The sequence below is a fragment of the Rhipicephalus sanguineus genome, chromosome 2, assembly GCF_013339695.2.
Source record: "Rhipicephalus sanguineus isolate Rsan-2018 chromosome 2, BIME_Rsan_1.4, whole genome shotgun sequence".
NCBI lineage: Eukaryota > Metazoa > Arthropoda > Arachnida > Ixodida > Ixodidae > Rhipicephalus > Rhipicephalus sanguineus.
In genome coordinates, this window is record NC_051177.1 from 208143460 (window position 1) to 208215548 (window position 72089).

The window sequence follows — 72089 nt, forward strand, 5'->3', positions numbered from 1 at the left end:
AAATGGACAAACTAAAAATCGACCACGTCAAAAAAATTAGACTTTAAAGGTGGCCTACCACCTTAACAAGAGAGTAGTTTACGTTTGGAGCAACCACAGCTGTTGTGAAAAAGAAAAAAAAAAAGCTATCGGTAATATAACTGCGCGTGCTGTCATCCTGCTCTTCGTGTTATGCTCCATTCCTAGAATACCTGTGCCAAATTCTCGGTTTTGTAATGCAGTCAAAGGGATGGGCGAGAGAACAAGTAGACAAAGAAAAAGAACCACAGAAAGACAAAGAGAGATAGCAACGAAGATAAAATGAGATAGAAAGAGAAGAAAAGAAAGACAGGGGATAAAATATACATCAAAGACCAAGTTAAAAACGCAGGTAAGAAGAGGAAACCGAGAGGAAGACGGAGAGGGAGAGAAATGAGAGAATCGAAGCAACAAAGAGAAAAAGAGAGGGGGAGATAAGGGTATACAGTGAAACAGGAATAGAGAGAAATCCTACCATATCCACGTGTAGTATCGTATAGAAACTAGCCGGAAAAGGGAAGCCAGAAATAGAGACGTCGCGAAGCGCAGGAAAAACCATGTATAATGTATCAAGGGAGGGAAGACATGAGACGGTGAGGAGAATGATCTGAAGGTGAGGTTAGCGTTAGGCCTGGCATGGTCATGTATAGTATAGTGGTCAGGTCTGAAGAAAGCTAGTGAGGGTGAGCAGAATGAGAAGGACGAGAGGAACAGCACATCCTCTATTTTCTCAGTGTTGGCAGCAGAAGGGCGTAACGGTGCCAAAGTTTCGCCAGGTGCAGTGAAGTGTACAAAAGTGGGTTCTTCCTATGTTTTTGAAACCACTACCGCAAGCAAGCACTTAAAAGTTTGCGTGTTTGCCGTGTTTGCTGCTTTTCATGACTGCATTTTATTATTTGCTAGTTTCGTGTAACACAACTCCTGTGCTTTATTTTCCTCACGCTCGAGCATTTTGATTGGCAGTTCATACCACACGCGGCTGCTTAAGGTTTCACCTCTATGCAAGGAGCAGACTACGAAAGATTCTTCTGATTTGTCACGTATATGTAAAACAATTGCGGAAGAAAATAGTATTTTTTCGGATTGTAACAATCATTCAGGGCTTTTTTAACAACAGCAAATAGACACACGGGCACACGTGTAAACGAATGCATATACCAAATGACCAATCTCTCGATTCCAAAGAATAGCAACCAAGTAGTGATCGAAGCTGTTTGCCGTATATTTGGCGAAGAAAATATCAGGAGGAGAAAGCGGTAAAGCGAAAAAAAAAAACCAAAAGTGAACTGTGCACAACGCGCCCACGTTCATACCCCCTTCCACCGCAGCCGGTCAAGCTTTACACTATACAGTGAGAGCCGACAACGTAAGCGGCACCCGGCCTAGCTCCAAACCATTCCTTGTTTCATCGAGGATACATTGTTCAATTAGCCAAGCCACCACAGTCCACCCGGTAGTCAGGCCGAGGTGTATCCCATAGGAGGCACCCACAACCAATTCACCAAACGAATTCGGTATAACCACCTACCAGTCAATGTTCGTTGCTTTTACGCAGTCGATCTTTGAACTGGTGGTTACTACAGAGTTTTGGAAACCTATGTATCGGCTGTTAGCTGCCCGGAATCTTGATTACGTCACCATATGACGTCATCACGACATCACAAGACAGAAAAATATGTGACGTCATTATTATATCGTCACTCAACAAAACCTGACACGGCGCGACATCAAGAGAAGAAAATAGGGACGGTGCTTTGCAGGGGCACATTTTCCCGGCTGGCGTCGATTCCGGTTCAGTCGTCTCGTTCCTTCACTCCTGTGGCCTAAGCCTACACCGTGAGGACATGACACCGCAGGTAGGTCGAAGGTGGGCTGATACAGGAGGTAGTGTAAAAAAAACGCCAGGCTTGCGCTGAAACCGCAGCACAGTCGCAGCGAAAGCTCGAAGAGCGGCGTTTCTAGAGCCCGTTAAGCTCTCTTGGGGCTACAATACAAGTACACTAGAAAGGTACCCACTACGCCATAAATCACAATTTTTGTGAAGTTCGGAAGCACCTACTAAGCCATTATTAGTCATTCTGCGGAGAAGCGAGGCACCAGCTACACGTCTGTAAGGCATTATGTGCACTTTGTTGACGCGACGGCTGATGTCGATGAAAAATTATGGCTCAGCCCTTTGTAATGGGTTGGAATCTTTAAACGGCCCACCAGTTATGTAATTTGCGTTGGGTGACGCCCGGTTGCTATTTCCCTATCCCGTCATGCTGTAAACATACGTTGACGTGGGAGCGAGAAGGGGGGGGGGGCGAAGAACTTTACTGAGACCCCGAGGAAATTTATCATGCGCTTATGGGCTTCCTTGGCAACCAATACAAGTGCACTTGCGAGGAACCCACTACGCTATAAATCACTGTAATTTTTGAGAAGTAGGGCAGCAGGCACTGTGCCATTTTTCGTCATTCTACGGAGAGCGTTGGTACCTGCTCAAGCCCTGTAAGGCATTATGCGCACTTTGTTGATGCTGTGCCTGATGACGAGGAAGAATTATGGCAGAGTCCTTTGTAATGGGTTGGAAGCATTCAACAACCTACTCGTTGCGCAATTCGTATTGTGTGACGCCTGGTTACAGAATTCGCGTTGTGCGACGCTTGGTGCTTATTTTACTCTTCTACCACGCTATATTGCATATGCTAATGTGGTTCCTTCCCGAAATGAAGCCTGTATAGTGTGACGTGGTTTATTGACGCGTCTTCAGGGAATGTCAACAAGCGTCTAGAGTAGGGCGTCGGAGAGCGGCGGGCGTCAAGCAGCCAAAATCCGGGCAAGCGCGAGCTGGTGTCCCCTGCTACTCTTGACACTGCGGCTTGCTTGCTTGCTAGCTTGCTCGTGTGTTTCTTCGTCGTCCTCTCTTCACTACACTGGCCCCCGGGGAATAGCGGAGCCATCCTGGCGACTTAAGGCGTTGACAAGATAGCGGGGTCATAATATGGCTTGATCCGAGACACGTGGACGATTTCTCGGCCGCGACGGCGCAAGTCGTCAGATGGTGTCAAGGGCTCGACCTCGTAATTGACGGGAGAAGTCTGAGCAAGAATGCGGTAGGGGCCGTGGTATCGGGCTAGTAACTTGGAGGAAAGTCCAGTAGTGTTCGGCGGTACCCAAAGCCAGACGAGAGCACCTGTCTTGAAAGCAGCAAGAAGTCCGTCGTCGTCGCGACTAAGCTTCGTGCGACCTTGGTCTTCTGTCGTAAATGAACGGGCCAACTGTCGGCAATCTTCTGCGTACCTGGCAAACTCGGAAATTGGGCTGTACTCACATGCGTCCGGTGTGTAAGGAAGCATGGTGTCCAGCATGCATGATGGCTCTCGTCCGTATAAAAGAAAGAACGGTGAGAATCCTGTGGTGGCTTGCGTAGCAGTGTTGTACGCGTATGTCACGAAAGGAAGAACGGTGTCCCAGTTGGTCTGGTCGGATGCGGTGTACATCGTCAGCATATCCCCGAGAGTGCGATTAAATCTTTTGGTTAGGCCATTGGTTTGTGGATGATATGCGGTCGTCATGCGGTGAACGATATTGCACTGAACGAGCAATGCTTCAATAGCTTCGGACAGGAAAACACGTCCTCTGTCGCTCAAAAGTTCGGGCGGGGCGCCGTGGCGCAGGACGAAGTTGCGTAGAATGAAAAACGCAACTTCTCTGGCTGTTGCTGTGGCCAAAGCTGCAGTCTCTGCGTAACGCGTGAGGTGGTCTACGCCGACAATAATCCATCTGTTCCCAGAAGTGGTCGAGGGAAGCGGGCCGTATAAATCAATACCGACGCGGTCAAACGGACGCGCCGGGCACAGGAGAGGCTGAAGTGCACCGGCTGGTCGTTGGGGCGGAGCCTTTCGTCGCTGACAGGCGGTACAAGTGCGGACATACTTGCACACAAATGAGTACAGTCCGCGCCAATAATATCGCTGACGCAGGCGGTTGTAGGTCTTGAGAACGCCAGCGTGAGCGCTTTGCGGGTCGGTGTGAAAAGCAGCGCACATTTCCATGCGCATGTGGCGAGGTATCACAAGGAGCCACCTCCGACCATCAGACGCGTAATTCCGCCGATAGAGGAGACCATCTCGAATAGCGAAATGGTGCGCTTGGCGACGAAGAGTTCTTGAAGCGGGGTAAGCTGATGGATCAGCCAGAAAGTCGAGCATGTGGCAAACCCACGCATCCTTGCGTTGCTCCAACGACATGTCTGCGACGTCGATTGGCGACAAGGAAGCTGATGGGGAAGCTGTGTCGGACGCTAGCGGTGAGCGGGAGAGCGCATCAGCATCAGAGTGCTTGCGGCCCGATCGGTACACAACACGAATGTCGTACTCTTGCAGCCGAAGCGCCCAACGACCGAGGCGTCCCGACGGATCTTTCAGCGATGAGAGCCAACATAGAGCATGGTGGTCCGTGACGACGTCGAAAGGGCGGCCATAGAGGTACGGGCGAAACTTAGCCAAAGCCCAAATTATGGCAAGGCATTCCTTCTCAGTAACCGAATAATTGCACTCAGCTTTCTTGAGAGTTCGGCTCGCGTAAGCGACGACGTATTCTTCGTATCCCGGTTTCTTTTGAGCCAATACTGCACCAAGGCCGACGCCGCTGGCGTCAGTATGGATTTCCGTTGGCGCATCAGGGTCAAAGTGCCGAAGTATTGGAGGCGATGTCAGTAAGCGCCGTAGCGTTTCGAAAGATGTGTCGCACTCTCTTGACCAAGCAGACAGGCCATTAGAAGTTGTCAAAAGATTGGTAAGAGGGGCGATGATGGAAGCAAAGTCGCGGACAAATCGGCGAAAATAGGAACACAGCCCAATGAAACTTCGAGGCGTCTTCATGCAAGTGGGCTTGGGGTATTCGGCAACGGCCCGGAGTTTCGCTGGGTCCGGAAGAACGCCTTCCTTGCAGACGACGTGACCCAGTATCGTCAACTGGCGCGCCGCAAAATGACACTTTTTGATGTTGAGTTGAAGACCAGCTGAGGTGAGGCACGTCAAAATCTCACGCAGGCGGACAAGGCGAGTAGGGAAATCCCTAGAAAAGACTACGATGTCGTCGAGGTAGCAAAGGCAGGTGTTCCACTTGTAGCCGCGAAGGATGTTGTCCATCATTCGTTCGAAGGTAGGGGGCGTTGCACAATCCCAACGGCATGACGTTAAACTCGTAGAGTCCATCAGGAGTGACGAAAGCAGTCTTCGCACGATCGGTGACATCCATCGGTACTTGCCAATAACCCGAGCGTAGATCTAAAGACGAGAAATATTCTGCCCCTTGTAAGCAATCGAGAGCGTCATCGATGCGTGGCAACGGGTACACATCCTTTCGAGTAATCTTATTGAGGCGGCGATAGTCAACGCAGAACCTTATTGATCCATCCTTCTTGCGCACAAGTACGACAGGAGAGGACCAGGGGCTCTCGGACGGCTGTATCACTGCGCGTTTAAGCATGTCGTCGACTTGTTCATTGATAATTTGCCGTTCTGCCGCGGAAACTCGATAGGGTCGTTGGCGTAAGGGAGCATGTGAACCGGTGTCGATGTGGTGTGTGACGCTCGTCGTGCGGCCCAAGGTTGGCTGGGCACAATCGAAGGACGAGCGGAAGTCTTGCAGAAGGGCGAGGAGTTGGCTGCGATGCGATGGCGGTAGATCGTCGGCGATTGAAGGGCGGAAATTATCTGGGGCTGAAGAGTTGGGAACAGGTGACGTCATGGCGTTCAGCTGAAGGTGGTGTTGGTCCTCAGAGAAGTCCAGGGAACGCAAGAGGTCGACGTCTTGTACGTGCCCCAAAGATTCCCCGCGAAGCAAGGTAACGGCGGACGTCAGCGAGTTGGCAACGAGCATTATCGTAGCACCAGAATTAATCGATAGTACTGCAAAGGGCAGTCGTAAGCCGCGACGACGTAGAAATACGTCCGACGGGGCAAAGAGTGCTGTTCCGTCTGGTGCGGTCGTACAGGTCAGTGCTACAAGGGTCCACGTGTTTGGGGGTATATCTGTGTCCTCAGCGACGACTAGTTTGTGGGGAGGGTCCGACGAAAGAGAGGTCTGCAACGGCATAAGAGCTACTTCTGCACGAGAACAGTCTATGATGGCGCTATGACTCGATAGGAAGTCCCAACCGAGAATAATGTCGTGGGAGCAGGACGGTAGCACAAAGAACTCGATCACGTAAAGTGCACCTTGTATGGTGACTCGCACAGTGCAGACAGCTGACGGCGCAATGCACTGTGAGCTGGCAGTACGGAGCATTAGTCCTGATAGCGACGTCGTCAACTTCTTTATCTTGCGGCACAGTGTCTCAGAGATGACGGAAACGGCGGCCCCTGTGTCAATAAGCGCAACGGCGGCGGTTCCTTCGACATCGACGTCTATAACATTTGGCGGCGAAACACATGGAGGCCTTGGGCAGTTCGACTTGCATGCAGCTCTTGCCTCCGGAACTGCAGCAATCAGTTTCCCTCCTCTGTAGCTGAGCGACGACGCATGGGTGACAGAGAGCGTCGTCGAGGAGATGGTGATCGACGATTGGAGAAGGATGGTCGATTATCAGCGGCGTACCTAGGTGGTGTGCGTGACGACGAAGGATCAGGTGTGGCCACAGTGTCGAAGAAAGAAGGTGGGCAACGGCGGCAGTGGCGAGCGACGTGTCCAGCGACACCGCAGGCGAAGCAGATGGGCCTGTTGTCCGGCGTTCGCCACACGTCTTGACGGCGGAAAAACGAAGGCGAGGGCCCCGCGTAGTGAAGCGGCGGCGAAGTCGTGGTCAGCGGCGAGGCAGGGGTCGGCATCGCAGGGGTTGGCATCGCAGGTCGGGTATACGGCATAGGCTGCTGAGGGGGCCGAGCAGCGACAGCTGCGTAAGTGAGCGGCGCAGTGACGAGTGGTTGTTGGGGTATAGATGGTGGTAGGTGCTCAGCAATTTGAGTCCGAATGACGTGTTGAAGGTCAGGGGCCAAAGTCTGCACTGGCTCGTTCGTGAGAGGTAGCAGTAAAAGCTGACGCGCTACCTCTTCGCGGATAAACTCCTTGATGGTGGATAGCAGCGGCTGCTGATCGGCAGGGCGAGCAGTAACGTGCAAGCTCGATAGCGTGTCGGTCGTCGTGAGGGCTTGGCGCGCGATCAAGCGCTGCCGACGCAACTCGTCAAAGCTCTGACACAAGGAGACGAGTGCAGCGACTGTGGTGGGATTCCTTGCGAGGAGCATCTGAAAAGCATCGTCCTCGATGCCCTTCAGGATGTGCTTGATCTTATCCTCTTCGGTCATGGTAGAGTTCACGCGGTTGCAGAGGTTCAGCACAACCTCAATGTAGCCCGTGAAGTTCTCGCCGGGTTGCTGCGCGCGTTGATGCAAGCGCTGCTCTGCCCGAAGCTTGCGAGCCGATGGCCGACCGAAAACGTCCGTAATGGAAGTCTTAAAGACGGACCAAGTGGGAATGTCGCTCTCGTGGTTGTTATACCACAGCTGGGCGATGTCCGCAAGGTAGAACTGGACGTAACCAAGCTTCATTTGGTCGTCCCATTTGTTGCTGGCACTCACACGTTCGTATTTCGAGAGCCATTCTTCCACGTCCGAGTCACCTGAGCCGGTAAAGATGGGTGGATCTCGCTGGCGGAACACGGCGCCGCAGGTGACGTGGACTGCCGAAGGTCCCGACTGTAGAGGGGTCTCCTCGGCCATGGTGGCGATGTGGTCACGAACCGGGGGGAGTTTCCGGGAGCGAAGGTCTAGGTTGGTACTGGGAATCCACGTACCTCCACCAAATGTGACGTGGTTTATTGACGCGTCTTCAGGAAAATGTCAACAAGCGTCTAGAGTAGGGCGTCGGAGAGCGGCGGGCGTCAAGCAGCCAAAATCCGGGCAAGCGCGAGCTGGAGTCCCCTGCTACTCTTGACACTGCGGCTTGCTTGCTTGCTAGCTTGCTCGTGTGTTTCTTCGTCGTCCTCTCTTCACTACAATAGGACCTTTTTGCAAAGCAGTTTCAAGCACCGGCATGGCTCAAAGGTTGAATACTGGGCTCCCACGCAGAGGGCCCAGGTTCGAACCTCGTTCCATCCTGGATTTTTTTTCTTATTTCGTTTTTTTCTTATTTCGAGCGATACTGGTTACGGACACCGGCGGCGGCGGCGGCGGCGGACAACTACGGCGCCAAAAACGGCCGGTGAAATGATCTCATAGCAGCTTTCGCTGTAAAAACGCTAGTTTCACAAAGCGTTCGGGGGATGGCGGGTCAGAATATGTACCTCGAGGGAGCCTACATGATCGGCCCCTCATGTATACGGTCATAATACATTGACTGATAAGAAAAGGAAGGTGCCTTTCGCCTTCGAGTCGTCTTAGGTGAACGCAGAAGGGACCCTGTGATTTTCATGTTACATTCTCTATTGCGCCGAATATATTAGGATATAAAAGAAATAACACAGGCGTTCTGCGAGACGAAGACTTCCCGAAATATTTATGGCCATTAGTAACTTTAACAGAAAATCATCATCTGAATTTACGTGCGGTAATTCGGTAGGGATGTCTATTTAGGGCAAGATTGTCATATTATTTTTGTAGTTGCTTTTTGCTGGCCATTGGCTCTGAATCTACCCCTGTCGATTGATTATATTTCATGAATGCAGTTTTTCCTTTATCGTTGCATCAGGACAGGAAACATACGGCATACGAGATTAGGGCCGCTTTTGCAATTCAGCAATCATGTCCCTTTTGTGCGGTACCGACCCATTGATCCGACTGACGAAACAGATTATAGGTAATAGACCACTAAAAAGTGTAACATTTTTGGAAAAAGCAGCGTGCTCCGGAAAAATGTGTGACGGCCAATCTATCTATCTATCTATCTATCTATCTATCTATCTATCTATCTATCTATCTATCTATCTATCTATCTATCTATCTATCTATCTATCTATCTATCTATCTATCTATATATCTATATATCTATCTATCTATCTATCTATCTATCTATCTATCTATCTATCTAGCCACGTACGACTTTGTGCTGTCCTGGCCGTTTCCCTAAACAGTTTTTTTTTTGAAAATCAGCTTTTTTAAGGAGCTCGCTTCTTGAACTACTTTTTCTTCTTTTGCGCTGCCTGTAGGAAAAGCACCTTGTGCAAAAATGTTGCATAGGCTTTCTTCTATATTTCACCCTGTTTTGAAGTTTCCGTGTGAAATAGAAAGCGCGCCAAGGCACATCAAACTTACATTTTTTAAAATTCCTGTTGTGTTTGCTATTTTATCACATTTCTGTTTCCTTTTGAGGACAGCATAGAGAAACAATGAAGGTAATTCACCGTAATGTGTATTAAATCCAGCACAAAGAAATTCTGACACAACCTATATAGTTTGCGTTAAATTGGCCCATAAAATTTGAAAATATTGCGGTGAGCAAAAACCAGAGGCCTGCGCCGCACAGCTCAGCTTCAAATATTATTTTGGAGCACTGGAAGCGTTTATTGGAAATAAAATTTTCGGTTCCACGCATTTTGAATGTGCCCGCATAGCATATATAAAACCCAGGCAAAACAAGATTATCGACCACGCATGCATGATTGATCTCTCGTGGAATCACCATTCATGAGATCAGCTTAAGTGTCAGTCACACAGGCATTGACAATGATGCGGTGACCATGTTTTCTAACAATGTTCTGCGAGAGCATTGCTCCCTGCATTGATACTCCTTTCTTTGCTTCCATTGTTCGAGTGTAGAGTTCATGATTCTTACAACATTCCAGTGTGCATCGAGAGGTATGTTGGGGTAAGCTCAGTGAGGAGGCAGCAGAGCAGTGCTTGTTGAGAAATATGGTAGCTTATTCTAATGGACATGATGGCTCACTGAACCGTCAGCATATTTTGGACTATGTAAGCCGACATCAGTTTCTTGGCAGATACTAGCCAAAGAAAATACAAAAAATAACATCTCCCAGCAACAACTTCAATGTCTCTTCTTGTGCCATACGCAGTGCTCACTGCATTGTGTAGTCGTAGATAACGCGCCCCAATATAGCACTGTCATAACTTTTCTTTCTAGGTTGCTTAGTGTTACCACGTTTTGCACATGTTGTGCTTACTTGCATAACGACCGCAATAATGAATTCTTTCTCTAAAATTTTTTTTTCAATGCGAAGTACTTCTTAGCGAAACTTTGCCACTTTGAGCGTTCCTATCTATCTATCTATCTATCTATCTATCTATCTATCTATCTATCTATCTATCTATCTATCTATCTATCTATCTAGCCGCCTACATCTGGGTGCTCTCGTGATCGCCTCTTTAACTTGGCGAAGACAGAAATTGGCATGGGAGGGTGAGATGATTTGACGAATATGATTGTCGGGTCATGACATGAATAACATGAAAAGGTTGCCGTGTAGGTAGTCCAAACCTTTCCTCCAGACACGTGTGGCACATACCCGTTTACTACGGACCGCGGTGTACGGGTATCCGCCACAGGTGTTTGACAGTATATATCTACATGCGAACGATCAGAACAGAGATTGGCAATTTAAATACGAGGGCGTTGACAAAAACCAATAACGGTTGCGTTGAACCGATGAATGCAAAGAATTAGGATCCCAGCAGGAATCGAACCCAAGCATTCTGCGTGGCAGTCACCTATGCTACCACAGAGCCACGCCAGGTGCAGAAACATCATTGGAAAAACGCCTTATGCCGGCCTAATGTCGGGCCAACTTCGTCCCGCCACGGTAGTCCAGTGGTTATGGCGCTCGACTGCTGATCCGAAGGTCGCGGCATCAAATCCCGGCCGCGGAGTGTGCATTTTCGATGGAGGCGAAAATGTTTGAGGGCCATGTACATATATTTAGGTGCACTAAAGAACCCCAGGTGGTCGAAATTTCCTGAGACATCCACTACGGCGTCCCTCATAACCATATCGTTGTTTTGGGACGTCATACCCCAGATATTATTATCGGTGCAACGTCAATTGTGGTTGTGGTGCTGGCTATCTAATAACACTACATATGTACTCCTACGATACAGTAGTCACGGCAGATTAAGTTCTTTGGTTCCAGTGTCGGCTCCGCTTTTAGAACTGTCTAATAAAATTTCCATATCTATGCCGCAAGCCATATTCCGCAAGCTATATTCAAGCGTTGCCCGACCACGGAGGAATGCATTAACGAATGTCACGTATGACATTCACATCTTGCACCGTAAGTAACGTTGAAAAACCAAAACGACGTGCAAAAAGAACGAATTTCGACTGAACCTGTTTGCAAAATTAGCTGTGAATTTAAAAATATTTCATCAATTTTCTTATTCTAGTTCACTGCACAGATATATACGTTGTAAACTAGGAAACAAGTTTCCGTTCGTAGTACACACTGAGAAAAAAGTTATGAATGTTGGCGTCGCATGACATGGAGAAAATTCTTATTTTCCGAAAAACACAAAGATTTGAGAGCTTGCAAGAGGTGTGCGTCGACCCTGTGGCCGTTTTTACAGATTTAAAAACAAATAAAAACGCAAACTTTCATTTAGTGACATCCTCTGATGTACCAGTCCCAACGAAATTTATAAAGTATTTTGAATATCAATAATATAGACGAAAGAACACTTACTTTCGCAAAAACACAAAGTGGTTTCTCTTACACTATACGAGCATGGGTTATGGAAAACTTGCCGTAACTTCCAAACTAATAATGATAGTGTGAAGAGGTTTATTGGTCGTTGAAAGACGTAATGGTCGTCAGCGGCAAGCAAGCGAGAAGAAGCGTCCAGAGGCACAGCGGCGATCCGAAACACGAGCCGAGCGAGCCGAGCGTTGGCGATGCTGCTGGATGGAGGCGCATCTTCTTCTTCACAATCGCCCCCGCTGAAAAAGGAGCCATCCTGGCGACCTAAAAAGTTTCAGGTAGAGGCTCATGGTACGACTTGAGGCGGGAAACATGGACGATGTCACGTCCACGCCGGCGCATGTCATCCGATCGAGAAACTGGCTCGATAAGAAAATTAACTGGAGAGGTTTTCTTCAAGATGGTGTAAGGGCCCTCGTACCTTGGAACGAGCTTCGAGGAGAGTCCCGGAGCCTGGTATGGGACAGAGAGCCATACGAGAGACCCTGGGGCATAGCTAGGGTCTGGAAATGAAGTGCTGCGGTTTTCTTTCTGTCGCTGCTGCTCTTGCGAGGTAAACGTGCGGGCGAGCTGGCGGCACTCTTCGGCTTGTCGAGCAGCTTCGAAGACAGGTGGACACTCGGAAGCATCAGGACGGTAGGGAAGTAGGGTGTCAATAGTATGTGAAGGCTCGCGTCCGTAAAGGAGAAAGAAAGGCGAAAATCCGGTAGTTGTTTGTATCGCGGTGTTGTATGCGAATGTTACATAAGGGAGAACACGGTCCCAGTTGGTATGGTCAGATGCGACGTACATCGAGAGCATATCACCCAGGGTGCGGTTAAACCGTTCCGTGAGCCCGTTAGTCTGCGGGTGGTATGCTGTGGTTGTCCGATGAATGACGTGGCATTCCGAGAGCAGAGCTTCGACGACCTCGGAGAGAAAAGCGCGGCCTCTGTCACTAAGGAGCTCTCGAGGGGCGCCATGTCGAAGGATAAAGTGACGTAAAATGAAAGAGGCGACATCCCGAGCGGTAGCGCTAGGCAAAGCGGCAGTTTCGGCGTAGCGTGTCAGGTGGTCGACAGCCACGATAATCCACCGGTTGCCATCTGCGGTCATTGGAAGGGGACCGTAGAGGTCAACGCCGACGCGATCAAATGGCTTGGCAGGGCATGGAAGCGGCTGCAATGCGCCGGTCGCACGTAAAGGTGTCGATTTGCGTCGTTGGCAGTCAGGACAGCACTGCACGAATTTCCGCACAAAATTATACATGCCGCGCCAGTAATAGAGATGGCGAAGGCGCTCGTATGTCTTGAACACCCCGGCATGGCCACATTGCGGATCGTCGTGAAGAGAGGCGCATACTTGTGATCGCAAGCTGCGTGGAATGACCAGTAGCCATCGGCGGCCATCGGCAGCGTAGTTGCGGCGATGAAGCAGTTGATCGCGGATGGTGAAATGGGAAGCTTGACGACGGAGGGATCGAGATACAGGAATGGTGGATGTTCCACATAGATAATCAAGAAGAGAAGCGATCCACGGGTCACGACGTTGTTCGGTGGCAATGGAGTCGAGATCGAGAGATGACAAGGGGTGGACGCATGTGGTTGCGCACGCTGGATCTGGCGGTAAAGGTGAGCGGGAGAGGGCGTCAGCGTCAGAGTGTTTGCGTCCGCAGCGGTATACGACGCGAATGTCGTACTCCTGGATGCGAAGTGCCCATCGCGCTAGGCGGCCAGAAGGGTCCTTCAACGTGGCGAGCCAGCAAAGCGCGTGGTGATCGGTTACTAGATCGAACGGGCGGCCGTATAAGTACGGCCGGAACTTTCCAAGCGCCCACACCAGAGCCAAACACTCTTTTTCAGTCACGCTGTAATTCGTTTCGGCTTTCGTCAGCGTGCGACTAGCGTAGGCGACGACGTATTCGGAATAGCCGGGCTTTCGTTGAGCGAGGACAGCGCCAAGCCCGACCCCGCTGGCGTCTCTGTGTACTTCGGTAGGAGCCGTCGGATCGAAGTGACGAAGAATAGGTGGGGAAGTGAGCAGGCGGCGCAGTGTAGCGAAGGCTACGTCACATGCAGAGGACCAGGAGGAGAGGTTCACGTCGCCGCGAAGAAGCTGGGTTAACGGTGACATGATGGATGCAAAATTGCGAACAAAGCGCCGGAAATAGGAGCATAGACCTACAAAACTTCGAAGTTCCTTCATGGTCGTGGGCTTAGGGAATTCCGCGACTGCACGAAGTTTTGCAGGGTCAGGTAATACGCCCTGTTTGGACACGATGTGGCCTAAGATGACGAGCTCCCGGGCAGCGAAGCGGCATTTCTTGAGGTTAAGCTGAAGGCCAGCGTTGGTCAGACAAGTCAAAACTTGCCTGAGGCGACGGAGGTGTGTAGGGAAATCATGGGAGAAAACCACGACATCGTCGAGGTAACACAGGCACATAGACCACTTTAGACCACGTAGTGTATTATCCATAAGTCGTTCAAACGTAGCAGGCGCGTTACAAAGTCCAAAGGGCATGACGTTAAACTCGTATAGGCCATCAGGTGTAATAAACGCAGTCTTCTGGCGATCGGCTTCAGCCATAGGAACTTGCCAATAGCCAGACCGCAAGTCCAGTGACGAGAAGAATTCTGCTCCGTGAAGGGTGTCAATGGCGTCGTCAATGCGCGGCAAAGGATAGACGTCCTTGCGGGTTATCTTATTCAAACGACGGTAGTCCACGCAAAACCGGATAGATCCATCTTTCTTACGCACCAGTACGACAGGAGACGCCCAGGGACTGTGCGATGGTCGAATAACGTCTCTACGAAGCATGTCTTCGACTTGGTTGTTAATGACGCGGCGCTCTTCAGCGGAGACGCGGTATGGTCTTTGACGCAGCGGCTGGTGTAAACCGGTGTCGACGTAATGTTGTACTTGCGACGTGCGGCCCAGTTGAGGTTGCGACACATCGAAAGAATTCCGGAACTCGTGCAGAAGAGCAAGTAGGTCAGCGTGTTCGGCAGGGGTGAGGGTATCGGCGATGGCACTGGAAAATATATCACTGGATGACTCCCCGAGTGCCGACAGGGCATTTGGTGGGTCGCAGCAGTCATCCGGGACGTCAACCAAAGACGAAGAGTCGAGATCTTCCACGCGGCCGAGACATTCGCCTGCAAGCAGCGTGACAGGTGCAGAGAGCGGATTCAAGACGAATATATTGCTGCTGCCGGCGGCGATGTCAATCGTTGCGAAAGGTAGCGGCAGAGCTCTACGACTCGTGAAGACATCGGACGGCGTGAAAAAGACTGTAGCGTCGGTGTGGGCGTTGCAGGAAACAGGGACCAGTGCGAAAGTGCCAGGCGGAATGTCGGTATCCTGACGAACGAGCAGCTTGGGCGGCTGATGAAGAGCGTCAAGTAATGGGGCGTCACACAATGGGGAAAACTCAACTTCGGCGCGTGCGCAGTCGATGACGGCATTATGGCGGGATAGGAAGTCCCACCCGAGGATGACGTCATGCGAACAGGCAGAAAGGACAATGAACTCAACGATGTACAGATTGCCTTCAATGACCAGTCTTGCAGTGCAGGCTGCGAGAGGCGTCACTTGCTGCGCGCTTGCGGTGTGGAGCGACAGTCCCGAAAGCGGCGTCGTTACCTTTCGTAATACACGGCAGAGATTAGCGGCTATGACAGAAACGGCGGCGCCGGTGTCCACAAGGGCAAAAGTACGAACACCTTCAACAGTTATGGCGACCACGTTATTTGGGGAGGAGTGAGGGCTTGGACAGTTCGGAGATGGCGCAGTTCTTGCCTCTTGAACTGCGGCGTTTAGTTTTCCTGGTCGGAGGGTCCGGGCCGGCGACGCATGGGGGACGGCGATCGCCGCCGAGGAGATGGTGAGCGCTGCGGCTGGAAGTCAGGGCGGTGAGTAGGGGCATCGCGCGGTGATGGGCCAGGAACGTATTGGAGGAAGGGCTGGCTTCCGGCTTGCGACGAGCGGGCACGGTCGCCGAAAGTTTGGGGGCGACGGCGGCAATAGCGGGCGACGTGTCCAGGAGTGTAGCAGGCGTAGCAAATCGGTCGATTATCAGGCGTCCTCCATGGATTGGCGATTGTCGGTGCTGCCCAAGTGGAAGGATAGACAGGCGGTTGCGTGGGCTGCGAGTGCGTAGTGTAAGGTGGTTGCGGAAGCCTACGCAGAACGTCAGCATACGTGAGGGGCGCGGCTACAGGCTGCATGGCTTGCGCATAGGCGACAGGAGCGGCCACAGGCTCCGATGCACGCGCGTAGTGAACAGGGCTGGATGGAGGCGGCTCGCGGCGCGCAAGGGGAACAGCGTGGGCAACCTCCTCCGAAATAACAGTGCGGAGCGGGGTGGGCAGACGGGTGGTAGGCTCGTGAGTAAAAGGCATTAAGGAAAGTTGGCGGGCAACTTCCTCGCGCACGAAGTCTCGAACCTGCTGAAGCAACGTCGAATGGTCAGGCATGGTGTCGAGACTGCACAGCGACTCGCCACCCCGTGGAGGCTGCCGAGTCAGAGCGCGCTGCTTCTTCAACTCGTCGTAGCTCTGACACAAGCTGACGACTTCTGAAACTGTGCCCGGATTCCTAGCCAAGAGCATTTGGAATGCGCCATCGTCAATGCCCTTCAGGATTTGTTTTATCCTGTCAGCTTCGGGCATGGTGTCGTTGACACGTCGACAAAGGTCGACGACGTCCTCAATATAGCTTGTGAAGCTTTCTCCAGTCTGCTGTGAGCGGACGCGCAAGCGTTGCTCTGCGCGCTGCTTGCGGACAGCTGGTCGACCGAATACTTCAGAGCAGGACGTCTTGAAGACGGTCCATGTGGGGATGTTCTGTTTGTGGTTGTTGTACCACAATTCGGCGACGCCAGTCAGATAAAATATGACGTAGCCTAGCTTGTCGGGGTCATACCACTCAATATGCGCGCTCACCAAATCGTAGTGGTAAGCCAGTCTTCCACGTCGGTCTCATCTGCACCGCTGAAGACCTTTGGGTCCCGGAGCCGAGGAAGCCCGGTGCAGGTGACGGACAGGGACGAAGGCGCCGGTGGGTTTGCGTGGTCAGTCATGATCGGCGGTAGCGTCCGGCTACGCAGCTCCAGGGTGTAGCGACGGGGATGAACAGCACCCTCCACCAAATGTGAAGAGGTTTATTGGTCGTTGAAAGACGTAATGGTCGTCAGCGGCAAGCAAGCGAGAAGAAGCGCCCAGAGGCACAGCGGCGATCCGAAACACGAGCCGAGCGAGCCGAGCGTTGGCGATGCTGCTGTTTGTTTGTTTGTTTTGCCTACTTTTCTATGGCACGTACCCACTCTGGGGGATGGGCCAAGAATATGTAGTTGAAGCTTAAAATCTTATTCGAAGAATGTAAAATGGTTAAAAAAAATTAAGAGTAGAAATGGTAACAATAAATAAGACATCAAATTAATACTTCAAAAATTATGCTATTGCGCTCGTATTTCAGACAGCCGTATTAACCTGATCAGAACAATTTGGTGAGATTAGATATATTGAACCGCATTTTAATTAAGAGCGTTTTTGAAGGAAGATTAAAAAGGTACACGTTTAGTGTTTTGCATGAAATTACATACGGCATTGAAGGCATCCCTATGGCAGTATCCCAACCCTGAAGCTCCGAAGCTTAGTATAATTTCTTCAGTTAAGTTTAAGCCTATTTTTAACAGCGGAGTAATGAGCAGTCGTGATCTAATAATTGAATATCCGCTGCATGACAAAAAGAAATGTGCAATATTTTCTAATTCTCCGCAGAATTGACATAGGGGCGATATCGTCAGTCCAGCTCTGTGTAAGTATAGATTTAATGGGGGGACACGGCATCGAAATCTGGTGATCGTAACTTCAGATTGTCTAGATTGGCTCCAATGAGACTTCCATGGGAAGTTGAGATGTTTGTATTCCGTCCACGTTGTTATTGTTTCCATCCTATCAGTGTGAATTGCCGATTTTCTGTATCTGATTGCGGTGAAATATTCTACCACTGGAAGAACTGCTGATGGAGGCGCATCTTCTTCTTCACAATAGGAACATAATTTTTATTACGACATATTTTTGAATGTTTGGGCGTCAGAAAATGGACAAACTAAAAATCGACCACGTCAAAAAAATTAGACATTTAAAGGTGGCCTACCACCTTAACAAGAGAGTTGTTTACGTTTGGAGCAACCACAGCTGTTGTGAAAAAGAAAAAAAAAACTATCGGTAATATAACAGCGCGTGCTGTCATTCTGCTCGTGTTATGCTCCATTCCTAGAATACCTGTGCCAAATTCTCGGTTTTGTAATGCAGTCAAAGGGATGGGCGAGAGAACAAGTAGACAAAGAAAAAGAACCACAGAAAGACAAAGAGAGATAGCAACGAAGATAAAATGAGATAGAAAGAGAAGAAAAGAAAGACAGGGAATAAAATATACATCAAAGACCAAGTTAAAAACGCAGGTAAGAAGAGGAAACCGAGAGGAAGACGGAGAGGGAGAGAAATGAGAGAATCGAAGCAACAAAGAGAAAAAGAGAGGGGGAGATAAGGGTATACAGTGAAACAGGAATAGAGAGAAATCCTACCATATCCACGTGTAGTATCGTATAGAAACTAGCCGGAAAAGGGAAGCCAGAAATAGAGACGTCGCGAAGCGCAGGAAAAACCATGTATAATGTATCAAGGGAGGGAAGACATGAGACGGTGAGGAGAATGATCTGAAGGTGAGGTTAGCGTTAGGCCTGGCATGGTCATGTATAGTATAGTGGTCAGGTCTGAAGAAAGCTAGTGAGGCTGAGCAGAATGAGAAGGACGAGAGGAACAGCATCTCCTCTATTTTCTCAGTGTTGGCAGCAGAAGTGCGTAACGGTGCCAAAGTTTCGCCAGGTGCAGTGAAGTGTACAAAAGTGGGTTCTTCCTATGTTTTTGAAACCACTACCGCAAGCAAGCACTTAAAAGTTTGCGTGTTTGCCGTGTTTGCTGCTTTTCATGACTGCATTTTATTATTTGCTAGTTTCGTGTAGCACAACTCCTGTGCTTTATTTTCCTCACGCTCGAGCATTTTGATTGGCAGTTCATACCACACACTGCTGCTTAAGGTTTCACCTCTATGCAAGGAGCAGACTACGAAAGTTTCTTCTGATTTGTCACGTATATGTAAAACAATTGCGGAAGAAAATACTATTTTTTCGGATTGTAACAATCATTCAGGGCTTTTTTAACAACAGCAAATAGACACACGGGGACACGTGTAAACGAATGCATACACCGAATGACCAATCTCTCGATTCCAAAGAAGAGCAACCACGTAGTGATCGAAGTTGTTTGGCATATATTTGGCGAAGAAAATATCAGGAGGAGAAACGGTAAAGCGAAAAAAAAAACCAAAAGTGAACTGTGCACAACGCGCCCACGTTCATACCCCCTTCCACCGCAGCCGGTCAAGCTTTACACTATACAGTGAGAGCCGACAACGTAAGCGGCACCCGGCCTAGCTCCAAACCATTCCTTGTTTCATCGAGGATACATTGTTCAATTAGCCAAGCCACCACAGTCCACCCGGCAGTCAGGCCGAGGTGTATCCCATAGGAGGCACCCACAACCAATTCACCAAACGAATTCGGTATAACCACCTACCAGTCAATGTTCGTTGCTTTTACGCTGTCGATCTCTGAACTGGTGGTTACTACAGAGTTTTGGAAACCTATGTATCGGCTGTTAGCTGCCCGGAATCTTGATTACGTCACCATATGACGTCATCACGACATCACAGGACAGAAAAATATGTGACGTCATTATTATATCGTCACTCAACAAAACCTGACACGGCGCGACATCAAGAGAAGAAAATAGGGACGGTGCTTTGCAGGGGCACATTTTCCCGGCTGGCGTCGATTCCGGTTCAGTCGTCTCGTTCCTTCACTCCTGTGGCCTAAGCCTACACCGTGAGGACATGACACCGCAGGTAGGTCGAAGGTGGGCTGATACAGGAGGTAGTGTAAAAAACGCTAGTTTCACAAAGCGTTCGGGGGATGGCGGGTCAGAATATGTACCTAGAGGGAGCCTATATGATCGGCCCCTCATGTATACGGTCATAATACATTGACTGATAAGAAAAGGAAGATGGCTTTCGCCTTCGAGTCGTCTTAGGTGAACGCAGAAGGGTCCCTGTGATTTTCATGTTACATTCTCTATTGCGCCGAATATATTAGGATATAAAAGAAATAACACAGGCGTTCTGCGAGACGAAGACTTCCCGAAATATTTATGGCCATTACTAACTTTAACAGAAAATCATCATCTGAATTTACGTGCGGTAATTCGGTAGGGATGTCTATTTAGGGCAAGATTGTCATATTATAATTGTAGTTGCTTTTTGCTGGCCATTGGCTCTGAATCTACCCCTGTCGATTGATTATATTTCATCAATGCGGTTTTTCCTTTATCGTTGCATCAGGACAGGAAACATACGGCATACGAGATTAGGGCCGCTTTTGCAATTCAGCAATCATGTCCCTTTTGTGCGGTACCGACCCATTGATCCGACTGACGAAACAGATTATAGGTAATAGACCACTAAAAAGTATAACATTTTTGGAAAAAGCAGCGTGTCCGGAAAAATGTGTGACGGCCAATCTATCTATCTATCTATCTATCTATCTATCTATCTATCTATCTATCTATCTATCTATCTATCTATCTATCTATCTATCTATCTATCTATCTATCTATCTATCTATCTATCTATCTATCTATCTATCTATCTATCTATCTATCTATCTATCTATCTATCTATCTATCTAGCCACGTACGACTTTGTGCTGTCCTGGCCGTTTCCCTAAACAGTTTCTTTTTGAAAATGAGCTTTTTTAAGGAGCTCGCTTCTTGAACTACTTTTTCTTCTTTTGCGCTGCCTGTAGGAAAAGCACCTTGTGCAAAAATGTTGCAAAGGCTTTCTTCTATATTTCACACTGTTTTGAAGTTTCCGTGTGAAAGAGAAAACGCGCCAAGGCACATCAAACTTACAATTTTTAAAATTCCTGTTGTGTTTGCTATTTTATCACATTTCTGTTTCCTTTTGAGGACAGCATAAAGAAACAATGAAGGTAATTCACCGTAATGTGTATTAAATCCAGCACAAAGAAATTCTGACACAACCTATATAGTTTGCGTTAAATTCGGCCATAAAATTTGAAAATATTGCGGTGAGCAAATACCAGAGGCCTGCGCCGCACAGCTTCAAATATTTTTTTGGCGCACTGGAAGCGTTTATTGGAAATAAAATTTTCGGTTCCACGCATTTTGAATGTGCCCGCATAGCATATATAAAACCCAGGCAAAACAAGATTATCGACCACGCATGCATGATTGATCTCTCGTGGAATCACCATTCATGAGATCAGCTTAAGTGTCAGTCACACAGGCATTGACAAGGATGCGGTGACCATGTTTTCTAACAATGTTCTGCGAGAGCATTGCTCCCTGCATTGATACTCCTTTCTTTGCTTCCATTGTTCGAGTGTAGAGTACATGATTCTTACAACATTCCAGTGTGCATCGAGAGGTATGTTGGGGTAAGCTCAGTGAGGAGGCAGCAGAGCAGTGCTTGTTGAGAAATGTGGTAGCTTATTCTAATGGACATGATGGCTCACTGAACCGTCAGCATATTTTGGACTATGTAAGCGCACATCAGTTTTTTGGCAGACAGTAGCCAAAGAAAATACAAAAAATAACGTCTACCAGCAACAACTTCAAATGTCTCTTCTTGTGCCATACGCAGTGGTCACTGCAATTTTTAGTAGTAGATAACGCGCCCCAATATAGCACTGTCATAACTTTTCTTTCTGGGTTGCTCAGTGTTACCCCCGTTTTGCACATGTTGTGCTTACTTGCATAACGATCGCAATGATCAATTCTTTCTCTAAAATTTCTTTTTTTCAATGCGAAGTACTTCTTAGCGAAACTTTGGCACTTTGAGCGTTCCTATCTATCTATCTATCTATCTATCTATCTATCTATCTATCTATCTATCTATCTATCTATCTATCTATCTATCTATCTATCTATCTATCTATCTATCTATCTATCTATCTATCTATCTATCTATCTAGCCGCCTACATCTGGGTGCTCTCGTGATCGCCTCTTTAACTTGGCGAAGACAGAAATTGGCATGGGAGGGTGAGATGATTTGACGAATATGATTGTCGGGTCATGACATGAATAACATGAATAGGCTGCCGTGCAGGTAGTCCAAACCTTTCCTCCAGACCCGTGTGGCACATACCCGTTTACTACGGACCGCGGTGTACGGGTATCCGCCACAGGTGTTTGACAGTATATATCTACATGCGAACGATCAGAACAGAGAGTGGCAATTTAAATACGAGGGCGTTGACAAAAACCAATAACGGTTGCGTTGAACCGATGAACGCAAAGAATTAGGATCCCAGCAGGAATCGAACCCAAGCATTCTGCGTGGCAGTCACCTATGCTACCACAGAGCCACGCCAGGTGCAGAAACATCATTGGAAAAACGCCTTATGCCGGCTTAATGTCGGTCCAACTTCGTCCCGCCACGGTAGTCCAGTGGTTATGGCGCTCGACTGTTGATCCGAAGGTCGCGGGATCAAATCCCGGCCGCGGAGTGTGCATTTTCGATGGAGGCGAAAATGTTTGAGGGCCATGTACATAAATTTAGGTGCACTAAAGAACCCCAGGTGGTCGAAATTTCCTGAGACATCCACTACGGCGTCCCTCATAACCATATCATTGTTTTGGGACGTCATACCCCAGATATTATTATCGGTGCAACGTCAATTGTGGTTGTGGTGCTGGCTATCTAATAACACTACATATGTACTCCTACACTCTATACGATACAGTAGTCACGGCAGATTAAGTTCTGTGGTGCCAGTGTCGGCTCCGCTTTTAGAGCTGTCTAATAAAATTTCCATATCTATGCCGCAAGCCATATTCCGCAAGCTATATTCAAGCGTTGCCCGGCCACGGAGGAATGCATTAACGATGTCACGTATGACATTCACATCTTGCACCGTAAGTGACGTTGAAAAACCAAGACGACGTGCAAAAAGAACGAATTTCGACTGAACCTGTTTGCAAAAGGAGCTGTGAATTTAAAAATATTCTATCAATTTCCTTATTCTAGTTCACTGCACAGATATATACGCTGTAAACTAGGAAACAAGTTTCCGTTCGTAGTACACACTGAGAAAAAAGTTATGAATGTTGGTGTCGCATGACATGGAGAAAATTCTTATTTTCCGTAAAACACAAAGATTTCAGAGCTTGCAAGAGGTGTGCGTCGACCCTGTGGCCGTTTTTACGGATTTAAAAACAAATAGAAACGCAAACTTTCATTTAATGACATCCTCTGATGTAACAGTCCCAACGAAATTTATAAAGTATTTTGAATATCAATAATATAGACGAAAGAACACTTACTTTCGCAAAAACACAAAGTGGTTTCTGTTACACTATACGAGCATGGGTTATGGAAAACTTGCCGTAACTTCCAAACTAATAATGATAGGAACATAATTTTTATTGCGACATATTTTTGAATGTTTGGGCGTCAGAAAATGGACAAACTAAAAATCGACCACGTCAAAAAAATTAGACTTTAAAGGTGGCCTACCACCTTAACAAGAGAGTTGTTTACGTTTGGAGCAACCACAGCTGTTGTGAAAAAGAAAAAAAAAACTATCGGTAATATAACTGCGCGTGCTGTCATCCTGCTCTTCGTGTTATGCTCCATTCCTAGAATACCTGTGCCAAATTCTCGGTTTTGTAATGCAGTCAAAGGGATGGGCGAGAGAACAAGTAGACAAAGAAAAAGAACCACAGAAAGACAAAGAGAGATAGCAACGAAGATAAAATGAGATAGAAAGAGAAGAAAAGAAAGACAGGGGATAAAATATACATCAAAGACCAAGTTAAAAACGCAGGTAAGAAGAGGAAACCGAGAGGAAGACGGAGAGGGAGAGAAATGAGAGAATCGAAGCAACAAAGAGAAAAAGAGAGGGGGAGATAAGGGTATACAGTGAAACAGGAATAGAGAGAAATCCTACCATATCCACGTGTAGTATCGTATAGAAACTAGCCGGAAAAGGGAAGCCAGAAATAGAGACGTCGCGAAGCGCAGGAAAAACCATGTATAATGTATCAAGGGAGGGAAGACATGAGACGGTGAGGAGAATGATCTGAAGGTGAGGTTAGCGTTAGGCCTGGCATGGTCATGTATAGTATAGTGGTCAGGTCTGAAGAAAGCTAGTGAGGGTGAGCAGAATGAGAAGGACGAGAGGAACAGCACATCCTCTATTTTCTCAGTGTTGGCAGCAGAAGGGCGTAACGGTGCCAAAGTTTCGCCAGGTGCAGTGAAGTGTACAAAAGTGGGTTCTTCCTATGTTTTTGAAACCACTACCGCAAGCAAGCACTTAAAAGTTTGCGTGTTTGCCGTGTTTGCTGCTTTTCATGACTGCATTTTATTATTTGCTAGTTTCGTGTAACACAACTCCTGTGCTTTATTTTCCTCACGCTCGAGCATTTTGATTGGCAGTTCATACCACACGCGGCTGCTTAAGGTTTCACCTCTATGCAAGGAGCAGACTACGAAAGATTCTTCTGATTTGTCACGTATATGTAAAACAATTGCGGAAGAAAATAGTATTTTTTCGGATTGTAACAATCATTCAGGGCTTTTTTAACAACAGCAAATAGACACACGGGCACACGTGTAAACGAATGCATACACCGAATGACCAATCTCTCGATTCCAAAGAAGAGCAACCAAGTAGTGATCGAAGCTGTTTGCCGTATATTTGGCGAAGAAAATATCAGGAGGAGAAAGCGGTAAAGCGAAAAAAAAAACCAAAAGTGAACTGTGCACAACGCGCCCACGTTCATACCCCCTTCCACCGCAGCCGGTCAAGCTTTACACTATACAGTGAGAGCCGACAACGTAAGCGGCACCCGGCCTAGCTCCAAACCATTCCTTGTTTCATCGAGGATACATTGTTCAATTAGCCAAGCCACCACAGTCCACCCGGTAGTCAGGCCGAGGTGTATCCCATAGGAGGCACCCACAACCAATTCACCAAACGAATTCGGTATAACCACCTACCAGTCAATGTTCGTTGCTTTTACGCAGTCGATCTTGAACTGGTGGTTACTACAGAGTTTTGGAAACCTATGTATCGGCTGTTAGCTGCCCGGAATCTTGATTACGTCACCATATGACGTCATCACGACATCACAAGACAGAAAATATGTGACGTCATTATTATATCGTCACTCAACAAAACCTGACACGGCGCGACATCAAGAGAAGAAAATAGGGACGGTGCTTTGCAGGGGCACATTTTCCCGGCTGGCGTCGATTCCGGTTCAGTCGTCTCGTTCCTTCACTCCTGTGGCCTAAGCCTACACCGTGAGGACATGACACCGCAGGTAGGTCGAAGGTGGGCTGATACAGGAGGTAGTGTAAAAAAAACGCCAGGCCTGCGCTGAAACCGCAGCACAGTCACAGCGAAAGCTCGAAGAGCGGCGTTTCTAGAGCCCGTTAAGCTCTCTTGGGGCTACAATACAAGTACACTAGAAAGGTACCCACTACGCCATAAATCACAATTTTTGTGAAGTTCGGAAGCACCTACTAAGCCATTATTAGTCATTCTGCGGAGAAGCGAGGCACCAGCTACACGTCTGTAAGGCATTATGTGCACTTTGTTGACGCGACGGCTGATGTCGATGAAAAATTATGGCTCAGCCCTTTGTAATGGGTTGGAATCTTTAAACGGCCCACCAGTTATGTAATTTGCATTGGGTGACGCCCGGTTGCTATTTCCCTATCCCGTCATGCTGTAAACATACGTTGACGTGGGAGCGAGACGGGGGGGGGGGGCGAAGAACTTTACTGAGACCCCGAGAAAATGGATCATGCGCTTATGGGCTTCCTTGGCAACCAATACAAGTGCACTTGCGAGGAACCCACTACGCTATAAATCACTGTAATTTTGGAGAAGTAGGGCAGCAGGCACTGTGCCATTTTTCGTCATTCTACGGAGAGCGTTGGTACCTGCTTAAGCCCTGTAAGGCATTATGCGCACTTTGTTGATGCTGTGCCTGATGACGAGGAAGAATTATGGCAGAGTCCTTTGTAATGGGTTGGAAGCATTCAACAACCTACTCGTTGCGCAATTCGTATTGTGTGACGCCTGGTTACAGAATTCGCGTTGTGCGGCGCTTGGTGCTTATTTTACTCTTCTACCACGCTATATTGCATATTCTAATGTGGTTCCTTCCCGAAATGAAGCCTGTATAGTGTGACGTGGTTTATTGACGCGTCTTCAGGGAATGTCAACAAGCGTCTAGAGTAGGGCGTCGGAGAGCGGCGGGCGTCAAGCAGCCAAAATCCGGGCAAGCGCGAGCTGGTGTCCCCTGCTACTCTTGACACTGCGGCTTGCTTGCTTGCTAGCTTGCTCGTGTGTTTCTTCGTCGTCCTCTCTTCACTACACTGGCCCCCGGGGAATAGCGGAGCCATCCTGGCGACTTAACGCGTTGACAAGATAGCGGGGTCATAATATGGCTTGATCCGAGACACGTGGACGATTTCTCGGCCGCGACGGCGCAAGTCGTCAGATGGTGTCAAGGGCTCGACCTCGTAATTGACGGGAGAAGTCTGAGCAAGAATGCGGTAGGGGCCGTGGTATCGGGCTAGTAACTTGGAGGAAAGTCCAGTAGTGTTCGGCGGTACCCAAAGCCAGACGAGAGCACCTGTCTTGAAAGCAGCAAGAAGTCCGTCGTCGTCGCGACTAAGCTTCGTGCGACCTTGGTCTTCTGTCGTAAATGAACGGGCCAACTGTCGGCAATCTTCTGCGTACCTGGCAAACTCGGAAATTGGGCTGTACTCACATGCGTCCGGTGTGTAAGGAAGCATGGTGTCCAGCATGCATGATGGCTCTCGTCCGTATAAAAGAAAGAACGGTGAGAATCCTGTGGTGGCTTGCGTAGCAGTGTTGTACGCGTATGTCACGAAAGGAAGAACGGTGTCCCAGTTGGTCTGGTCGGATGCGGTGTACATCGTCAGCATATCCCCGAGAGTGCGATTAAATCTTTTGGTTAGGCCATTGGTTTGTGGATGATATGCGGTCGTCATGCGGTGAACGATATTGCACTGAACGAGCAATGCTTCAATAGCTTCGGACAGGAAAACACGTCCTCTGTCGCTCAAAAGTTCGGGCGGGGCGCCGTGGCGCAGGACGAAGTTGCGTAGAATGAAAAACGCAACTTCTCTGGCTGTTGCTGTGGCCAAAGCTGCAGTCTCTGCGTAACGCGTGAGGTGGTCTACGCCGACAATAATCCATCTGTTCCCAGAAGTGGTCGAGGGAAGCGGGCCGTATAAATCAATACCGACGCGGTCAAACGGACGCGCCGGGCACAGGAGAGGCTGAAGTGCACCGGCTGGTCGTTGGGGCGGAGCCTTTCGTCGCTGACAGGCGGTACAAGTGCGGACATACTTGCACACAAATGAGTACAGTCCGCGCCAATAGTATCGCTGACGCAGGCGGTTGTAGGTCTTGAGAACGCCAGCGTGAGCGCTTTGCGGGTCGGTGTGAAAAGCAGCGCACATTTCCATGCGCATGTGGCGAGGTATCACAAGGAGCCACCTCCGACCATCAGACGCGTAATTCCGCCGATAGAGGAGACCATCTCGAATAGCGAAATGGTGCGCTTGGCGACGAAGAGTTCTTGAAGCGGGGTAAGCTGATGGATCAGCCAGAAAGTCGAGCATGTGGCAAACCCACGCATCCTTGCGTTGCTCCAACGACATGTCTGCGACGTCGATTGGCGACAAGGAAGCTGATGGGGAAGCTGTGTCGGACGCTAGCGGTGAGCGGGAGAGCGCATCAGCATCAGAGTGCTTGCGGCCCGATCGGTACACAACACGAATGTCGTACTCTTGCAGCCGAAGCGCCCAACGACCGAGGCGTCCCGACGGATCTTTCAGCGATGAGAGCCAACATAGAGCATGGTGGTCCGTGACGACGTCGAAAGGGCGGCCATAGAGGTACGGGCGAAACTTAGCCAAAGCCCAAATTATGGCAAGGCATTCCTTCTCAGTAACCGAATAATTGCACTCAGCTTTCTTGAGAGTTCGACTCGCGTAAGCGACGACGTATTCTTCGTATCCCGGTTTCTTTTGAGCCAATACTGCACCAAGGCCGACGCCGCTGGCGTCAGTATGGATTTCCGTTGGCGCATCAGGGTCAAAGTGCCGAAGTATTGGAGGCGATGTCAGTAAGCGCCGTAGCGTTTCGAAAGATGTGTCGCACTCTCTTGACCAAGCAGACAGGCCATTAGAAGTTGTCAAAAGATTGGTAAGAAGGTCGATGATGGAAGCAAAGTCGCGGACAAATCGGCGAAAATAGGAACACAGCCCAATGAAACTTCGAAGCGTCTTCATGCAAGTGGGCTTGGGGTATTCGGCAACGGCCCGGAGTTTCGCTGGGTCCGGAAGAACGCCTTCCTTGCAGACGACGTGACCCAGTATCGTCAACTGGCGCGCCGCAAAATGACACTTTTTGATGTTGAGTTGAAGACCAGCTGAAGTGAGGCACGTCAAAATCTCACGCAGGCGGACAAGGTGAGTAGGGAAAACCCTAGAAAAGACTACGATGTCGTCGAGGTAGCAAAGGCAGGTGTTCCACTTGTAGCCGCGAAGGATGTTGTCCATCATTCGTTCGAAGGTAGCGGGGGCGTTGCACAATCCGAACGGCATGACGTTAAACTCGTAGAGTCCATCAGGAGTGACGAAAGCAGTCTTCGCACGATCGGTGACATCCATCGGTACTTGCCAATAACCCGAGCGTAGATCTAAAGACGAGAAATATTCTGCCCCTTGTAAGCAATCGAGAGCGTCATCGATGCGTGGCAACGGGTACACATTTTTTCGAGTAATCTTATTGAGGCGGCGATAGTCAACGCAGAACCTTATTGATCCATCCTTCTTGCGCACAAGTACGACAGGAGAGGACCAGGGGCTCTGGGACGGCTGTATCACTGCGCGTTTAAGCATGTCGTCGACTTGTTCATTGATAATTTGCCGTTCTGCCGCGGAAACTCGATAGGGTCGTTGGCGTAAGGGAGCATGTGAACCGGTGTCGATGTGGTGTGTGACGCTCGTCGTGCGGCCCAAGGTTGGCTGGGCACAATCGAAGGACGAGCGGAAGTCTTGCAGAAGGGCGAGGAGTTGGCTGCGATGCGATGGCGGTAGATCGTCGGCGATTGAAGGGCGGAAATTATCTGGGGCTGAAGAGTTGGGAACAGGTGACGTCATGGCGTTCAGCTGAAGGTGGTGTTGGTCCTCAGAGAAGTCCAGGGAACGCAAGAGGTCGACGTCTTGTACGTGCCCCAAAGATTCCCCTCGAAGCAAGGTAACGGCGGACGTCAGCGAGTTGGCAACGAGCATTATCGTAGCACCAGAATTAATCGATAGTACTGCAAAGGGCAGTCGTAAGCCGCGACGACGTAGAAATACGTCCGACGGGGCAAAGAGTGCTGTTCCGTCTGGTGCGGTCGTACAGGTCAGTGCTACAAGGGTCCACGTGTTTGGGGTATATCTGTGTCCTCAGCGACGACTAGTTTGTGGGGAGGGTCCGAAGAAAGAGAGGTCTGCAACGGCATAAGAGCTACTTCTGCACGAGAACAGTCTATGATGGCGCTATGACTCGATAGGAAGTCCCAACCGAGAATAATGTCGTGGGAGCAGGACGGTAGCACAAAGAACTCGATCACGTAAAGTGCACCTTGTATGGTGACTCGCACAGTGCAGACAGCTGACGGCGCAATGCACTGTGAGCTGGCAGTACGGAGCATTAGTCCTAATAGCGACGTCGTCAACTTCTTTATCTTGCGGCACAGTGTCTCAGAGATGACGGAAACGGCGGCCCCTGTGTCAATAAGCGCAACGGCGGCGGTTCCTTCGACATCGACGTCTATAACATTTGGCGGCGAAACACATGGAGGCCTTGGGCAGTTCGACTTGCATGCAGCTCTTGCCTCCGGAACTGCAGCAATCAGTTTCCCTCCTCTGTAGCTGAGCGACGACGCATGGGTGACAGAGAGCGTCGTCGAGGAGATGGTGATCGACGATTGGAGAAGGATGGTCGATTATCAGCGGCGTACCTAGGTGGTGTGCGTGACGACGAAGGATCAGGTGTGGCCACAGTGTCGAAGAAAGAAGGTGGGCAACGGCGGCAGTGGCGAGCGACGTGTCCAGCGACACCGCAGGCGAAGCAGATGGGCCTGTTGTCCGGCGTTCGCCACACGTCTTGACGGCGGAAAAACGAAGGCGAGGGCCCCGCGTAGTGAAGCGGCGGCGAAGTCGTGGTCAGCGGCGAGGCAGGGGTCGGCATCGCAGGGGTTGGCATCGCAGGTCGGGTATACGGCATAGGCTGCTGAGGGGGCCGAGCAGCGACAGCTGCGTAAGTGAGCGGCGCAGTGACGAGTGGTTGTTGGGGTATAGATGGTGGTAGGTGCTCAGCAATTTGAGTCCGAATGACGTGTTGAAGGTCAGGGGCCAAAGTCTGCACTGGCTCGTTCGTGAGAGGTAGCAGTAAAAGCTGACGCGCTACCTCTTCGCGGATAAACTCCTTGATGGTGGATAGCAGCGGCTGCTGATCGGCAGGGCGAGCAGTAACGTGCAAGCTCGATAGCGTGTCGGTCGTCGTGAGGGCTTGGCGCGCGATCAAGCGCTGCCGACGCAACTCGTCAAAGCTCTGACACAAGGAGACGAGTGCAGCGACTGTGGTGGGATTCCTTGCGAGGAGCATCTGAAAAGCATCGTCCTCGATGCCCTTCAGGATGTGCTTGATCTTATCCTCTTCGGTCATGGTAGAGTTCACGCGGTTGCAGAGGTTCAGCACAACCTCAATGTAGCCCGTGAAGTTCTCGCCGGGTTGCTGCGCGCGTTGATGCAAGCGCTGCTCTGCCCGAAGCTTGCGAGCCGATGGCCGACCGAAAACGTCCGTAATGGAAGTCTTAAAGACGGACCAAGTGGGAATGTCGCTCTCGTGGTTGTTATACCACAGCTGGGCGATGTCCGCAAGGTAGAACTGGACGTAACCAAGCTTCATTTGGTCGTCCCATTTGTTGCTGGCACTCACACGTTCGTATTTCGAGAGCCATTCTTCCACGTCCGAGTCACCTGAGCCGGTAAAGATGGGTGGATCTCGCTGGCGGAACACGGCGCCGCAGGTGACGTGGACTGCCGAAGGTCCCGACTGTAGAGGGGTCTCCTCGGCCATGGTGGCGATGTGGTCACGAACCGGGGGGAGTTTCCGGGAGCGAAGGTCCAGGTTGGTACTGGGAATCCACGTACCTCCACCAAATGTGACGTGGTTTATTGACGCGTCTTCAGGGAATGTCAACAAGCGTCTAGAGAAGGGCGTCGGAGAGCGGCGGGCGTCAAGCAGCCAAAATCCGGGCAAGCGCGAGCTGGAGTCCCCTGCTACTCTTGACACTGCGGCTTGCTTGCTTGCTAGCTTGCTCGTGTGTTTCTTCGTCGTCCTCTCTTCACTACAATAGGACCTTTTTGCAAAGCAGTTTCAAGCACCGGCATGGCTCAAAGGTTGAATACTGGGCTCCCACGCAGAGGGCCCAGGTTCGAACCTCGTTCCATCCTGGAATTTTTTTCTTATTTCGTTTTTTTCTTATTTCGAGCGATACTGGTTACGGACACCGGCGGCGGCGGCGGCGGCGGACAACTACGGCGCCAAAAACGGCCGGTGAAATGATCTCATAGCAGCTTTCGCTGTAAAAACGCTAGTTTCACAAAGCGTTCGGGGGATGGCGGGTCAGAATATGTACCTCGAGGGAGCCTACATGATCGGCCCCTCATGTATACGGTCATAATACATTGACTGATAAGAAAAGGAAGGTGCCTTTCGCCTTCGAGTCGTCTTAGGTGAACGCAGAAGGGACCCTGTGATTTTCATGTTACATTCTCTATCGCGCCGAATATATTAGAATATAAAAGAAATAACACAGGCGTTCTGCGATACGAAGACTTCCCGAAATATTTATGGCCATTAGTAACTTTAACAGAAAATCATCATCTGAATTTACGCGCGGTAATTCGGTAGGGATGTCTATTTAGGGCAAGATTGTAATATTATTTTTGTAGTTGCTTTTTGCTGGCCATTGGCTCTGAATCTACCCCTGTCGATTGATTATATTTCATGAATGCAGTTTTTCCTTTATCGTTGCATCAGGACAGGAAACATACGGCATACGAGATTAGTGCCGCTTTTGCAATTCAGCAATCATGTCCCTTTTGTGCGGTACCGACCCATTGATCCGACTGACGAAACAGATTATAGGTAATAGACCACTAAAAAGTGTAACATTTTTGGAAAAAGCAGCGTGTCCGGAAAAATGTGTGACGGCAATCTATCTATCATCTTATCTATCTATCTATCTATCTATCTATCTATCTATCTATCTATCTATCTATCTATCTATCTATCTATCTATCTATCTATCTATCTATCTATCTATCTATCTATCTATCTATCTATCTATCTATCTATCTATCTATCTATCTATCTATCTATCTATCTATCTATCTAGCCACGTACGACTTTGTGCTGTCCTGGCCGTTTCCCTAAACAGTTTTTTTTTTGAAAATGAGCTTTTTTAAGGAGCTCGCTTCTTGAACTACTTTTTCTTCTTTTTGCGCTGCCTGTAGGAAAAGCACCTTGTGCAAAAATGTTGCATAGGCTTTCTTCTATATTTCACCCTGTTTTGAAGTTTCCGTGTGAAATAGAAAGCGCGCCAAGGCACATCAAACTTACATTTTTTAAGATTCCTGTTGTGTTTGCTATTTTATCACATTTCTGTTTCCTTTTGAGGACAGCATAGAGAAACAATGAAGGTAATTCACCGTAATGTGTATTAAATCCAGCACAAAGAAATTCTGACACAACCTATATAGTTTGCGTTAAATTCGCCCATAAAATTTGAAAATATTGCGGTGAGCAAAAACCAGAGGCCTGCGCCGCACAGCTCAGCTTCAAATATTATTTTGGCGCACTGGAATCGTTTATTGGAAATAAAATTTTCGGTTCCACGCATTTTGAATGTGCCCGGATAGCATATATAAAACCCAGGCAAAACAAGATTATCGACCACGCATGCATGATTGATCTCTCGTGGAATCACCATTCATGAGATCAGCTTAAGTGTCAGTCACACAGGCATTGACAATGATGCGGTGACCATGTTTTCTAACAATGTTCTGCGAGAGCATTGCTCCCTGCATTGATACTCCTTTCTTTGCTTCCATTGTTCGAGTGTAGAGTACATGATTCTTACAACATTCCAGTGTGCATCGGGAGGTATGTTGGGGTAAGCTCAGTGAGGAGGCAGCAGAGCAGTGCTTGTTGAGAAATATGGTAGCTTATTCTAATGGACATGATGGCTCACTGAACCGTCAGCATATTTTGGACTATGTAAGCCGACATCAGTTTCTTGGCAGATACTAGCCAAGAAAATACAAAAAATAACATCTCCCAGCAACAACTTCAATGTCTCTTCTTGTGCCATACGCAGTGCTCACTGCATTGTGTAGTCGTAGATAACGCGCCCCAATATAGCACTGTCATAACTTTTCTTTCTAGGTTGCTTAGTGTTACCACGTTTTGCACATGTTGTGCTTACTTGCATAACGACCGCAATAATGAATTCTTTCTCTAAAATTTTTTTTTCAATGCGAAGTACTTCTTAGCGAAACTTTGCCACTTTGAGCGTTCCTATCTATCTATCTATCTATCTATCTATCTATCTATCTATCTATCTATCTATCTATCTATCTATCTAGCCGCCTACATCTGGGTGCTCTCGTGATCGCCTCTTTAACTTGGCGAAGACAGAAATTGGCATGGGAGGGTGAGATGATTTGACGAATATGATTGTCGGGTCATGACATGAATAACATGAAAAGGTTGCCGTGTAGGTAGTCCAAACCTTTCCTCCAGACACGTGTGGCACATACCCGTTTACTACGGACCGCGGTGTACGGGTATCCGCCACAGGTGTTTGACAGTATATATCTACATGCGAACGATCAGAAGAGAGATTGGCAATTTAAATACGAGGGCGTTGACAAAAACCAATAACGGTTGCGTTGAACCGTTGAATGCAAAGAATTAGGATCCCAGCAGGAATCGAACCCAAGCATTCTGCGTGGCAGTCACCTATGCTACCACAGAGCCACGCCAGGTGCAGAAACATCATTGAAAAAACGCCTTATGCCGGCTTAATGTCGGGCCAACTTCGTCCCGCCACGGTAGTCCAGTGGTTATGGCGCTCGACTGCTGATCCGAAGGTCGCGGGATCAAATCCCGGCCGCGGAGTGTGCATTTTCGATGGAGGCGAAAATGTTTGAGGGCCATGTACATAAATTCAGGTGCACTAAAGAACCCCAGGTGGTCGAAATTTCCTGAGACATCCACTACGGCGTCCCTCATAACCATATCATTGTTGTGGGACGTCATACCCCAGATATTATTATCGGTGCAACGTCAATTGTGGTTGTGGTGCTGGCTATCTAATAACACTACATATGTACTCCTACGATACAGTAGTCACGGCAGATTAAGTTCTTTGGTTCCAGTGTCGGCTCCGCTTTTAGAACTGTCTAATAAAATTTCCATATCTATGCCGCAAGCCATATTCCGCAAGCTATATTCAAGCGTTGCCCGGCCACGGAGGAATGCATTAACGAAAGTCACGTATGATATTCACATCTTGCACCGTAAGTAACGTTGAAAAACCAAGACGACGTGCAAAAAGAACGAATTTCGACTGAACCTATTTGCAAAACTAGCTGTGAATTTAAAAATATTCCACCAATTTTCTTATTCTAGTTCACTGCACAGATATATACGTTGTAAACTAGGAAACAAGTTTCCGTTCGTAGTACACACTGAGAAAAAAGTTATGAATGTTGGCGTCGCATGACATGGAGAAAATTCTTATTTTCCGAAAAACACAAAGATTTCAGAGCTTGCAAGAGGTGTGCGTCGACCCTGTGGCCGTTTTTACAGATTTAAAAACAAATAAAAAACGCAAACTTTCATTTAGTGACATCCTTTGATGTACCAGTCCCAACGAAATTTATAAAGTATTTTGAATATCAATAATATAGACGAAAGAACACTTACTTTCGCAAAAACACAAAGTGGTTTCTCTTACACTATACGAGCATGGGTTATGGAAAACTTGCCGTAACTTCCAAACTAATAATGATAGGAACATAATTTTTATTGCGACATATTTTTGAACGTTTGGGCGTCAGAAAATGGACAAACTAAAAATCGACCACGTCAAAAAAATTAGACTTTTAAAGGTGGCCTACCACCTTAACAAGAGAGTTGTTTACGTTTGGAGCAACCACAGCTGTTGTGAAAAAGAAAAAAAAAAACTATCGGTAATATAACTGCGCGTGCTGTCATCCTGCTCTTCGTGTTATGCTCCATTCCTAGAATACCTGTGCCAAATTCTCGGTTTTGTAATGCAGTCAAAGGGATGGGCGAGAGAACAAGTAGACAAAGAAAAAGAACCACAGAAAGACAAAGAGAGATAGCAACGAAGATAAAATGAGATCTGCACATTCGAGAGGAGTGACGTCGTCGCCGTGGCAGACGTACTGGCGCCGGCGCGCGCACAGCTATTCGCCTTCGCAGTGCAGTCGCCGTCTGACAATGCGCTGGAGCCGCTTGATATCGCATCTGACTGGCGTTCCCCAGTGTGGTATAGCCATGGACAAAGAGAGGGCACTTGCTGCTCAAAGGCCCAGAAGAGCGGAGAAGCTTAACTTATCGGATCCCGAAGTAGTTGCATGGCAAAGTAAATATATATGTGCACATAACACGTGTACCTTGTGTGTGTCATTGGAGCAGCAGTAAGCATGATAATGAAGCTAATCCTAGTGTGATGTTGTGGTTTTGGTTTACACAACGTGCAGGTTCTTTATTTATTCGGAATGTCCGGGGTGGGGGGGGCACGAGTCTAGTGTGCCCCCCACCTGAATACGCCCCTGGCCGTGGTGGCTCGATCGGTTGAAGAAAACCTGGTGGTCTTATTGGCGGTGTCTTGCGTCGCTGACAGCCTCGGCATGTCCTTTTGTAGCTGGTGACGTCGGCGGCAGTGCGTGGCCAGTAGTACGTTTCCTGTATTCTTGTCAGCGTTCGGGAAATACCGAGGTTTCCTGCTGTCGGATCGTCGATGAGACCCTGGAAGACTTCTGGTCGCAATGCTGAAGGCACCACGAGAAGGTACTTGGCTCGAAGTGGTCAGAAGTTATTCTGTTGGAGGACGCCGCTGCGTAGGAAAAACGACGCCAATACTCGCTCAGATACTTTGGGAACGACGGCGGTCTTGCCCACGATGTATTCTGTAAGGCCTCTGAGTTCCGAGTCGGATCGCTGTTGTTCAGCAAAGGCGTCGACACTTCTGGTTCCTAAAAAGCAGCCATCATCCTGGTGGTATCCATCAGCAGCCATCATCCTGGTAGACAGGCAGTCGGCGTCGGGGTGTTTTCGTACGGACCTGTAAACTACAGTAATGTCGAATTACTAAAGGTCGCAGACTACACCTTGCGAAGTGGCCTGAAGGGTCTTTGAAGTTAGCTAGCCAACACAAGGCGTGGTGATCGCTGACAAATTTGAAAGGCCTGCCGTAAAGATAGGGGCGAAACATTGATGTAGCCCAGATGATGGCAAGGCACTCTGTCGTGTCTGACGGAAGAGCAGCTCAACGAACGGCGAGCGAAAACTGAGGCTTTATTATGCCAGCAACTAAAACGACGGGCGAACTGCACGTGACAACGTTACAACAAGGAATGCCCGCGCCAGCTCCAATGCCGGCGCTTTTTAGGCACAGTGAGTGTGATAACACAATCCGTAGCCTCGGCGCAAGACACGCGGCCAAGCCATATCGCGCAGGCGCACGACATATCATCTCCCCCCACTTGCTTAGAGTCCCGGGTATAGGTGCCGTAGCGGTCAGGAGCTCGGCGTTGACGCTGCGAGTACCGGCGACCTTGCTCGGTGGCCTGATTAGCAGTCAATGGCTGCTCTGCCAGTTCGGACGGGCCGGTAGGGCTTGTGCTCACTGTCACGGGGGCCTCGGCGCGAAAGTCTGGGTCAGTGATCACCAAGTCGTCTGTGTCCGGAGCACGCAGTATATGATTCCGGTGACGCACCCACTCGCACACACCACGAGGAGTCACGACACTCACACGATAGGACACTGGGCCGGTGCGAGCAAACACGGTAGCACTGAACCACATTGGTCCACGGCGAGAGTTGCGAACACGCACGAGGTCACCTTCGCGGAACGTGCTCTCGCGACTTCTATGACGACTGGCTTCCCGGAACTGCTTGTGGGTGACTGCGTCTTCAACAGAAGGCCTCACGTGGTCCAGCCTTGTTCTGAGGCGCCTCCTCAACAGCAAAACAGAGGGTGCCTCTGCCGTAGTTGCTTGCGGAGTGTTGCGGTACGCCAGGAGAAAGTCTGCGATATCCGACGGCGACGTGGAGCGGTTGGACTTCCGAAGTGCGGCCTTGAGCGTCTGGACAAAACGTTCTGCCAGACCGTTGCTGCTCGGATGGTACGGAGCCGTTCGCACGTGCCGCGTTCCTACTCGCTGCAGGTACTCCTGGAAATCTGCAGAAGTAAACTGAGTGCCGTTGTCCGACACCAAAGTTTCGGGGAATCCAAATCTGCAAAATAGTTCATGTAAGCATGAAATGGTTGCTTCACTGGTGGTTGTGCCCATCGGAAACACTTCTGGCCATTTTGAATGAGCATCCACCACTACGAGGTACATCACTCCGCTTAGTGGGCCGGCAAAGTCAACATGCAGTCGCTGCCAGGGGCGCGTAGGCCGGGCCCAAGCATGCAAAGGCGCTTTAGGTGGCAAATTGCGATTGGATCCGCACGTCACATAAGATGAGGTGAACCGCTCAATATCATTGTCCGATAGTAGGCCACCAAACATAGCTCCTTGCTAGTTCTTTGGTGCGCACAACACCTGGATGACCTTGGTGCAACTCGTCTAAGATGAACGCGCGAGATTTTTTGGGAATGAGTCCGCGCATCCCAAGCATAATGCATTCTCGATGTATAGACAGTTCCAGTCGTCTATGAAAAAAGGCTTGATCTCGTCAGGGACACTGCGCGGCCAGCCTGACAGAATGTACTGCGTCACTGCACGCAATGTAGCATCACGTGAAGTTTCGCGAGCTATGTCATGGCTGTTGACCGGCATAGTGTCAAAGCGAAGGTCATAAAACGGTTCCTCCTGATCTTCGACAGTCGGTTGTGTGACTGGCAGCCTTGATAAACAATCTGCATCAACGCTCTGTGCAGAAGGCAGGGACTTTAGTGAAAAGGAATGGGCGGACAAACCAACTGCCCATCGTTGTAGTCGTGCGGCGGCAATTGGCGGTATGCCCGTTTTAGGACCAAAAATTGTAGCCAATGGCTTGTGGTCCGTGAGCAGAACAAAATGCCTTGCATACAGGTAGTAATGAAACTTTTTTACACCAAATACCAGCGCCAGCGCTTCCTTCTCTAGCTGGCTATAGCCCTTTTCAGCACGGCTCAGTGTGCGCGAGGCATAAGCTCACAAGATAACTGTAGGGGTAGGCCTGGATCGTAGTGCGCCAAGATGGGAGCGACCGAAAGCAGCTCCTTGATGTGCTGAAAGGCGCGATTGCAATCTTCATTCCAGTTCCAGGCTACGTCTTTTTGCAGGAGCCTGTTTAAGGGAGAGAAAACAGTGGATAAGTTGGCAACAAACTTTCCGTAATAATTGATAAGACCAAGCAGTGACTGAAGCTGATGCTCATCGGCTGGCGACGGTGCCTTGGCTATCGCGGCCAGTTTTTCGTCTGTTGGATGGATGCCGTGCATGTTGATTACATGGCCCAATTAAGTCAGCTCGTCGCGAAAGAATTCGCACTTCGTTGGCTTTATGCGCAAGCCACGTTCTGACAGCCTTTTCAGAACTGCGTCGAGGTTTTGCAGATGCTCTTCCTTTGAGCGGCCCGTAATCAAGATGCTGTCGATATAGCAAAACACGAAGCTCAGTCTTTTCAAGACGTTATCCATGATCTCTGGAAAATTGCGGGTGCAGACGCGATCCCGAAAGAAGACGATTTACGGCGTAAAGTCCCTTGTGTGTGTTGAGCGTGAGGTACTGTTTTGACAGCGGGGTCCATTTCCACCTGTTGGTAAGCCCTGTTGAGATCGATTTTGGAAAATTGCTGTCCCCCGGCCAGGGCTGCAAACAACTCATCGGGCTTAGGCAACGGGTAATGTTCTACGTCTAGTATGGGGTTGAGCGTCAGCTTGTAATCCCCGCACACTCTTATCGACCCGTCGCGCTTCACGACTGGCACAACCGGAATGGGCGTAGGGCCTACTCACTACTTGTTACTGGTACCACACGCCCATCTGTACCTGTCGCGACCCGCTCCTCCTCCACTGGTGCTTCGAGAGAAATATGGCACACTGCGAGCTTTGAAAAATTTCGGCGTCCTGCCCTCTTTGAAAATAAGAGTTGCTTTCCTCGCCTCGGATGGTTCCTAGCTCGTCTGTGAAACATCCTTATATTTGTCAAGTAACCTGTGTAACGCAGGGGTAGTTTCCGCGCTTAGCGATGGCTCAGACGACAACTGTTTTAGGCAGCGGACTTGTTTCCAGTCGACGCGTATTTGCTGAAGCCAGTTGCGCCCAAACAATGCTGGACCACTTGAGGAAGTACGTATAGCGGTAACCGCTGGCATTGACTGTTGTGCTCACTTGCAGAAAAGCAACACCGAATGGCTTCACAGGCTCCCCAGTATAGGTCCTGAGCGTCAGGCTAGTCCTCCTTAGCGGCACTGACGGAAAAGTGAACGGAATTGACCCAGGGATATTACCGAGACAGCGGCTCCCGTGTCCAGCTCCATTTGCAAATGACTTTCTCCTACCAGTACGCTAAGCATAATGGACTCTCCCGATTCTACCTCTTTGGCCACCACACTTCGCAGGGGCGGTTCCAGCGGCTGCAAAGCTCGAACGTGTTCGCGTGTTCGCTTTCCCTTATGCTGCTGCTTCCGACGCCGGCAAGCTTTCTTAATGTGCCCTTTCTTGTTACAGAGAAAACAGGTCGCATTAATGTGTGCGCACGTACTGGCCTTGTGATTTGCAGTACAGCGGGAGCATTTTGTGGTTTCCTTGGTCGGCAAACTGGTGAACTTCGAACTCGCTACCGGGCTTTGGAATGCGTAGCTGTAGCGTTAACGAGCGCAGCTTCCAAGGCTGTAGCACGATCAACAGCTCGTTTAAACGTGAGTTGCTTGTCCTCCGAAAACAAGTGTCTTTGAATGTCGACTCGCAGTAAACCGCATACAAATCTGTCTCTGAGTGACTCGTCGAGAAACGCACCGAACTCGCACATTTGGCCAGCGCCTTTAACTCTGCCACGTACTGCGGTATTGTTTCATGTTCCTTCTGCATTCGACGATGGAATTTCGCTCGCTCGGTTATGACTGACCGTTGAGGGGACAAATGTTTACGGAGCACCTCGCGCAAGCTTTCTAAAGAATGTGAGGACGGCTTTGTTGGGGCGGTAAGCGACTTGAGAAGCGAATACGTTTGCGGACCTACTATGCTGATGAACGCGTCTACCTTCCGTTCATCGGGGACATCGTTGGCTCGGAGATAAGCCTGCACACGCTCCTCATAGCTAATCCAATCGCCTGTCGAGGTATCAAATGGCTGTACTTGCCCCAGCTGGAAACTTGCGGTTGCCTTGGCCATGATATGTCGTCCTCAGCGGCTGCTTCACGGCTGTGTAATCCGCTAGCGGGTTCCAGTTGCTACCAAGCCGGAGCTTGTTCCATGCTGGTAGATCCCTTCCTCGTCGCCAGTCTACGTCGTGTCTGACGGAGGAGCAGCCCAACGAACGGCGAGCGAAAACTGAGGCTTTATTATGCCAGCAACTAAATACGACGGGCGAACTGCCCGTGTCAACGTTACAACAAGGAATGCCCCGCGCCAGCGCCAATGCCGGCGCTATTTAAGCACAGTGAGTGTGGTAACACCAATCCGTGGCCTCGGCGCAAGACACGCGGCCAAGCCATATCGCGCAGGCGCACACATATCACACTCCTTTCTGTTGTGGAATAGTTCGCTTCCGCCTTGGATATCGTCCGTCAGTCCGTCTGTCCTGTGCACCAGGACGGCTCCGAGCCCTACGCTGGCTTGGGATGGTGTGGATTTACGTGTCGGCGTATTCATCGAAGTGCGCAAGTATCGGCGGCGCAAGTATCGGCGGCGAATGTCGATTTTCCTGAGGTGCGTTAGCGGCTCGGTGAGGCTTACAACGTCCTTGTTTGTGATTTATTTCAAGCGAAGATAATCGACGCAGAAACGTATGTTCATACTTCATCTTTACTAACACCACACGTCATGGCCGACGGGCTCTTGCACGGCTGGATGATGTCGTCACGTAGCATTTCGTCGACTTCTTTCTTTACGCCCTCGCGCTCTCGCGCGAAACTCTGTACGGGCTCCGACGGAGTAGCCTGGTACTTTCTCCGTAATGGTGCCATGTTTTGCGACTGGGGTCTGCCGAATTCTTGAAGATGACGAAAAGCATTCCTCGTATTCCATGAGGAGGGTTTTGAGCTGTCCTTGCTTATGCTTCGGAAGGCTGGGATTGACGTCGAAAGCTGGTTGAGATGCTTGGTTCATTGGAGTAGGCTCCGAAGAATCGGCGAGGGCGAAAGTACTGGTGGCTTCCACAATATCTTCAATGTAGGCGACCGTCGTGCTTTCTTCACGTGCTTGTACTCATTGCTGAAATTTGTGGATATCACTTTGCTTCCCCCTCCCTGCAACTCGGCTATTCCGCTTGCGACGGAAATCTCGCGTTTAATCAACTGGTGCGTTGTCACTTCAACGACGACTTCCATGGTCTGCTAATTTCATAGGCCGACGGACATGATGACGCTGGAGTGAGGGGGAATGGTGACCTGGTCTTCAAGCACAATCAAGGCGTGCTTCCCCTGGCGGCGTGTACGGCTGCAGTACTTTTCTGGGGATAGTGTTTGTCGGACTTCGATCTCAGGTCGATGACTGCACCATGAAGGCCTAGGAAGACCATACCAAGCATGACTCTCGAGCAATGGTGTAGGACTACGAAGCTTGCGGGATAAGTACTATTGTTAATGGAGACTCGCTGGCAGATTCCTGCCGGTTTTACCTGGTGACCTCCGGCTCTCCGGCTTTCGGGGCCTTCCCAGGCTGTCCTAACTTTCTCAACTTCGTGGCGAACGCTCCACTGATGACAGAATAGTAGTCGACTCCAGTGTCGATGAGAGATGTGACGCTGTGGCTGTCGATAGAATGTCGAGGTCTCTAGTTCGTCGTCTTGCGTTGCGGTTAGGTAGTGGGGTCGGATCTCGGCTTCGTCGGTTTGTCCGACGAAGCCTTGGCGGCTTGCGGCGTGTTTAGATTTCGTCGCGGGCGTCGTCGCAACTCCATCGGTTGCTGCGCTTAGTTTTCCTGATATGGGCCAGTGTATGGTCGGCGTTCGGAGAGAAGTAGCGACCTGGTGATGGCGATCGGGAAGGCCTTCGGGTGAGTGCGTTTGCGCTCCTGCGATGATGCTCCTGTAGATAGTTGTAGATGTCACGTGGCCGTTCACCCTCGTTCTGGACGTGGCGCGTTGATACACGTAGCAGGAGCTGCTGTAGGTGTGACCAGACTCTCCCCAATGGTAGCAGTGTGGGCGGTTTGCCGGAGGCGCGCCAAACATCGGTTCTTCTCGGGGTGTAGCGCTGGCCGGTAGGTGGGCTGTATGGCGTCCTTTGCGGCAGCGGCGGCCGTGTCTGGCGGCGGAACTGCGGCGGTGCGGGGCCTTCACCTGGGCGCGGAAGGAGAGCGTTACGACGCGCTGCAGAAGCGTGGCTCACAGCTTCCGGATGAGGCTGCGGTGGCTCGGGAATTCCCAGCGATTGCGCCGACTTCCTGGCGCACCATATGGGCGATCTAATCCACTTGAGGCGGCGCCGATTTAGTAGCTTACGCAGCTCCGCCCGCAGTAATCGCTCCTGATGGTTTCCCGTAGATTGTCGGTGCCTAGTGAGTGCGCTTCGGTGTAGCCTGTAGGCAGGGTTGAGGGTTATATTAGATGCGAAGTATCGTAAGGCGGAGCTCAATCCGGTGGTGGTGGTGTGCGGCGTGACCACCCTTACTGCGCATGTGCATACCCTCTCCACACACCTCCCCTCCACTCACCATCTCCCCATTCCCTCTCCACTCACCCTCTCCCCTTCCCCTCTCCACTTTCTCCCCCCCCCCTCTCCCATACCCCTCTCCCCCCCCCTTTCCACTCTTCCTCTGAATCGCGGGCTAGACATGCCGAAATTCTCTCCTGCGCAACGCCGCTGAGCTCGAGCGCATGCGCGTCCCCTCCCCTTCTCCCTCCTCTCCTACGCTGCTCCCCTCTCGCCCGCCTGTCGACCGCGTTGCCCGCTCGCCCTGTGAGAATTAACGGCCAGGCTAGATGGAAGATACGACGCGCGTAGCGTCCCTCTTCGCGTTCCACGACGCGAGGTCGGTAGCATGCCCAACGAACGCCAACGGAACGCGATCGTGCAAGTGCTCCGGCTTCGCATCGCCTCATATCCCCTTTAGCGGGACATGGTGTAATTTTTCCTTCGTCAGTACCTCGAGTGATTTGTCAATTGTTGTAGCCTGCGCTAGGGATTCGGGGACTGTCGTCGGTGGGTTCCGCAACAATCCTACAAAGAGGTCTTGTTTCACTCCCCGCATAAGGGAGCGGACCATTTTCTCCTCAGGCATGGCACCATCGCTCAAGTGAAAAAGTCCCGTCATCTCTTCCGTGTAGATCATGAGGGTCTCACTCGGTAGCTCGGTTCTCTCTCCAGCAAAGCAGTGGCCTTTTTCTTGCGGACGATGCTCGTGAAGGTAATCAGGAACGTCGTCTAAAAAAGGTCCCAGGTTTGAAGTATTGATTCTTGGTTCTCAAACCACGTCTTTCAGAAGTAGACGTGGCGCAGCTTCTTTTCAGAGTCCCAGTGGTTGATGGTGGCAACTCGGTCGAAACTCTCCAGCCAGCTCTCCTGGTCTTCAAACGATAATCCATGGAAATTCGGTGGCTCCCTTGGCTGCTGCATCACGACAGTTCTAGGCGACACAGCGGCCGTCACTCTGGCTGTCTTCTTCGTTGTTGTGGTCCAAATGCTGTCGGGTAGAGATCCGTATTCAGGTGGGAGACCTTGCTGCCTCCCGCTGGCTCGCTAGCCAGCGTTGGCGTTGATGTCGCCTTCAAGGTGTGGGCTTGGCTCACGGCTGGAAGGGCCTTCGGTACATGGACCGGGAAGCACCTCCACCAGATGTCACGGGGTCGTGACGTCACCGAAGGCAGCAGCCGTCCTGTCGAAGCTGGACCTGTTGTTTCGCCAAACTTGTGGCCGAAGTGGCTTCTTCGTCACGCTGGGGGCCGAGTTGTGCCGCCAAATTCGAGCTCAGCAATGCGGTCTTTAAGCGCATTTTTAAAAATTTATTCGTTCTGGGCCAAATCACAAAATAATAGTTGCATGCTGTGTTAGAAATTAAACATTTTTTCTTTTATAAGAGGATACGAGAGCAGTGGCCACGCACAAAAAGAATCCAGCAAATCGCATGCACATGTGGTAATCGGTGCAGTGTGATGCGTTCAGAGAGGACCTGGACTGTTTTGCTTTCATACAAATCAAGGCATTCATTCAATGACATGTCGTTCACTATTGGATACTTGACATGCATGCATGCCTGCATGATCATTCTGATATGTACCATGCCAATGGCATGCGTATGCTGTAATACACAACGCATGAATTTTCATTTATGTTTGTCATACTCGTACTGTGCCAGTTTTGGTATATAACAAGCTAATGAAACATGTGCTAAAGCACCAGCGCTTCCATGTGAATCATGATGTACATGATGCATGTTATGATTTTTTGTTAAAACCAGTCTCTTGCATTCGTCATATACATATATCGTGCTATATCAATTTTGGCATATATCAAGTTAAGGAAATGGCCGCTAGCACACCAAGGCCGCTTCATGTAAATCATCACATACATGACATGATTTTCATGTAGAACCAGTCATTTATGTTCACCATACACTAATGTAGTTGATGAAATGTAACTCAGAGCACCAAGGCCATTTCATGTAAATCATGACATACATAAAATGCATGCATGACATGATTTTCTTTTTACGACCTATATTTTACATTCTTCATACACCCATGTCATGCCACACCATTTTTGGTATTTATCAAATCAACAAAACGTGCCACGAGAGCAAGACGTCATAGGTGCCTAGATAGATAAATAATTTTAAAGTGCGTCTGGTTTGCTAAAAAATGGTTCTCATTTAGTATTTAGTTGTGTCTCTTATTTTCTTGTGTACGTGTTGTTCTTGTGCCGAGTTTCACGGTGTTCAAGGTGCAGGAATACTTCTCGCCTGCATAGCCAGGAGGAGGGGTGGTCTCAGCAGTATTTAAACCCCTCTGTGCTGGTGCATGTCTGCTCAATGTGTGTGTCTCTGCTTGTGCTTGATACTTTCCGGTGAGCCTTTGTTTGCGCTGCCGGTGGGCAGCAGCCATATCGAAAAATCTCATATGACACGTATGACACATACAATAATCTCGCATGATTATACGAGAACACATATGATTCATATGTGTTCATACGAGATTATTGGATACGAGGCATATGTGTCATATGAGAATTTTCGATAGGGAGCTGCGAGATAGGATACAACCGACCCCGAAATCTGCGCACTGCCTACACTCATCGTTGGGCCAAAGTACATCTCCATCAAGTTAAGTGGAAGCTGCCTGATGGCCGGAAGCATCGAGGCACGAGCACCATATAAAAAATCAAGGTGGACGATTGGGCGAGTTGGTGCTTCATGATCGACGTAAGTATACTGCGCGTAAGTATACTAAGCTGTAAGTGCGGTCACATCCGTCTTCCAAAAGTGCAGTGGTATTGATCTGGTTAAAGTCAAATCTCAGGCGAAAAAACTGTGCACTCAGCTTAACCTGTCTGAAGTAGCAAGAAAGGTAGAAAAAAGTGTGAAGTTGGCCCTAGAGATGTTTTTTCGGCAAAGACACACAAAAAGTCGAAGTGCCTTTTCGTGTCATAGTTACAGAGAAGGGCTCTCGGCAAAACGCCTTAGGGTTGTTTTTGCAGAAAAAGTTGAAACTTTTAGCGATTAATGTTCCCTTTCTAGTCAGGAATTCAACTCAGGTCACTGAATTCTTCTAAGAGTATTCTCACTACAATTTGAGTGCTTTTTCCATAGATGTCAAGGATTTATATTATTCTCTCCCTCGTGACGATTTGTATTCATGTATAGAAGAATGTGTTGATCAAATGGGCCACGTAACGTTCCAGAATGCAGCTGGTGTCAGTGTTAGCAGTTTTCTTGACCTGCTAGCTACCTATTTCACCTCTACCTATGTAGAATGGAACGGTGATGTTTATCAAAATAGTGGTTTCAATAGGATCTTCTATTGCACCGATTCTGAGCGATTTGTTGCTTGCGAAGTTCGACAGGAACTTGAAAGAGCGGCTGAGTTGTCAAGAAGTCGTGAGAATTTTCAGGTTCGTCGACGATACCTGGTGGTTTTTAAGTGTGAGTCTGCTAGAGTAACTTGGTTGCCATCTGACGTCATTGCAGCTTTTAGTGACTGCTTCAGTCCACTCGTACTGACCCATGAACTCCCAGTGAACAACTCGATTCGCTTCTTAGACATGAGACATGTTCAGCGTGAATCACACATGCTGGATGTATGAGCCTCGCGCTATGAAACCGCTTTTGCCTTTTAAATCAGCACATAGCAAGTTGGTTAAGAGAGGCGTCGTGAACTCCTGCTTCAACAAGCTTTCAAAATAAAGTTTAGCGTCTAAAAGAAGCTGGCTACCCGGATTCGCTTCTCATTTCTTTGGCAGAAACAATAAAAAAGAAGAAAAAGCCCAGAAGTAGAGATAGTACTGATCACAGGGACAAAAGCAAACGCGACAAGGTCGCGGTAATCCCTTACAAGCACCAGCTATCTCACAAGATGAAAAAACTCGGTCAGCGCATGGGCGTAAAGGTCGTTTTTTCGGCACCGTACAAGCTTTCTCAGCTAGCCAAAATGACGTGTAAACAATAGCCCAAACGATCTTCGACTGTCTGGCATAAAACCCAGTTTGTCAGATGTGACACGAAGGTAGTTTATAGAATTCCGCGATCATGTGGTGCGTGTTACATCGGGCAGACTGGGAGATGCCTAAATGAGCGCCTGCGCCAGCACGCACGCAATGTACGCAATGGCAATGAAGGTTTCTTGGCTCAGCATGTCAGTAAGTGTGGCTGCCATGCGCAGTTCGAAAGCACGGTCGTAATGTATAGGCACGAAGACGATCATACCCGTATGATCGTCGAAGCGGAAAAAATGGCACTGGAACCAGAAAACTGCGTAAGCAAACCGTCGTTAGCTCTTCTAGATAAAGAGCTACGGTATCTGGCAAGTGGCGCACATGGACCATGAATCTGCTTTTATCAAACGTTCAAGTTTTGTTGATTGTTAAGCGCTAAATCATCATTTTTTGTAGGTTTTTTTGTTTTCTTTTCTGTTTCAGTCATATATATGTGGTTTGTGAAAAATAAACCTTCAGTTGATAGTCTGCGCTTGTCCTTGTGTCTTCTTGTCGTCCGTGTTTACTACCGCGCAGTATACTTACGTCGACCATGTAAAAATAGGTACAATTTGTGCTGTGTTATTCCTGTGCGTAAAATTTCAATTCAAATCACACTTTCACTATCCTTTGAAACCATTCAACTTCTTTATTGTTCCTTCTCTGACTAGGGAGCAGCAACACTGACAAAACTGTATTTGCTCAATGAGGTATTTAATAGTCAGGAGTAGAGGCCAGATATTAGGCATTAAAGAAGTGAGTTTTAGGTGCCAAAATAGGCAGGCAAAACAACTTTTTAGACCTAGAAATATAGGCACGATAAATTTTTACGTAGTGCAAGTAATTTGAAAAACAAGAGGTGCGTGACCTCTCTTTATGACAGGAAAGCAAAAATGTTATTGTTTAAGGTGGCACACAGGCAGCAACAGTTCAACGTTAGTTGTGCGATTGTCTCTTGTCACGCCCGCTTTGCACAACACGGTCTCTCCGCTTATGCTGTAGCATAGTGAGTCAAGTGTCCACTGTCGAGTCACACACACCTTTGTGCCTTCCTTTCGGCATTACTGAGAAGGGTAGGGCAAGAGCAGTTACCCAGATTGCTAAAAGACCAGAAGGAGGGGATTCTTCCTATTGACCGGGATGAATCACGTAGAACCATTCTCTTCCCTGGTGTTGAACACCTTAAAAAGTAAATTACAACCAAACAAAGCCGCGTGCACAAACATTTTCCTTTCTTCTTTTACTCTTCACTCTCTTCTGACGGCTCTCTGCTATTTCGCCGGCGCGTCCCATTTCACTGCTGCTAGTGGTTGTTTCCGGGAGGTGGTTGAACTAGATGACAAGGATGAACCTCGTAGATTTCTGGACAGTCAATGTTGCGCAGTAACATGAGTAACGGGCTCAAACTGCACCGGGAAGTGAAACTTGAGGTTAAATAGGGTTAATATAGGTGTCAGTTTTTAAAATAGGCATTGATGGGCAATATAAAACACTATAAAAGCCTTCCTTAGCCTCTAACCTCTGCCCATATATCAAAGTGGCACGATAGGACAATAAAGAACAAAATAGGCATTTGCCAAATATCCGGTCGCTAGTCATGACCAAATAGCTTTGTGAAGGCCTCCAAAAACACTAATTCAATGAGATAAAATGGCTTGCCTCGGCTACATGATCTGCTCCGAGGAGCGAACACCTGATAACATGAGAGTGGCTGCCGTTGACAAACTCAAGCCACACCGCAGTGCAAAATTTGCAAGTCGGCTTTATGCTTCATACAAGGTTCGTTTTACAGTCAAAAAGTAGTACATAGACATGTTCTCCCACTCCAAGTGCACCCCCCACCCCTTTCGATTGTAAGTGCACCAGAACAACAAACGCTTTTCAAATATTGCTGAGAGCCTGTCATTCCTCACAGTCATGTGCAGTGATGGGCTCCAGAGAGAAGAGGGGAGGATATGCACTGCAGCATTTGCGCTGTGAAGTGTGCTACCATTCTCGCATTTTAAGTGCCACCTTAAATTATGTGTGGCATTCAGAACTGCTGCAGACATATTCTTAACACGTCTACTGGCAACCAGCAAAAGTGGTTTCGAATTTTTGTGTAAGTTATGGCTTGCCAGAGTCTGAAATCGTTAATCCGTGTACAAGAGAAAAAAGGCATTGGCCTGCTCTGTGGGCTGATAATGGTGCGATTTGTACGTTGGAATGTGCCATCACACACCAGATCCACTCGCTTTGTCAATGTCTACTGCTTTATTGAGGTTAAACAAGCACTGCACTGCGAGCTTTTATTACGAAGGAAAATTTATGCTTGTTATGACTTAACCTGTACAGACTAGTCTGCTCCACTGTTAACGGGACTACATTTTTAAAGGAATTCAGGGGCGTAGCCAGGGGGCGAGGGTTGCAGGGTTCGAAACCCCCTCCAAAATTGTTAAATTTTGCATACGTATATATGCACACACACACAAATGCATGCAGGAACACACATAAAGTATGGTGGAAGGCCTCATTCCCTTTTTGCTGAAAAAAAATCTGACTACGCCCCTGACCTGATTGTAATGCACCTTGCCATGAACGAGAGCCAATGCCTACTGAAGAAGGATTGAAAGCTGGGCTAGTTGGTAACTTCTGAGGAAGTCAATGTGCACCGTTTTTTTCCCGGAGCGACAAATGAGCAACAATTTGTCGCGACCATCCTGAATTTTGGTGCCATTCTGGTAACTCCTCCCCGGCCTCCACTTTTGGTAATTTCGAGTTGCAGAGGGGGAGAGGGGACGCTTGCTATAAATTTCAAGTTAGTTTAACGCGTCACTTTTTTGCATTTTGCTGTTGCAAATAGAATTTGCTAATTGCTTTACACACACTTTCATTACATTATGTGCACAGCCTATTAGTCTGTTCCTGTTATCTTTGCACAAGCAAGCAACAATGTAAAAGAAGAAAATTGCACATAACACCTGTGTATCTTGACTTTGGTGTGCAGGAACTTCAGGTGGTCATATTATTTCAGAATCGTGCACCAATCATCACATCCACGTGCACATTAGAGGCGAAAAACCACATTACTTTTTAAAATGTATGCAATGTTGTGCACAGCTGCTTTGTTACACTTCACAATAGTTTGTAAGCCACTCAAAACAGCCAACAATGCTTTTAAGTTTCACTTCAGCTGGTTGCGAACTTCAGCTGGATGTATTGTGAACCACTTGTGCACGTGCCTGGTCAGGCCAGCATGACTTCGAGAAACTGAATATATTTTTTATAGTAGTAATAATGATACTAACACAGCTAACTGCTTTCTAAAGTGGTGTTACTCAGTATTGCGCTATCAATGCATTGCGAGTCCTTTCGTGAGGCAGAGATACACTTTTCATTTTACAGGCAGTTCCTATCAATCCAGCAACGGGTACAAAGCGGCAAGGGGGACAGCGGTCAAGGACATTGGTTAATTCTAGAATTACGAAGCGGAACCATGTGCTTCGAGCAAACGTCTCGCCCGAGCATCTGGACTCTGACCAGGTGCGTTTTCCCGGTCATGAAATGTCATCTGATAGCTTATTCTTATGTGGCACCGTTTTTCATTTGAAGTGCTTTATTTCAGCGGCAGATCATGAGAGTAAGCTTATCAGCATCATGAGTACGGTTGGTTGTTTCCGGGTTTTACGGTTGAACCTCTTTATTAGAGACCCTGATGTAATAGACAATTGGCATATAAGAGACACCGTGCGCCTGCATCGAAAAGAGGGTTGATCAGAAAATGGGAACATGGTACCCTGCTTAAGAGACGTTTCATTTACCCCATTTTCAATATATAACTCGCACAAATTGTACATAATCGGGGTCAGGTTATGCACCAATTTTGGTGTGCGAGTTTGCTTCCTGTCAGTGTCTGTGCTTCCTGCGTCCTGTCAGTTTGCTTCCTGTCTCCCCCTTTTTTTTCTTTCGTCGTTTGCATTGGAGGTGTCGGTTACATGCAAAAAATGCAGTCACTAACAACAAGTGCCCCTCAGTGCATGTCTCTTATAAAAGATTTAGCTGTATATTTTTTCAAATCTGGTGGTATTTCTAAAGCTAATAATCAGGGAGAAATAATCTATTGTACAATTATCCTGAAATGCGGTTTTTTAGGTCTAATTTTATCAATGTTCTACGAAATAAATTTATACGACCTAAAAATAATGACAACAAAGTGCCTTGGTAACTTTTACGAAAACAAAACTTTTATTCACGTAAGGCTAAAAGAGACCTTTCATTTACCAAATTTTCTATTGTATAACTCGCACGAGTTGTACAAAAATTCGGGCCGCAGTTATGCAGCAATTTTGGTGCGCGAGTTTCAGGTGTCAAAATGTGCTGACGCTAGGTGCTTGCTATAATTCTTGCTTCTGTACTCGCCTAGTGTGATTGTGCTAACACTTCTTTTTTCTTTTTTTTTCAGTGAACACAGTGCACAATACTGCACAATATTGTAACGGGTACCACGGGAATGTGGAATACAAATGCCACGATTATGTACAAGTTTCAATTATACATTGTATTTCGCATTCTATATCTATAAGATATTGAGATCAAATAAAACTTCTGTGAATTCACTTTACGTATGCTTCACATTTCATTTTTACGTGCACCTTTATTCAAATTTCGGAGAACACGTTCTTTTTACGTATGCTTAACATCGCACTTATACAAGACACATCTGTTTTTCACGTACAGCTAGAATACTAATTAATGTAGTGCAATTGATTGTCGACGGAGTTGACTTGTGATGTGCTGTCCATTGCTTTGTTACGGGGCAAGGTAATGTTATGTGTTACTAGCTGTAGGTGTTCTGAATTCGACGTCATCTCTGGTCTGCCGTTTACCTTACGCGGACGAGTTGTTGGCGGCATTTTACCTACAGGTTTTTCCGTATCCAAGAACCTTTTTTAAGAGTGTATTCAGCAATCATCAATGCACTTGTAATAAGCAAACTAAAAAAAATTCATAGCATATCCACGGGTGAATGATGATTGGCGGGGCGAAGCTCCGGAGGATATGATTGCTAAACCGTGAATACTCCGAGTTATTCGCCTATTACATGATCAAATAAACACATGAGAAACACGGTGTATAGATCAAACATCAAATTTGTTTTCTACTCTTGGTTTACGTGGTCTTCATTACAACGGTCCCCCTAGCGTACGTCGCCGCACTAAATCGAACGATTGCCTTCCACAAATGACACACGCCACATGTGAATCTTCCGTGAATTCTGCCCAGTACATTATTTACGAAGTGAGATCGGGCACGTTTATACTAAAGGGTCGATGAGAGTCATGGCGACTTGCAGCTCACTTTAATTTTACATGTACTCTGTGAATTTTTATTCTTTAATCACGCACAGGAGAAATCTCACACAGGCACTACCTTGGAGGTCAACATCAAGTGTCTATATCCGGGGTGATCAGTGAAAGGTTGTGCAGCGCAAGCAGTCAGTATTTTCAATCAAGAAACTCGCTAGCAGACGCCGCCTGTGTCGGCCTAGTGAGGCGAGAGATTGGGGGGGGGGGACTAGAGCACGCATCTGCAACGCAGCGAGCGTGGAGCGTCGGCGTCGCGAGGCGACAAAGGGGGAGGGGGGGGGCTAGAGCACGCATCTGCAACGCCGCGTGCGCCTCCGCGCTATCTAGGGATCTTTCTGAGAACTGTAGGTGGCTACGACAGCGCCATCTAGTGAACACTCCAGGAACTATAGGTGGCTACCTACTACTACTACTACTACTATATACTAAAGAGGAGAGACAGACCCACACCCTAAGAGCTTCGCCCCTAAAAATTATTGCTAGAGCCTCCGGGTTGTGCTGTGACTAGACATGTGCGCCGCACCCAAATCACCGGCGGCTGCGCACGGTGTTTCCACCTCCGGCGGCGCGCGTGAACGCCGCAGGATTCATTGGACCGGCGGTGGCACGGCGCGTGGGGGGAGGGGGGGAGGATGAAGCAGTGAATGCGATAAATACACCCCGTAATGTTACATGAACGAGGGCTACCAGCTAACTCTTTTTGCTCCGATCTCACTTAACTCTACAAAACGCGGGCGTGTGGCAATGCGGCCGCCCGCGAGAGAAACGGTTTTCGGTTAGTTTGTCGTATCAGTCGTCCCAACGCGAAGCGGTGAGATCACAGCGCTCACAGCGCCTACAAGGTATACGAGCCGTTCGCTGGGGGATGTCTGCCGAAACAGCGCGCGTGCCAGCGCTCTCGACCGCGCCCTTAAAGTCAAAGTTCACAGCTGCTGCTCAGGTTACGCTGTCCCTCTCCCCAGACATCCCTTCCTGCTCCTTCGCACAACAAATTACGGGCGGGGCGTTTCCTTCTGCTTGAGGAGCAATCGACGGCAGGCGTCGCACGCGGGTTGATGTTATTTCGTGTGACGGAGATGGCCAGCTTGTCTGCTTTAGCCATGTTCCTTGCCAAAGCTCGCAAGCTTTTACTCGCGGGATACAATGCGGGGAGCGAATTTGTCGATTTAGAGTTTATACGGAACATGGCGGCGACGGTGAAAACATGTCCTAAGTGTCCATACAATTGCTAATGCAAAAAAATACAAAAAACCGTTGAAGTGGGCTCGCCTTTTTGCTGAAAAGCTGCCGCGTCTCCGCTGTAAAGAGTGCGTCTGTTGGAAGAATCATGTAATCCGGCACCTTTTCCAGTGGTTTCGTTCTCGTCTTCAATAACCTTCTTACGGGGGACATCTCCTCGCCAATTATTTCTTCATAAAGCACGCGTACAATGCCAGTACTAAGTGTTGAACCTATCATGATTTTGCGCTTGTCGGCTACAGTCTGTTATCTCTGCATGCACGGTCGCAACGCACAAAATGGAGCGAAATCAGTTATAGCGCACGAAGAGCGGGTGGGCGGCTGCATAGCAAAGCAGTATGGGAGACAATTCACAATCTTGTTTCTCGTATATGGACCAGTCAAGAGTATGTACTCTGATGATGTCGCGTGAATGACAGTTCTGGCTTCACGAAGTGCACCAATATACAATAAACGCCAAGAGAGAATAACGCGCTCGTTGTTTTTTTTTGTTTTTTTCAGAAGCTCTTAGGGGCCCTTTATAAAAACAGGGCGTGCAAACACGGACACAGGAGAGTAGTCAAGACACCAGAACGCCGCTAACAACTGAAAAATCACACAGCGGTGGAACCGAAGGTAGACACAAATATTTATCTGCGCATTCCCGCCTAAGAGGCCATACCTGTCAATCAAGTGCGAGTGGTGGTCTACGTGAGAGATAGCTGTTCCCTCTCTCGACTTTTCTCTTATGTCCGTGTTTCCACGTCATGTCTTCTTAACATGAATATCTACCTACTAGCTCAGCTATATTCTAAGTTTGCCATTCTCTTTGCTTCTGTATTTATTTATCGAGTTACTTGATTGAGAATGAAAGGAAAAGTGTACTAACGCACCGATATATATATATATATATATATATGTATTACTTATCTATTTTATTTATAATGCATAGTGTACTAGGTCCAAGACTCCAAGAATATGCTATACAGCGAGTTGGGTCGTCGCCCTTTAAGGCTGGAGGACGCGGCAGCGTTAAGGTCACGCAATACCAGTGATATTTTTGGAGAAGAAAAAGATACAACAAATTCTGTGGAGCTCGATGCGTTCATCCAAAGAAGATGTCCACAGTCCATTTCGGCAGAGCGCCTTCAGTGGTTCGAAAAAGCGGTGAGCCGTGATGTCACCTCGCTCTTGACCACGTCGCCGCACCGAACCCTCCAGCACATTCCTGGCGCAAGAAGAGAGTGGTGGAAATGCACAGAGACAGGAACTTTTCAAGTCTAATTTGCATATGAACGTGTCCCAGATGTTTGAGAACGATGCAGGGAACGCGTACCAACCTTACAGCTGCGTTAGACGAGCGGCCGCATTAAACCTAAACCGATGGCTAACATGGTCAATAGACATACGCACCAAAATCGGATCTCTGAGGCTGCGTTCGTTGCACTGAAGCGCGTTTCGTCCCTATCAGTTGTGTCGGGATGTTTGAAAGCTTCGTGATGTCATGATGGCGCTGCAGAACAGAACCGAACCAGATGCCACTTCTCGCCGAGCTCCCGCTATTCAGCGGTCGGTGAAATGGCTGTTCGTTACATGGACACATCGAAAGAGCTCCTCCGGCGAAGTGCTGTATTATTTTTAACGCGATGGCGTTAAAGAGCTCGTATCGCAGAAATTCCGCCGCCGGTGTCGGTGTCGGCGTCGGCGCTGTTGGTTGTGAGCGAAAAATCGTCATCTTGCCCGTGACCGAGAAATCGACAAAGCTGCAAATAAAATAAACAATGAAAATGTTGGGTCGGAGTGAGAATCGAACCAGGCCGTCTACGTGGCAAGCAGGTGTTCTACCACACAGCCACGCCTCTGCTTGGAGAGGCACTGAAAGTAAATTTCATGCTTCCCAAAAATAACGCGTCCTGTACACGGGTGTCACAGTACCAGATGTATATCGCAGTATATTGCGCGGTACAGCGTACATTGCCATCGCGCATCACACCATGTCAATATCATAACGACTTGGTGGTTTTAAGAGAGCAACCCATTACAAGGCACACACATTACTGCACGTATCCCTTAACCACATAGTGGGTGCATCGCAACTTCGAAAACGTTTCTCGCGCATAGTTGATCTTAGTTTAAAGCATGTTACCATTACATAAGGCACACCTTGCTCGTCACACCCAAATACATCAAAGTAGACGAAGAAGCGGGCGTGGCAATACTGTAACGTTGTTATTCTGTTTGATCATTTAGAGCGCCTTTTTCAAGGACGGTATGATGTGATGACGTCATTAGAGGTCATCGGTGGTAATCCACCGAACGTCCGTTAACGTACTCTAACAGTTGCGAAGTAGGCCATTCGGCCAACAACATTGTATATTCGAAAATGAACAAGAATGAAAGAACAGAGGGCCTCGCGCTCTTTGTTCATCGGCGTCGAACTGATGTGGTCGTATATTCGAGGGCGCTCGTCGAACACAATCCGTGAGCCTCAGTTGGACGGCGAGGTGCAGTCATAGCTACATGATCGCGATACATCAACCATTCACCACTGCCCACCATCCACTCACTACATTAATCCACTCTATGAATGGTGGCTTCCACCATGCCCATCATTTGTTTCCAATAAGGCATACATTGCATATACCAGAATATATGTCTCATTATAATAAAGATTGCACATCCATGAATGCAGGACAAACATGCGAGATACAGTGAACTAGATGTTATGACATGAATGACTTCATTTGCTTTGCTGGCTGCTTCGAATTACATCCATTCCACAGTGCGTGGGATTTGTCGACTTTTTTGCTTATACATTGTCTTAGAGCACAATAAAGACATGATACTGTAGTAGCGCTAACTCGAAAAGAAACTCTAAGATGCAAGAAGAAGAAGGAAAGTCGGCCTCTTTCTGTTTATGTTCAAGTTTTGCCGTACAACACCATGTCCTTCAGTAAGTGCCGATTCGGTCTAGAAAGAATAATTTTGGAACGTAAATACGATAGCAAAGCAACTAGGACACAAATCAAACAGGTTGGATGAGGCCATCTTGGTTGCTTTGGGCACAATTATTGACGCAATTCTGGTGCAAAGAATGTGGCACAGTTTGATTTAAACAGTTGAGGATTTGGCTCATTTTTGATTAGAAACCCTCCTATTACAGCATCAAAGGTTTACCCGCCATTGAAAATTCCATGCCTCCATGCAGTTAAGGACAGCAGATCAGCGCACTTACTTTGGCAAAGGGGGGCCATGTGTGAGAGCTGCTCTACATCCTCGTAATATTGCTACGTACCAGCGGCATCGCGGCCAAGGAGTCGAAGAGAAGGACGAAACAGACAGACTGGCGCGTGCTGTTCGCGTCGGTTGTGCTGCTCGCCTAAGCTGAAAACAATACAGGGATACGTATCCCTCTGAGCTGGTGTCTTTTCCGTAACATATTTGGTGGAGTGGTGCGATCCCCTACCTCGCCACGGAACTCCGCAGCGGACGTTGTCTCGAGGATTTCCCCATGGCCTCGCAAGACTCGGCTACATCCCCGCCGCCCGCATTGCCTCCTGCCCTACCTGCCAACCCACCGGCCGCACCCACTTTCGTCACGCTTCCCGCCGTGAAAGAGCCTGGCGTCTTCTCGGGCCTCGAAGGTTCTGACGTCGACCAATGGCTGCGCCTGTACGAACGCGTCAGCGCCAGTTACAGGTGGGACCCCACCCTTATGCTCGCGAATGTCATATTTTACCTGGACGGAACCCCTCGTCTCTGGTTTGACACCCATGAGCATGAGATTACCAGCTGGGACAGCTTTAAGGAAAGATTCGCGAACTTTTGGCACTCTCTTGGACGTCCGACTCGCCGCAAAGACGAATTATCGACTCAGCAACAGCAAAGCTCCCACTGAGTCCTACCTCAGTTATATTCAACATGCTCCTGGCCCTCTGCCGCAAAGCTGACGAAACCATGTCTGAGCAAGAACAAGTTGCGCACATACTCAAGGGTATCGCCGACGACGCGTTCAACCTTGTTGTTGTGCACTACGTGTCCTCTGTCGATGCGGTACTTCAACAATGTCGTCGCTTGGAACAGGCTAAAAAGTAGGCGTGTCTCCCCACTGGTTCCCGCGCCTTCCGAATACCGCAGTGACGTCTTCTTGCCTCGCTACATACCGGCAACCGGACGCCTGCGTAACTTGACCCGACTCGTTAGGCGTGAACTTGAAGCAGCCGCCCCTGTTTACCGTGGCACCACCATCCTCTGACACACCTCTTCCGTCCCTTTACCCCTTCTTCAAGCAAGTAATCCGACAGGAAATTGCCAGCATGGGTGTCTGCTCTATTTCGACGCCTCCCCGTACCGACTTCCCGCCGCACTTCACGCCCCACGTCGACCCCCGTCTGGCTCGCCACCAGCGTTCCGTAATCCGTCCGAATGGAGAACACCTGATGACAAGCCCATATGCTTCTACTGTCACCGAATAGGACACATATCTCGTCATTGCCGAAGTCGCTGGGGTCCTCCTGCACAAAAATTTCCCGCCTTCCTTCAATAATCGTCCCGCTCCTCGTTCTGCAACCAGCCCAGACCACTCTGCCCCTCCTGCCCACTTCGCCCTCCCAGCCCACTTCGCCCCTCCGGCCCACTACGCCCCTCCGGCCCACTTTGCCCCTCAGGCCTACTCTTCCATCAGGACCACTTTGCCCCCACGATCCCCACTACTCCCGCTCTCCCTCACCCCACCGTCGCCAGTCCCGTTCGCCTCAGCCCGACGACCACCTTCCCCGCTCCCCCACGACGTTCGCCGACGGAAAAACTAAATGCTGCAGCCCCTGGAGGTGGCGCCTGCATCAATCGGACCAAGCGAAAATCCTCTTACTGACCATACCGACGAAACGGAACCTTATTGGACGTACAAGTCGACGGAGTGCCTGTGACAGCTCTAGTCGACACTGGCGCTCAAGTTTCCGTTATGAACACTGATTTTAGACGCAAGCTCAAGAAAGTTCTCACACCTGCGACGACTCCATTTGTCCGGGTTTGCCGACGGCGGAACAGCATCTGGTCGTGGGAATGTGCTCCGCTCATGTAAGCATTGCTGATCGCCACACAGTGTCCTCTTCGCCGTCCTTGAACAATGTCCCCATGATGTCAATCCTAGGCCACGATTCTTGTCTGCGCATTCTGCACTCATTGACTGCTCGGCCAGTACGCTCCGTCTCCACTTGCCCATGATCGACCCTCCTGTGCCCGGCCGAGTCGCCTCTGCGCTGCCGGATACGCTCGCCTCTCACCCCAAACACTGACCTATGTCGAATTTTTCGCAACACCACCAGTTCCCGACGGCGACTATGTACTGACCCCTATCACCGATGTCCTGATAAGTCGTGGTATTACGCTACCACACACGGTTCTTTCTGTCACAGGGAACTCCACGTGCCTTCCCGTTGTCAATTTTAGTTTGACACCGCAAGTGCTCCCGCAAGGCATCTCTTTGGCATTACTTTCGACCTTAGAAGACAGCGCGGTGGCTGCTCTCACGGTGACCGCTCCGTCCGATCCCCATGCCCAGCAACAATCTAATCCTTGTCCCGACAGCGCCATACGGTCGATGATTGCTTGCACCTTAACGCCGCAGCAGACTGACGAGCTCCACCAGCTTCTGCTGTCCTACGTCGACGTTTTCGATCTCAGCGGCCGTCCATTGGGAAAAGCTACTGGTGTAACCCACCGCATCAACACAGCTGACCAGCCTCCTATTCATAGGCGCCCATATCGCGTGTCGGCGACTGAGCGTCAAATTATCCAAGCTGAAGTCGACAAAATGCTCGCCAAGAACATCATTGAGCCGTCCTGCAGTCCTTGGGCATCCCCTGTCGTGCTAGTGCGCAAAAAGGACGGCACATGGCGTTTCTGTGTCGATTATCGCCACCTAAACAGAATTACAAAAAAAGACGTCTACCCTCTGCCACGATAGATGATGCCCTTGACTGCCTCTATGGTGCCCGCTATTTTTCTTCCATCGACCTCCGTTCCGGGTACTGGCAGATTGAGGTGGACGATATGGATCGTGAAAAGACGGCATTTATCACCCCCGATGGCCTATATCAATTCAAGGTCATGCCCTTTGGCCTTTGTAACGCCCCAGCCACCTTTGAACGAATGATGGACTCTTTGCTCCGAGGATTTAAATGGTCCACCTGTTTGTGCTACTTGGACGATGTCGTTGTTTTTGCCCAACATTTGAAACTCATATAGAACGTCTCTCAGCCGTCTTAGCCATCTTCCGTCGTGCTGGCCTGCAGCTGAACTCATCAAAATGTCATTTTGGCCGCGACCAAATTACAGTACTTGGCCATTTAGTGGACGCTAACGGAGTACAGCCAGACCCGGCGAAAATCAGCGCAGTCAAGAACTTTCCCGTTCCACGATCTGTCAAGGATGTCCGCAGCTTTCTCGGACTATGTTCGTATTTTCGACGCTTCGTGAAAAATTTTGCGGATATAGCGAGACCTCTTACGCAGCTCCTCAAGCAAGACGTCCCGTTTACATGGGGCTCAGAAGAGGCTTCTGCGTTCTCCAATCTCATCGCGCTCCTCACTACTCCTCCAATTTTGGCCCACTTTGACCCTGCTGCCCCTACTGAGATCCGCACGGATGCAAGTGGTCATGGCATCGGCGCCGTGCTTGCTCAACGCCAACGTGGCCACGACTGCGTTATTGCGTACGCCAGCCGCCTCTTATCCGCCCCCGAACGCAATTATTCAATCACAGAGCGTGAGTGTTTGGCTCTCGTTTGGGCGGTCGCCAAGTTCAGGCCATACCTATACGGGCGCCCGTTTTCGGTCGTTACCGACCACCACGCGCTCTGCTGGCTGAACTCTCTTAAAGACCCCTCAGGGCGGCTTGGTCGCTGGGCTTTGCGCCTCCAAGTGTTCTACTCAGTCATGTACAAATCTGGCCGCATGCACCAGGATGCCGACTGCCTCTCCCGGTACCCTGTCGACGATCCTGATGACACTGACGCCAACACGATGCTCCATATTCTCAGTGTCCGCTTCATTCACATTGGGGAAGAACAGAAACGGGATCCCTGCTCTTGACATCATCACCGCGCGGAATCTTCCCCAAACGACGCCTGTTGTCGCTTTGTTTCAAGAGGGCGTCCTACCATCGAATTTCCGACCTGACGGACCTGACCTTCTTGTGTCGTGCCTAAGCATTTACGACGCAGTGTCCTCGCTGAACTTCACGATGCGCCGACAGCTGGACACCTCGGCGTCTCTCGCACATACGAGCGCGTACGCAGCCGTTTCTTTTGGCCAGGTCTTGCTCGCTCAGTACGCCGTATGTCGCCACGTGCGAGTTATGTCAACGCCGCAAAACACCGTCGCTGCTACCCGCTGGCCATCTTCAACCACTGGACATACCCACGGAACCCTTTTACCGCATTGGATTAGACCTTCTTGGACCTTTTCCCGTCTCAACCATAGGAAACAAATGGATCGCAGTGGCTACAGATTACGCTACACGCTATGCGATCACGCGAGCTCTACCGACAAGTTGTGCAACCGACGTTGCTGACTTTCTGCTACGGGACGTTATCTTGGTTCACGGTGCCCCAAGACAACTGATCACAGACCGTGGCCGTCAATTCCTGTCTCAAGTTATCGCCGACATCTTACGTTCCTGTTCTACGCAGCACAAACTGACCACTGCATACCACCCTCAATCCAATGGGCTAACGGAACGCTTTAATCGCACGCTTACGGACATGCTCGCTATGTATGTGTCGCCGGACCACCGAGACTGGGATGTTGCCCTACCCTACGCAACTTTTGCGTACAATTCATCGCGTCACGACACGGCAGGCTTTTCCCCTTTTTATCTCCTGTACGGAGAGAGCCGACTTTACCGCTGGACACGTCATTCCTACCTCCACCTCGTCCACCAGCGAGTATGCCCGAGACGCAATCGCGCGAGCCGACGAAGCCCGACAGCTCGCCCGCGCTCGGCTGACGGCGTCGCAAACCAAACAACGACGCCGGTACGATGCTACTCATCGAGACGCACATTTCGTTCCCGGTGCCCTTGTGCTACTCTGGTCCCCTCATCGTCGGGTGGGCCTATCCGAAAAACTTTTGTCTTTTCACTGGACCTTACCGTGTACTGCGTCAGTAACACCTGTTACCTATGAGATTGGCCCCATCTGTCCATCGCCATCTGTTCGGTCCAGCGATATTGTTCACGTTTCACGGCTCAAGCCCTACAACACCGCTTCCGAAAACGACCTTTAAAGCTCCGGGACGGTGCTTCGGCCGCCGGGGGTAATGCTACGTACCAGCGGCATCGCGGCCAAGGAGTCGAAGAGAAGGACGAAACAGACAGACTGGCGCGTGCTGTTCGCGTCGGTTGTGCTGCTCGCCTAAGCTGAAAACAATACAGGGATACGTATCCCTCTGAGCTGGTGTCTTGTTCCGTAACAATATTGAGCGTGGTGAGCAAGGCAGACGCAGATGCGTGCTAGGACTGAGGTGTGTTGTTTCGCAGTGACCATTGTTTATATTTATTCTGCTTACATATGTACGTGTGCAGAATAAATATTCAATTTTACTTCCAGTGTGAATGCGACGCCTTCATTGCAAACAAGGGTGGCAGATAATTGCCGTTTCTTTTGCAGAGATTCGTGTGAGAACTGCTGCTATTGCTACATTCTCGTCATATGAGCATGGCCAGTTGTGGCAGGCGTGTACAAGTGCGTGTGCGGTGGCGCGTGCCAGGGTGTTTTGTCGTCCCACGTGCGCATTGTTGACGCTTATTCTGCGAGGTGCGTGCCAGGGTTTCGTGCCCTCTGACAGTGTGCCTTGTTTATGCTTATTCGGCGTATCTGTCCGCATGCAGAGAATAAATAATTTTTCATTTTACTTAGCTATATCGATGAAGCTGTCTTTTAGCAAGTATTGACCTAATGGAGTACTTTTTCTGCATTGTATGAACATGCTAAACCAAATCACACGTCAAATACAGCCCCATGGAGTACCGTACCCCATACAGATGGTACGGAAGCCTTGTGGAGTCTGATCTGTACTTAGGGAGCCGAAGCGGTACGTAACATGCGGATCTTGTATGGAAGCCTTATATATAGATGCCGTATATGGATGCCGTATATATGGCATCCGTCCCGTGAGGCTTCCGTAATACGATAGTTTCGTATGTACGGATCCGCATCATATGTACACGCGAAATTTTTCACTAGGGTCGTGGGTGAACTGCCCATTTCTCTAAATGCATGACAGAAAGAAATCAGGAGTGCTTTTTTTCGAAACAAAGCGAAAGATATCAGCTGACTGCGCAAGGGAAGAGAGCTCTTGCGCACTAGATAGCTTGGAATATGGTTAGCCAAGGGCCAGAAAACACCATGCTGCCTTTAATAACAGAGATGTTTATGCTCGGAGCAACCACAGTTGTGGGAAGAAACACTCACTATTATTACTGCGCGTGCTCTCATCCTGCTCTTCATGTTATGCTCCATTTCTAGAATACCTGCGCCAATACCTGCGACAAGTAAAGAGAGAAAGAGAAGCACAGAAACAAAGAGAGAGAGAGCATGGAAGAGGAAATGAGATAGAAAGGGAAGAATAGGAGGACGGGGGATGAAATACACAAAGAGAGAGAAAGAAAAAAACGCAGGTAAAAAGAGATAGAAGAAACAGGGAGGAAGAAACAAAGCTAAAAATGAGACATTCAAAGCAACAGAGAGAAAATGAGAGGGGAGATAAGGGTACAGAGTGAAAGAGGAAGAGAAGCAAAGAATCCCTGCCATATCCATGTGCAGTATCGTACAGAAACTAGGTGGAAAAGCGAAGCGAGAAGCAGAGAGGTCGTGAAGCATAGGAAAAACAATGTGTATGAATGAAGGCCGGAAGAAACGGTGCACATTGACTGGTACTTCATACCACACACTTCTGCTTAACGTTTCACCTGTACGCCAGGAGCAGGCTGCAAAACTTTGTTGTGATTTGAATATTCACACATGTGTAAACAATTGCGGAAGATAATCATATTTGTTTATCAGGTTGTCACGTTCATTCTGTGTTTCTTTTTTAACAATGTCAAATGCAAGCACACGCGCTTCTCCGGTTGGAAATAACACCGAAATTGCACTTTTTGAGCTACGTAAACGAATGCATATAGCGAATGACAGAGCTCTCATTGCGAATAACAGCAACCACCTAGTGATCTAGGTTGTTTGCCGTGTATTTGGCGACAAACGATGAGGAGGACAAATCGATAAAACGAAGGAAACCTAAAGTGAACTGTGTAAAACGCGCCCACGTTCATACCCCCTTCCACCGCAGCCGGTCAGGCTTTACACTATACAGTGACAGCCGACAACGTAAGCGGCGCGTGCCGTAGCTCAAAGCATTCCTTGTTTCATCGAAGAAATATTGTTGAATTACCGAAGCCACCACAGTGCACCCGGCAGTCAGGTCGAGGTGTGTCCCGTACAAAGAACCCACAACCAATTTACCGAACGAATGCGGTACGACCACCTACCAGTCAATTTTCGTTGCTTTTACGCAGTCGATCATTGAACTGGTGGTTACTACAGAGTTTTGAAAGCCTATGTGTTGGCTGTTAGCTGGCCCGGAATCTTTGCATACCAGTGCAAGTGAAGTATAGGATGGGAATAGAGAAAGTGAGAACTGGGGAACCAAGACGCTGGGCCCCCAAGCTGCGTTAGGCAGCCTGCTATTGGGCTCGGATGATCAGCAGAGTTTGAGAATTACCATTTCCCAATAAAGGGGACCATGAGGCGATGCGAAGCCGGAGCACTTGCACGATCGTGTTCCGTTGGCGTTCGTTGGACATGCTACCGACCTCGCGTCGTCAGACGCGCGGTCGACAGACGCGGTCGACAGGGAACGCGGTCGACAGACGCGCGAGAGGGGTCAGCGTAGGAGAGGAGAGAGAGGGAGAGGGGACGCGCATGCGCTGGCGTTCGTCGTGGCGTTGCGCAGGAGAAAATTTCGGCATGTCTAGACCGCGTTTCAGTGGAATAGTGGAGAGGGGGAGAGAGAAAGAGGGGGGGTGGGAGAGCTGAGCGACCGGGGGAAAGGGGAGAGGGAGAAGTGGGGTGGTGAGGGGTAGTGGAGAGGAGGTGTGTGGATAGGGTATGCGCATGCGCAGGAAGGGTGATCACGCCGCACACCACCACCACCACCGGTTTCAACTCCGCTATAAGATGCTTCGCATCTTATAGCGGAGGCTGAACGATAGCGCAGGCTGAACGCTGACATCAATGACAGTGAAATTTTTTCTTGTACCAACATATAACATCTATCGATGTGATCGTGTTGACAGAAGGGGTGGTGGTGTTCTTCTGGCCATTAAAAGATCCATCACGTCATACGCCATCACTTCAAATTCTAAGATTGAAATTGTCTGGGTAGGTTGCACTATTCATTCCAGAAAAGTGTTGCTCGGCAGCTGTTATCGTGCTCCTGATTGTCATCATTCCTTCTTAGATGAGTTGCGCAGCAGCATTAGTACTGCCATCGAAGTTTGCCAGGCTCGCACTGTATATCTCTTCGGCGATTTTAATCTACCCTTTATTGACTGGGAGCAGTTGTCGTCTTCTTGTAAACACTCAGCTGACTTCATTAACTTAACTTTAGACTTTAATTTTGCTCAGGTTATTACTCACCCAACACGCGGTTCGAATACGCTAGACCTCATTCTGACAACTGCACCTGAAACAATTAGCCACATTGACTATTTGAATGGATTTAGTGATCACAAATTACTACAAGTAGCTCTTGCTATCCAGCCGCCTTTTGCAGGAACAGAAACTAAGAAAATTAGGGATTACAATAAAGCCAACTACCATGGCATTAACATGGAACTTGCTTCCTTTTCTGATAACGTGTTACTACCCTCTTTTTACAGTCGCTCAGTAGAAGAAAACTGGGTTCTTTTCAGAAATAAGATTTCGGCGCTAATAGAAAAACACGTGCCTTTGATAACGATTACTAACGATAAAACGAATCCATGGTTCAACAAGTCTCTGCGCAGACTCAAAAACAGAAAGAAGCGGCTCTATAGGTCAGCGAAAAATTCACGTTCGCCGTCTTCTTGGGATAGGTACGAAGAATGCCTAGAAACATATTGCCACGAAATAGCAACTGCCAAAAATAAATACTATTCCCAGGACTTACCATCACTCCTTAAATCTAATCCGAAGAAGTTCTGGAAAGTAATAAATCCTGACTGCGACGATAACTTCATTTCTTTGCATGATGAAAATAACACTCCTCTTGCCGACACTGATTGTCCATATATTTTTAACTCATTCTTTTCATCTGTCTTTACTAGTGAAAACGACCATCTTCCCGAAATCCTCGAACGGGACTACTCATACATGGCACCCATCGATATTACAATTGAAGGTATCTCTAAAATCATAGAAAATCTGAAACTGTCTTCGTCTTCTGGTATTGACGATATAAATTCTAAAATTTTAAGGAACACTATATCAGTCTCTAGTAGAATTCTATTCCACATTTTTCGGCAGTCACTAACTACAGGATTGTTGCCTACCGACTGGAAGATAGCCAAAGTAGTGCCAGTCCATAAAAGTGGGAGTAAAAGTTCACCTGGTAATTATCGACCCATTTCCTTAACATGCATCTCTTGTAAGATGCTTGAGCATATCTTAGCTTCTAACATTTACACTCATTTAGAATCTAACAAATTCTTCTTTTCTAACCAGCATGGGTTTCGAAAGGGTTTTTCTTGTGAGACTCAACTTTTCGAATTTACTGCCGACTTACATTCTAACATGAACAATAATCTACAGACAGACTGCATATTCCTTGACTTTGCAAAGGCTTTCGATCGTGTTGCTCACTGCCGCTTGATTTTAAAACTATCATCGCTAAAACTAGATTCGCTTACGCTAACATGGCTCCGCAACTTCCTAACAAACCGGCAGCAATTCACTATCGCAAACAATTCCTCTTCATCACTTTGTTACGTTTCCTTTGGTGTTCCGCAAGGAAGTGTTCTCGGCCCCTTACTTTTCCTCATCTACATTAATGACCTGCCGGACAGTTTATCATCTTGTATGCGCATATTCGCCGATGACAGCATTATTTACCGTCCCATCCGCAGCAGTAGTGATCATCTTGCCCTTCAACAAGACCTTGAGCGTATTGGTGAGTGGTGCAATACCTGGCAGATGACATTAAACGTTTCCAAGTGCAAACTAATCACTTTTAGTCGAAAACATCATAACTTTAGTGGCCTATACATAATTGGTAACAACATTGTGGAACGCGCTCAGCATTATAAGTACTTAGGCATAAACCTAACTCCAAATCTTTCCTGGTCCACACATATCACTTCCATATGTGCTAACGCATCAAAATCATTAGGTTTTCTACGCCGTAATTCCTTCCGATGTACGGAAACTCGCGTATCTTGCTTTAATCCGTCCGCAACTAGAGTACGCCTCCTCCATTTGGTCACCGCAGCAACAATACCTAATTAATATGTTAGAATCTATCCAGAACCGAGCCAGTCGATTCATTACGCGTAATTACAGCTACCCATCTAGCATAACACAGATTAAACAAGGCCTTGCACTCGAGCCACTAAAAATCCGCCGTGACATTTCCCTTTTATCACTATTCCACAAACTCATCCACACTAGCATGATGCCATCTGTTCACCTTAATCTAGCTCATCGAACTTCACGCCGATTACATAACAACCATAGCTTATCACGCATGTACGGTGAAACTGACGCGTTCAACCTATCGGCTCTTCCACGAGCGATTCGATTGTGGAATGACTTACCAGATGATCTCGCATCACAGCGAGATCACGCAAAGTTTTTAAACAACCTTAAAAATATTTATGCATCGAAATTTGATGTATGGCGTTGCAATGCTGTAACCGGTACGTTTTCTTTTTCTTTTTTTCCCCCTGTTTTTATTTTATCCTCTGTATTCAGTTATTTGCGAAAAACTCTTTCGGCAGTTATCATATCTTGTGAAACTGTTCGTGTTTAAATAGTTACTTTATATTATCTTTTGTGTAACGCCTTTAGACACTACATTTCGCTGTTTTAGTATATTTTGCATTACTATGTTCGTGTGTTCAGTTACATCTGTAATAATCTGTATTTCACCTATGTATATTTATCTTTTTTGTACACGCTGTATTGCCCCCCTTACACAATGCCCCTTGAGGGCGCTGTAAGGTACTCATAAAAAATAAAAAAATAATAATAACATCAAAATCTTGCCGTGTACGTCGTCAAACCCTTTCCTCTAGACACGTGTGGCACATAGGAGTTTACCACGGGGCGCGGTGTACAGGTATGCGCCACAGGTGTTTGACAGTTTATATCTACATGAGAACGGTGAGAACAGAGATTGGTAATTTAAATGCGAGAGCCTTGACAAAAACCAACAACGGTCGCGTTGAACCGATGAATGCAAAGAATTGGGATCGCAGCACGAATCGAATCTAAGCATTCTACGGCGTCCCTCATAATCATATTGTGGTTTTGGGACATTGAACCACAAATAATATTATCGGGGAACGCCAATTGTGGTTGTTGTGCTGGCTATCTAATAACACTACAAAAGTACTCTTACGATACTGTGGTCACGTTCCACTGGTTCCAGTGTTGGTTCAGCTTTTATAGCAGTCTAATAAACATTACATTTATATTCCTATGATTCAGCAAGCCATATTCAAGCGTTGCTCGACGCCCGAGGAATGCATTCACGAAAGTCATGTATGATATTCACATCTTGCACCGTTAGGTGCACTTCATTTCCATAATGCTGACATTAGTCACACCATGGGTTACCCTTAAAACGCCAGTGTTGTCGACATACCTAGTAAGCCCATGGTGTGCACACAACTACTACACTTGCGAAAACGCGTCGATCCACCTCTTAACGCTTGGCGCTAAGTCATAAGACAGCAGAGAAGTACTCACTGGCTGCTTCGCATGAAACCGATTGCCGAATTTTTTTTTCGAAGTAATGATCACACCCAGAACTTGCCATTTCACGATGGCAGTTATAATACCATGTGTCTGTTTCGTGAAACAGCCACTGCGTGAATCAGGGTCGCAGCACCTTCCTTTGTGCCGTTTTACCATGAATCCTGAATGTTAATTCACAAGTGCCATTAGCGGTTATGGAATATGTGCTCGAGGATCACGCTGTCTCCTGTTAGTCCTCTAACATTGAGATTGAATGCATCGTATCTCAAAACGGCATGAAAACTGGCCGCACGGTGAGTTGCACGAACGAGCGCAGGTGCATCATCACTGCTCTCACCTGCGGAAGATTTCTGTTACCGCGCATAGTGCATGAATCAACAACTCAATGTCTTGCGTTGCCCTCGCTAAATTGCTGATGGGGTGCGCGATTGCACGGCACATCTAACTTTTCTGGTTCGGCACTCGAGCCAGCTCACCTGAGTCTTAAAATAGGTGCCTCCTCTTCGTTACTACACATTATCAAATAAAGGTTATACTTAGCTTTATATATGCTGCTGTGCGGTCCTAGCTTCGAACTTTTTCGAGTGAGTGTCAGTTTGCCGCCGTTTACAGCCTCAAGTTTATCCGACTATGAGACAGCGGATCAGTGTTGTTTGCAGAGTAGGCCTACAGGTGACCTCTTAACCTGTGGCACCGGTTGCCACCAAAGCATCAATGGCATATTGCTGTAGCGTCCGCGAATCAGAAGTCCACGAACACCATGAAATTAGGCAGATCTGCTTTCTTTTTTTTGCTGCCTTTTATTGCAACCATTGAATGCATCGAGGGGGTAATATATTGGCAAAACATTGAGCTTTGGAACACAAAAACATGGCGGCAGGAAAAACGAGACTCCTTTGTGGATTTCGTTTGATGCGTGTTTTCAGCTCCTTTCTCATCGTTCCAATGAATTTACGTTTTCAGACACAATGTGTTTTAGCAAATTTGTTTGATCGAGCATATATGAAAGTTCGCGTATACAGTGGCTAATAACCTGGAGGCTACAAAGAGGGTTCAACTTAAATTGAGGACGACGCAGCGAGCGATTGAAAGGAATATGATAGTTGTAACCTTAAGAGACAGGAAGAGAGCAGAGTGGGTCAGGGAACAAACGAGGGATATCAGTTGAAATCAAGAATAAGAAATGACTTTGTGCCTGGCACGTAGCACGTCGGCAGGATAACCGGTGGTCATTAAAGAGGCCATGACATGGTCGCCCAAATATTTGTGGTTTTCAGCGAAAATTAGAAGTAGAGGGTCTATATGCCTATACAAATGTCAAAAGTGGGCCGTAAAAGAATATTTCAGTTTGAGTTAGCTTGTGGAAACTGACCTTTGCGGAAATACATCAAGCAAGAAGAATCTGCAATGATATCCACCTAAAATTAATCAGCGTGATGTAGGAGGGGAAACCAAAACTTTCTGTTGCATATGTGACACCTGTACAGTGACTTATTGTGAACATTTCCTTTTGCCTATTTCACATTGCACGTGCCTCTTTTTGTGTAGAAGGGCTAAATATTGTCACAGAACATGTTTTTTTCTCCTCTTTAGCCCTATTAATTAGATATTTTTTTGATAAAAAGACAACACCCCCTCGGCCAGTCTCTGCTTGTATCCATTCGTGGCTATTTAGGTTACACTAATTTCTCGCCTTATAAAGTTTTATACTGATTTCTCACCCTTTGCTTACTTAAAGGAGTACTGACACAATATCTTGAAGGTGAGTTAACTTGTGGGATAAATTTTTGTGGACACATATGCATCTTCTACGAAATATCAACAAATACTATAGCCTATAACATACCTAAAATCAATTTTAAAGTGCGTGTCACGCCACCGCACACGAGATGCGACATTGGTTTTTGTGTAAACAACCAGCTGCGTCGTGAGTTTGTATTAGCTGCCACGGTCCTTGTGAGCGCTCTGTCCTAGCAGATCCTTTCAACAGAAAGAGGGGGCAGAGATGCACGGGAGTACAAAGGCTGACGTCCTTGCCTCGGGGGGGCATTTTTGGGGGGTCACGCATATTTGCAACATCCCAGAGGGGATTGTAGCAGCACCCAGGGAGCCTTAGCTGAAAAGAGTTGTCGGAGCAGTGCTCATGTGAACACGGTTTTGTGTGCTCACGTAGTCAGCTATGTGTACATGAAAACCATTCGGGTGTCGCCTCACTTAATGCTCTTTGAAACCAAAACTGCGGCTGGGCACCATAAAACAACCTCCAAAAAAATGAGCTTTGATGCGCTCGAGCCCATGAGGATTCCAGCTCCGAAAAGTGGGTCGTGAGCTACTTATTGCAACAGAAAAGACAAGATATAAAATTTTTCTGTCAGTACTTTTGAAGAGCTACATATTTATGATTCCTAAAGGACAATCTAGCACTCCTGCTCAACTTGGTCAATCTTCAGTGTCTCTTTTATGGCATCCACACAGAAAAAGTTATTCAGCTTTTTTCATGTGAACGATGCTTTTGTTCACTCCTCCAAACTTTTTAGGGATACGTGCCCTTTCCACTTCTAAGAGTTGGGTTGTGCTGTAGATGCATTAGAACCTGCTCCATCTGCCTCATTTGTTATTGCAAGATAGATGCAATATTTTATTTTGCAAAGATTGCCTTCTTTCTTAATGGTTCAAGTGTCCTAATATCTTGTTTCTTGTCTCTCTTTTCAGGTAAGCCATAAGCCAGGGTGCGAAAAATGCTTGACAAAATAAACTAACTTGTATGTGTTATGAGTGGCTAGATGTCCAGAGTTTATTTGGCAAGAAGTAGTATGTATGCACACTTCATGTCACGGCTATGAAGTGTCTCACACTTTGTAGGAAGCACAATGAATGATGCAAGCTTTGCTTAGGAATATCAGGTTATGTGCCTCATGGTGTGTTTTATTGCTTTACAATGGAAACCACGCTGTTATTAGGGGTGTTGCATACTGCAGAAGGATGTAGTGCTTTTCACAGATACAGCTACAACATCTAACCGGAATTAGCAGAATCGCAATTTTTAATGACTGGTGCCAGCGGCAGCTTCCACTTTGCAGCTGAGGAATCACGAGACAGAGTATCAACACAGTATGCATGGACACGTTTTAACGCAATAATCATGAGAAAAAATGTGTATATTCATTGTCCCTGTCTAAACATATGCAGGTGAGAAAAACAAGTGTCCTTATATTTGGTTTACTAACTTACACATTATAGCAGAAACAGTGCAATATATATACAGTATAAACCACATGTATCGAACCCAAATATAACGAATAATTGTGTATAATGAACAGTTGTAAAATCTCTGAATATATTTTCGATGCATGAAATATTTAGTATATCTAATTTCTAAATATAGAACTTTTTGTGATCCCCTATCCGGGTTCCACTGCATTCTAAAGATTGTCGGACTATTTTCTTGGAGCAAACCCAACTATATTATTTATATGTGGTGACTTTTGCAAACCCTGTACATTTTTCACTTCATAAAAGACTGAATAAATATT

The 72089-nt window shown here is 48.2% G+C and overlaps 1 protein-coding gene across 1 annotated transcript; it reads right to left on the minus strand.

Moving 5' to 3' along the window:
* Positions 1-35891: 35891 nt before the first annotated feature.
* Positions 35892-37544, minus strand: LOC119382204 (uncharacterized protein K02A2.6-like). The gene is made up of 2 exons (XM_037649920.2): positions 36681-37544; positions 35892-35966 (listed from the first exon to the last, which is right to left on the minus strand). Exons 1-2 carry the CDS (start codon positions 37539-37541, stop codon positions 35892-35894), a joined length of 936 nt encoding a protein of 311 aa, XP_037505848.1. The 5' UTR covers positions 37542-37544.
* Positions 37545-72089: the final 34545 nt, after the last annotated feature.

Coding starts and splice junctions, on each gene's coding strand:
- LOC119382204 (XM_037649920.2), bottom strand. CDS start 37,541: ATGTACCTCGTAGTGGTGGATGCTCATTCAAAATGGCCAGAAGTGTTT. Junction 35,967..36,680: donor ATACCCGGGACTCTAAGCAA/GTGGGGGGAGAT, acceptor TGGTGCCTTCAG/CATTGCGACCAGAAGTCTTC.